Genomic DNA, 69,972 nt, shown 5'->3' on the forward strand with positions numbered 1-69,972 from the left:
AATTAAGGGGAAACGTGTGTGCGTCCCATGGAGCGAATGCAGGCTCCTTGGCTTCAGCGATAGCAACGCGAAGCCTCCAAAGCTCAGAGGGAGTGCTCCCTCCGCGCTCCGGAGGCTACGCGTTGCTTTCTCTGAAGCCTGAAGAGCAAGAGGGGTCGGTGCACACCGACCCCTCTCGCTCTCCAGGCTTCAGGGATAGCCGCCTGAAGCCTTCAGAGCGCAGCGCGAGTTCCTGCTGCGCTCCGCAGGCTTCAGGTTCCTTTTGCTGAAGCCAGGAGAGTCTTGCTCTTCCGGCTTCAGCAAAAGGAACCCAAAGCCTCCAGAGTGCAGCGGGAACTTGCGCTGCGCTCCGAAGGCTTCAGGTTCCTTTTGCTGAAGCCGGGAGAGCAAGACTCTCCTGGCTTCAGCAGAGAGGGAGAGCTGCGCAGCGCCCCTTCAGCTAAGTGGGAGGAGAAATGGAAGGGGCTCCGTTTCTCCTGCCGCTTTGCTGAAGGGGCGCTGAGCAGAGAGGGGGAGATTTTTTTTTTTTCTTGTTCTCCCCCTCTAAAACAAGGTGCGTCCTATGGTCGGGTGCATCCTATAGGGCGAAAAATACGGTGAGCATAATATAAGGCAGGTCTGGAACAAGAGGCTGCTTTACGGATGAGCAGGCCAATACACAACCACGCAGGAGAATGAAAGCAACCAGCAAGACAGGCTGAATGTGGAGCCTTTGCCCCAACCCAGAACAACCGGAAACTATATTTAACTCTATAGTCCCCAATTACGATGGGTGTTGTTTATATTCTTTGACCAAAAAGTGAAGGAGGTGTATACAATGTGCTGTCCAACCATCTTAGGCCGGGACCCTGCTGTGTAGGGTTTGCTCCTCTCTTATTGGTTGCCTTTTCCTAATATTTCATTTTTCCCGTAATTTTTTGCACCCATGATATTGTACTTGCATTGTATTGTTTTATTGATTTAATATGCTGTAAAATGCTTTGGGATTTTTCTTTAAAATATAAAGCGGTATAGAAATTTTTAAAAATAAAACAATAATAAATAAATTGTATTTCTGTGTTCCGTGGCAAGCTGCCGTTCCTCTCAAAGGCGGCATAGGGATGTTTCAAATAATATGAAATAGAACCAGCTTCCCACTCCAGCAATCGTTGTTCCTTTCCCTCTTTCCTTGGGTAGAATTGATCCTGAACAAGCCGATTCAATTCTGATCTGAAGCAAAAGCCAGGAGTCCAGAAACATCTGGAGGGCCAAAGATTCTGCACCCCTGCCTTAAATCACAGAGGTTGGTAGTCACGGTTTCCTTCTGAGGGTCCACTTCCACCTCCAGATGTCAACGAGAGCATGGCGACTTCAGTTAGGGGAGCTGTGTGTACAGCAGGAGGAGGTTGGGGCTAGACTTGGCCTTGTGGCACCTAGTGGGTTGGAGATTACCCTTCTAGTCCCAAAGGGAGTAGGATACGGATGCTTCTAATTTCCCTTCTCTGATTCTAGACAAGCTCTCTTTTAGAGAGGGAGGAAGCAGAAGAGATCATCATTCTCCAGTACAGCGGTGGCGTTTGGAGCAGCAACAGACAACCCCACAGACTGTATGAGTCACTGCCCTTCCCACCGCAAGAGGAGGAGCTCCATCTATCTGGAAACCGTGAATGAAATAATCGAGGACAGTCGTCTGGCAGCGTCTTGAGCACCAACCCTTACAGCCAACCGGAACCCCAGAGGCAGAAAATAACATCATATATACACCTGTGAAATAAAAGCCTCCAGTGCCTGTTTAGTGGCACCCATTCTCCCTTGTTCCATTAAGTGTTGCAATGGGCAGTGTTGGCTCCAGGGATTTTGGGGGAGGGGGATCCTTGGGCAAGATGCCTTCAGCTGGCTCCTTGGATGGCTATGATAATATTTATACCCCGCCCATCTGGCTGGGTTTCCCCAGCCACTCTGGGCGGCTCCCAACAAAATATAAAAAATACAATAAAAGATCAGACATTAAAAACTTACCTAAACAGGCCCGCCTTCAGATGTCTCCTAAAAGTCAGATAGTTATTTATTTCCTAAGCAAGTACAGGCTTGGTGCTCTTTTGCCAACCTCCTGGCAATGTGGTGCAGTGGTTAGAACATTGGACTAGGAGCTTGGGAGGCCAGGGTTCAAATTCCCACTCAGTCATGAAGCTCATTGGGTGACCTCGGACCAGTTAATGTCTCTAATCATCCTTGCCGCGGGATCACATTCATCCAGTGCTTTACCAACTACACTGGCTCCTAGTGGAGTGCAGGGTCAGGTTTAAGGTGCTGGTTTGACCTTTAAAGCCCTATGCGGCCTAGGACCCACGTACCTATGGGACCGCCTCTCCCGGTATGCCCTGTGGAGGACCTTAAGGTCCACAAATGACAACATTTTGGAGGCCCCAAGTCGCAAGGTGGTTAGATTGGTCTCAACTAGGGCCAGGGCCTTTTCAGTACTGGCCCCGAATTGGTGGAACGCTCTGTCACAAGAGACCAGGGCCCTGCAGGATTTGACATCTTTCTACAGGGCCTGCAAGACAGAACTATTTCACCTGGCCTTTCGTTTGAACTCAGTCTGACCCTTATGTTCCTCCCTCCCCCCCTTATGGTTTTGATCTATGGGCTACTTTTAAAATGAGGCTGCCTTTAATTTGCATTTTAACTTGTATTTTAAATTGGTCCCCCCGCCCCATTATATTTTTACTGTAATTTTATTGGTGTTGGCCGCCCTGAGCCTGGCTCTGGCTGGGGCAGGTGGGGTATAAATAAATATTTATTTATTTTTGTCATCATCGTCGTCATCATAATTTATTATTTCTACCCCGCCCATCTGGCTGGGTTTCCCCAGCCACTCTGGGCGGCTTCCAACCAAAAATTAAAAATACATTAAAACATCAGTCATTAAAAACTTCCCTAAACAGGGCTGCCTTCAGGTGTCTTCTAAATGTCATATAGTTGTTTATTTCTTTGACATCTGATGGGAGGGCGTTCCACAGGGCGGGCACCACCACTGAGAAGGCCCTCTGCCTGGTTCTTGGGGCTCATCCATGCTTCTGCTTGTCATGTGCCTAGGAAGCATGGGTCCAAGTGGTCCTCTGGTGTAGTGGTTAAGAGTGGTGGACTCGTAATCTGGTGAACTGGGTTCGATTCCCTGCTCCTCCACATGCAGCTGCTGGGTGACCTTGGGCTAGTCACACTTCTCTCTCAGCCTCACTCACCTAGCAGAATGTTTGTTGTGGGGAAGGAAGGGAAAGGGATATGGTTAGCCGCTTTGAGACTCCTTAGGGTAGTGATAAAGTGGGATATCGAATCCAAACTACTACTACTACTACTACTACTACTACTACTACTATTATTCTTCTTCTTCTTCTTCTTCTTCTTCTTCTTCTTCTTCTTCTTCTTCTTCTTCTTCTTCTTCTCCTGTTTGCCCCACAACTTGCCCCAGGAAAACCCACTCTTTAGCTCTGAATCGGAACAAATGTCAGTCCCTGGGAAAGCTGATTGACATTTGCTCGGATTCAGCACAAAAGAGGGGGAAGCGGTGGGAAGCCTAGATGAGACCTCTGCCTAACCTACCTCACAGGGATGTTGTGAGGATAAAATGGGGGGAGGGACCATGTATGCTGCCATCTTGAGCTCCTTGGAGGGGCGGCGGGATACAAATCCAATACATTCTTTACTTGCTTAGACAGGAAGTGTGAACAGCAGTGGCCGAGCCAGGGGGCTCCAGGGGTCCTAGGTGGGGCCCAGATCTCGAAAAGATCGTTTTAAAAGGGAATTAGCTCCAGTTTGACACGTTCAGAAAGGAACTAACTTCAGTTCATGCTCGATCCTGTATAAAACTGCCTAGTTCGGTTCACGCTCAGTTCACAGATCAATTCAAGTTTATGGCAAATGATCCTCAGTAATTTAACCCAACTACCCAACGTTCGGATCATTTCAGGTTGCCGTCAAAAAGAGACGTAAGACAGTAAGAAAACAGTGAAATTATTTAATGCATTTTCTCCAACCGTTTTGATATTTAAGCAAACAAGCACAAAGAGTCTAATGCGTTTTTCTTTTAAAGTAAAAACAGCAACACATTGAAGATGAAACCATTCAGAGTTCTACCTCAGAATGATCTGCAGGGATGCACATTAAGGCCACATTCATGCCATGTATTTAAAGCACTATATTTAGAGAAGAGTCTGGGTTTTTAAGGCAGGTATATCAAGGAGGGTCTGGCTGGGAGTTTGCAGCTGACAGGCACCTAGGCAGAAACGTTCAGCTGGGAGAAGCTATCGTAAGTCCTTATTGCTACACAGGAGATGCTGCACTCAGAAATCACCTGGATAAAGAGAGAGAGAGAGAGAGAGAGAGAGAGAGAATGAACATGTGTGAAGGGCGCAGGATCTGGCCCAGAATTTATTTCCAATGCCAAAAACTCAGCGATGGAATTTGAGGAAATGCACGTGCAGGAAATGTGGGGCGGGGCAGGCAATAAGCTGCAGTGAGCTGCTGTGGGGCAGGGCAGAACTGTGTGTGCCCGGTGCCCCCTAAGTTAGCCTGCTGCCCCCAAGGGGCAGGGGAAGGCATTGCACCTTCACTAAAGTTCACTAGAAGTTAAATTTTCAACTGTTGGTCCAGTCACCCTCTGTATATGGAAAGGTGGCAGGGGCAGGTTTAGGGCTGGACACTGGGCACTGAGCCATGGGGGTGCCTTCTCAGAACTGGGTAAGTGAGGCCCTGGGCTTTGGGGAGCAGATGTGAGAGCTCTGGCAGGGTCCTAGAGTCCTCCCTCCTCCTTCCCAAAGCCAGGAGAAGTCACAGAAACGGAGAGAAGACTTACCCTTCCAGTTCTTGATACACAGCCCCATCATCACACAGCACCTCCTGAAGACAAAACGTTGAAAGAGTTCAGCTGTGGGTCTGATCTGCCTGCCTTGCACTCTTAACCAATTTTTTTTGGGGGGGAGGGGTGTCCATAGACCACCGTTGCAATTCACACCTGACGCCTAGGTTCATCCCTCTCCTGTTAAAGGGATCTTAAGACAGTAGGCCTAGCCGACCATTCTGCCATAGAATTGGGGCCTGAGCGAGCTGCTGTGTGTCAGAGTACAATCATGAAATCATAGAATTGTACAGTTGGAAGGGAGCCCGAGGTTCATCTCAGCTGGAGCATCCCTGACAATTGACCATCCAACCTCAGCTTAAAAAATTCCAGTGAAGGAGAGTGTTAAGTTGTGGGTGAGCATATCAGACGGCACGGCGATTCTTCAACAGCTCTTGTTTATTCACAGGCCAGAACAGAACTGAACTGAAGGGTTCAGCCAGCCTGCTTATATAGAGCTCCAGAACAACGTAATTGTAATAACTTTCTTTAACTATCCAATCACTGAACGTCACTTTCGATCCCTTATTTGCATATGTGGACCTGAATTTTCTACAGTATCCCCCTGCTGGCCCAGGGTGAGAAGTTCAGTACATAACAGAGAGTTCACAAGCTCCTGAGGGAGACCATTCCCCTGTCGAACAGCTCTTACTGTCAGAGAGGTTTTTTTTCACTCAGAATCCCCTTCCTTGTAAATTGAATGAATGAATTTTATTATTACGGTCACAGACCAGTTCCGGCTCACTTACAATATCAGGAAAATCATAAAACACAACAGGAATACACTGAATTGCAATTAGGTATAACAGAGACAATTCAGATATAGGTAAAGGTAAAGGGACCCCTGACCATTAGGTCCAGTCGTGGCCGACTCTGGTGTTGCGGCACTCATCTCGCTTTACTGGCCGAGGGAGCCAGCGTACAGCTTCCAGGTCATGTGGCCAGCATGACTAAGCCACTTCTGGCGAACCAGAGCAGCGCACGGAAATGCTGTTTACCTTCCCCCCAGAGCAGTACCTATTTATCTACTTGCACTTTGACGTGCTTTTGAACTGCTAGGTTGGCAGGAGCAGGGACCGAGCAACAGGAGCCCACCCCGTCACAGGGAATTCGAATCGCTGACCTTCTGATCAGCAAGTCCTGGGCTCTGTGGTTTAACCCACAGTGCCACTCACATAATTCAGATATAGTGGCAGTTAAATATATATATTAAATCTTGATCAATAAAATATAACCTAAAATGTCATTTAAAACCTTAATCATTTTGGTAGTTCCTTGTAAATTGAAGCTATTGGGCCCTACCCTTCAGAGCATGAGAAAACAGCAGCAAGCCAGCCTTTCCCCAGCCTTCTGCTGACCTCTGCAAGGCCGACATCAATCTGTCCACCAAATTCTGCACCATCTGCAGTTTCCAAACTGTCTTCAAAGGCAGCCCGAAATCATATTGCGCCGGAGCTGTCCAGTTTAGGACTGTGGTCCAAGGACATTCGCAGGGCACCAGGTGTTTGGGTGGGTGGCGGCGGCGAGACTTGAGTGGGCAATGCTGACTCAAAACGAGGCAGGACCCTGCAAGGGGCAGTCGGCGTGGGCAGGATCCGTCCCCCACCCACAGAACAATGGCCAGTTAGGGTCTGAGCCATCCGCTGAGTCATGCAATGAGCAAACCCTGCGTCACAGTGTGGCATGAGTCAGCCTTGCCAAAGGAACATAAAAACAACAACACAACCACCGCTATCGTAATTCTTTGCCTACGCAGTAGACCGGCTGCGCAACCTTTGTGCCCCCAAAAGCCACAGAGAGCAGTGGGTGGCGGTGGGTTTTGTCTCCTGTCACGTCTAGCAGACTAGACAGTCCAGAACGGACTCGCGGCTGGCTTGCCAAAAAGAGCAGAAGGCTCATTCTCTTTCCCTTGGTCTCTTCCTTCCTAAGTCTAATCTTCACTCTGGAGGTATCATGGAATCATAAATTGTCAGAAGGGACCCCTGAAGGTCATTCAGTCCAACCCCCTGCAATGACGGAAGCTGTACACTTACCTGGTAGATGGTGCTGGGCTCAGCAGGGTTCTCAGGCTTGGTCTGGAACAAAGACAAACAGGAAAGCTTTCTAGGTTGCTGAAGCAATTCTGTGGAGGGCTGGACATGTCCCTGCTCTTTTCTCTTTTTTTTAAGTCTGATTTTTGTATGAAGAAACAAAAAACTTCACTTCGGGTTTGTGGATGGTTTGCTTTAACACATAAATGCATTCCCCTCCCCCCCCAAAAAAACCACAGAATTAAGTCTTCATACACATAGCGTGTGTGGGACGCAGGTGGCGCTGTGGGTTAAACCACAAAGCCTAGGACTTGTCAATCAGAAAGTCGGTGGTTCGAATCCCCGCGACGGAGTGAGCTCCCGTTGCTTGGTCCCTGCTCCTGCCAACCTAGCAGTTCAAAAGCACGCCAAAGTGCAAGTAGATAAATAGGTACCGCTCTGGCGGGAAGGTAAACGGTGTTTCCGTGCACTGCTCTGGTTCGCCAGAAGCGGCGTGGTCATGTGGCCACATGACCTGGAAGCTGTACGCCGGCTCCCTCGGCCAATAAAGCGAAATGAGCGCCGCAACCCCAGAGTCGGCCACGACTGGACCTAATGGTCAGGGGTCCCTTTACCTTTACACATAGCGTGTATGTTTTATCTAATAGATGCCCTTTGGCGCACAGGGTTTTTGCTTGAAGAACTGCACAGAATAATTCAGGGTGCAGATATTAGTTCAGGGAGTGCAAACGAGTCTGGTTTATGCTACAATCAAATGAAACAAAAACCTCTCTCGTCTCTCAGTGCCACCTCTGCCACTGCCCCTAACAGCTGCCATTCCCTGGGTAGTCATGGGGCAGGAGTGGGTGGCTGAGCTCTGTGTCTGAGCAGTGACAGAGTTACGTATAAGGTAAACAAGCTATAGCTTAGGGCCCCAGTCTCTTGGGCCCCCCCCCCCGAAAAAAATTAAAGTAAAAAAGAACTGGATGTCCATTTCCAAAATATGAGATAAAAAACAAATAAAATAAAACCTACATACAGCAACAGTGTTTTGTGTTGTGTAGGCTCCTATGATGTAATTCATGGGCCCCGCCTGCTATATAAAGGGCCCTATAACCTTCAGTAGCTTAAAGGTAAAGGGACCCCTGACCATTAGGTCCAGTCGTGACCGACTCTGGGGTTGTGGCACTCATCTCGCTTTATTGGCCAAGGGAGCCGGCATACAGCTTCCGGGTCATGTGGCCAGCATGACTAAGCCGCTTCTGGTGAACCAGAGCAGTGCACGGAAACACCGTTTACCTTCCCGCCAGAGTGGTACCTATTTATCTACTTGCACTTTGACATGCTTTCGAACCGCTAGGTTGGCAGGAGCAGGGACCGAGCAATGGGAGCTCACCCCGCCACAGGATTCGAACCGCCGACCTTCTGATTGGCAAGTCCTAGGCTCTGTGGCTTAATCCACAGCCCAGGGTTTGAGCCCCAAAGTTCAGGACCAGCTGAACCTCTGCTGTGCCAGGGTGAAAATGGTCGTTCTAGCTGCAAGGTGTCTCAATCATCACTCACTTCTCTGGCTCTGCTACCAAGCATTATGGATCGAGAGAAGTCCTTAGGTAAGGATGGGATTGTGGAAATCGGTGGTGGTGGTGGTGGCGGCGGGTTCTTCCTCCGAATGCAGACACCTGGAGACAAGGTAAGAATGGAGAAAAGCACTTCTTCTGTCTAGTGGGCCAGATTCAAGGTCCTTTTATAATTATAGCCTAGCTTGATTACTGAGACAATGTACAGGAGTGTCACTGATCTCTCCCCAAATTGGCAAAGGTCTGATTGACAACAACAAGAAACCATCTTTGTGCCATTGGCTCAGTACTCTGGGTTACCCTGTTTATAGAGATTTTAAAACTTATTAATATGGTTTTTATTGTACGGTTTAATGTTCAATTGCTGTAAACCACTCTGGTTTTTAAATGAATATTTTTTATTCTTCTTATTTAAATTTGTATACCACCTTTCATAGTTTACAACATAAAATAGGAATATAAAAACACCAAATACATGATAAAGTTAAGAACAGGGCAAAACCAACCCCTCCTCCCACAATAGATTTAAAAGGGCATCGGATGTCAATCAGTCAAAGGAACATTGAAGAGGAACGTTTTCCCTTGGTGTCTAAAGGAATGCAATTATGGGGACAGGCGAGCCTCCCTGGGGAGAGCACTCCACGAGCGGGAAGCCACAGCAGAAAAGGCCCGTTCTTGTGTTGCCACCCTCCAGACATCTCGTGGAGGAGGGACACAAAGAAGAATAGTGACGTGTAACTATTTTTTATAAACAAATAAATAATATTTCACAAAGACCAGGGCTTGAAGATTTTTCTTTGATTCACCAATCTATGCTTCCAGGTGCCATAAGAAAGCTGCAGAGATAGCGCAGGATAGTGCGCACCCTGGAAATGATCTCTTTCAGCTTCTGCCTTCTGGAAGAAGGTACAGGGTTATAAAGACTAGGACTAGCCACCCGAGAAACAGTTTCTATCCAAATGTGATTTTGGTTTTAAATGCAGTGTAAGGTAGTCTCTATGGGAGTATATTGTATTTAATTATTGGGTATCAGAGTTTTTAGGGGGCTAACCAGACTGGGATAGCAGGCTTGTTGGTATGGAATGTCTGATGTAGACTTTTTCAATTTCGTTGTTCTGTATGGGACAATGACAATAAAGATTATCGTATCGTATTGTATCAAGGATGATAAGCTAACTTTGAAGGATAGTTTCACGGACTGCAGATTAGGTAGGTTTGTGTTAAAATACAGAGCAAGCCGAGAGCCCCTTTGACATTCCTAACACTCATCCCTTGGGAACAGAACCCAGGAGTCCGAGTCTTCCCAGTTCAAGGGCCTTACTCACAGAAACAGCATAGCAAGGCGCCAACCAAAGTCACCCCAGCCGCCAACCCAAACACGATACCGACAAACACCGTTGAAGGCAGCTGCGTTTGAGCTGAAGAAGTTTCTGGAACAGAAAAGCAAGAGTGGTGTGAACATTCCTCCCCTTTTTTTACCCCCAGGATTTTACTTCTTGTTCTCTCGTGCATTATTATTATTATTATTATTATTATTATTATTATTATTATTTTCTGTGTGGCTGTTGTGAAAACAGGACACTGGACTAGATAGGTCTTTGGCCAGACTTTTCTCATGTTCTAGCTTTGAGAGGCTAAGCAAGATGTCTCATTGTGCATTCTTTGCCCAATCCCGGCGCATGTGTCAGAAATGGATATCGCAACCCAGCACAGGACGCACTGTTTGTCGTCACAAAGGGGAAGCTGTTTTCATATCCTGTGGGCTGCATATTCACCCTTTTTTGCTGCTGCAGCAGTACCACCCTGCCAATCTGGCGTGAGGAAACCCTCAAGAGGTTGCTGGACCCAACAAGCAGGGTCAGCGATGGAGGGAGTTGCAGTTTCTTCTCTTTTCTAAAAAGTTATTTTTTAATGCAGAAGAAAACCAAAATAAATCGCAGAATCGTAGAGCTGGAAGGGTTATCTAGGCCAACCACCTGCCAATGTCCGAATCTCAGCTAAGGCATCCATGACAGATGGCCACCCAACCTCTGCTTGAAGACCCCAAGGAAGGAGGGTCCACCACCTCCTGAGGGAGACTGTTCCACTGTCAAACAGCTCAGAACCCCCTTCTCTTTCCTCCTCACACCCCGTCCCACAAAAAATTATTTTAAACCTTGTGTAAGAGACAGTATGAAATTCCTAATGAAAAGATGTATAATTTTAAAATATCAAAATTACACCTTTCATTGCTTTGAGGGGTGACTTGTTTACCATCGAATAAATTAAAATGTACATTAAATTTCCTTTTCTTAAAATTACAATGACAAAAGTACACTAACAGCCAAACTGCCTAGCTTAATATCACAATCATGCAATTGATTTAATACTGAAAGTTGCTCCAAGAATCCAGATAAATTTAAAACAGCAGCTTTTACATTCTTGTACAATCAGCTCTGTAAAGGCTATATAACACCTGAAACCCTAAAATTTGTAAAAATAAATCTTTAGCTTCATAGTGCACTATCAAAATCATATTGGCCTACAGGCAATTATTTACATGCTTTTAGAATAGTTCATTTCTTGAGAATGAAAGCCCAAATATTAACAATATATATTAATACTATATTTGCTCTACCTTAAAACTGTTGGATTTAAGAAGGATTGGTTGTTAAACCACTCTGGGAATTGTAGATCTGGGAGGGGAAAAAATTTGGGGCGGGTGTCTCCTAACAACTCTCAGCACCCTTAAAAATCTACAACTCCCAGAATTCTTTTGACTTTCTCTGGGGAAACCCACAGCTAATTCAGAACGAATGACAATATGTGCCCCCAAACCCCAGTTTCTGTTTGTTCCAATTCAGCCATAAACTGTGGGTTTTCCTTGTGGGGGAATGGCAAAGATGAACCCTAAACTGGGAGCAGTCACTTCAGTGTAGGGCTGCCGTACATCTGGACTTATCCAGGATTCATCCGTCGGAAATTGCTGAATTTTCGAAAGTCTGTAAAAAAATGTCTGGGAACACCCAGGTGTATGGCAACCCCCCATGCCAGAAGTGTTGACTTTGGGGCAAATTTCCTTAGAAATAGCTCAAAAACCTCAAATTTGGAGATTTAAAAAGCTCAACAACTTTTGTGCCCTACTTCAGTGGGATTACTCTGAGGGAAACCTAATTGGACACAATCTAGTGGGATTTACTTCTGAGAAAACATGTTTAGGCTGAACTCGGAATGAACTCCCCACAACTCTCCGGCAGACAGAACAGCCAAGAAAATCACCATTGTCTGTTTTTATCCTCAGAGATACAGTCGCATAGGCTGTGACATTTGTTTGAGGGTAGGATATGCAGCAGACATAGGTCCCCTCGTTTTTCCAGGAGATTGATTCAATGGTCAGATTGCTGCTTGTCACGTTTACATCGGTGTTGTTGAAATACCATCTATACTGTATAGCAGGATCCGAATCCTCAGCACGACAGATGAGAGTCAGACTGGAACCCAACAGCTGGCTGATGTTTCCAGAGGGGCTTATTGTGGCAGATTTTGGCCGGTCTACATTAAAAGAAAAAGGAACAGAAGTCAACAGTGAGGTCAGAATGAAAGGTGCAATCCCTAAAATAAGGTCTGCTTCAGCGCTTGGGGGTGTGTGTCTTTATTTATAATCCACTTTTCTCCCTCCACAGAACATTTATGTCCTTTTCCCCACCACAGAACTCAAAACCTCGTTCCCAACATCATGTTCTCTCAACGTTCTAGAACATTCTATTCACATTCCAGAACATTCCAGAAACAGGCTTGAGGCCTAGTTATGGGGGACCAAACTCCATGCGATGTGAAGGATTCACAATGGGATCCCCTGTTTTTGTTTTTTTCACACTTCAAAGAAGCTGTGTGGGACTCAAACTTTGGCTGAAGCAATGGCACTGGGGAAAGAAAGTCTGTTCCCAACCCTTTTTCCTGAGGATCTAACCCCCCCCCCCCCAATAATTAAGTGATAAGGAAACAAGGGTGGAGGTTGTGGTCTCCGTGATCACTGACAAAACTGGGAGATTTGTGATGTTTTCTCTGTGGTGAAGATCCCACTCTGGTCCGTGGCAGAAATCGCCCTCTCTGTTTCTCCCAGGGCCATCGGGACGAAGGAACTCAGGATGATTGATTCTGCAAGAATAAAATCAAAGTAAATGCAAAATTTTATACTGATGGATCTTTCCCTTTTTGAACCAGCAGTTTTTCCAGTTCTTTCCTCAGATAGCTCATCTTTCCACTCCAAATCATGCACGACATATCCCTAATAAAGTTGCCCTTTTTTCTTTCTTGCAAAGCTCCTGTGTTCTTAACAGCAGCATAACAAACAGAAATTTAAACTGACGAGTCCCAAGAAGGTGATGCACTAATGGGAAATGCCCCTACCTGTTGAATTTCTACCTGCCCCATAGCTGTTGAAGGGTTAGGCAGATGGCAAGTGCTTTGTCCAGCAACTTATTTCATGAGCACCCCAGATCTCAAATTTTGCACTAAGACATTTCTCCTGTAGACACAGGAAATAGCCAGGCAACTATGCACCCGTAAGGTGTAACTCTGTTCTTCATCAGCTGTTGAAGGCTTTCCGGGTGCAATCTGCTAAAACTGGAACTAAACATTTCCCAACATTTGAAACATGCCAAAATGTCGTATTCCATTCCCCTGCTAAAAATTCTATATGTGAAACTTCACCCACAACTTGTTGTCGTCTCTCAATTAGATTTTGTCAGGTGTCAAATATAAACTTCCAGAACACCTGGTATTTTTACCGTTTCACTTCATTTATGATATACTGTTGGTATTAGAGACACCGCTGCATGTCAACCACCATATTCTGGCAAAGACCGAAAGCCTACATACCATTACAGGTCAACCACAAAAACAACAAATACTTGACGAATCTCGGGAACATTGCAAAAATCCACAACATCAAGTGGAAATTCAGCATCAACATTTGCATAAAGGCAGGGAAAGTCATTCATTTCATCTTTGCAAGCTCCTCTGACCACTTTTCTATGGTTCTGACCCGAATTACTGTGGCCAATTCCTTTGCCTGTTTGGATCTTCCTTACCTGCAAGAAGAAATATTAACCAAAGCTTTGACCTTGGGCTGGCAAATAGATGTTCCATTGGCTTTCCTCACACGCCCAAAGCTGGAGCAAATGCACCGTTTGTGCAATGTCAAGAGGACTTTCAGGCTGATTTGCAAACCTTGCCCTATTTTTTGACCCCTTGCAAAAAACCTCTCTCCCTAAATCCTCCTCTTCCCCTGCTTCTTCTCCCAAGCAAGAGAAGACTCCAGTGTGTGGCTGGCTTCTGTTGCATCAGATCCCTGTCTGGGACATTAGCACGCAATGGGGTTTCAATTGCCTATTTTGCCAAATCCCACCTATGCTTTGCCTATTTTGCTGAGAGATGTGTCCACGGGGGAGGGGGTGACAGCCGGGGTCTGGGAGGACAGAGGTGCCAGAATAAGATGTTCCTCCCTTTCAACCCATTCAGAGTCACAAACAAGTTAATCCCAGCCGATACCTGTTATGCAAAGAGAGGGAACAATGAAGACTTCTGTCCAACGAAGGCTTGCGTGGCGCAAGGTTGAAGACACACCCCATCGGACACTGTTTCAAGGGATGCGGGCAGCAGAGAAAAGTCAGAGGGGTCTCGTTCATCTCTCAACAAAACTGAGCTCCCATGAAGCATTTGTTTACCATGCCTTATTTGCATACTGGAGGCATCAAGTATCTCGGGTGACAAAGTTTCCGTTCGAGAGCAGGCTTGGCAGCCACTAGCCCTCAAGGCCCATTTTGAACATGCAAGGGAACGTCACAAAGGCTTTGTTGTAATTTAGGGCTGCTATAAGTCCAGAATTTCCTAGACATATCCGGGATTTGTCTGACAGAAACAGCATCCGGGCGGAATCGTTAAAAATGTCCGGAAAGACCCAGGCCTATGGCAACCTATGTCTCTTTTGCAAAAAGAGCACAACAACTACTTTGGCAAATGAGAAAAAAAGAAGCAGCTCAACAACTTTGCTGCAAAATATATTTTGAAATATGGCAGCCCTACTAACTGCAAAGCAGCCAGAATTTCTGAACAGGTGCGGTGTGTGTGTTACCATCACTGCGGAAGAAAAATAGGCACCGCTCCACACTTCTGTAAATAAGGAGCGAAACGTCAAGATGAAGTTTGTTCTCAAGAAATTAAGCACAGAGAAAGTGTACGCTGATATTTGTGTGTGTGTGTGTGTGTGTTTTCTACGAAAACATGTGTCTGCATAGCAACTGCAGCAGTGAGGCCTCTGGTGCTGATTGGGTGAGGCGAGGTGATGTCACGGAATGTTCAAAGTTTCTTCACCTGGGCTCTGCCTGTGTTCCTGACTCCAGCAAAATCAGGCAGAACATATGTGTAGCTGTTTTTTGGTCAGACCATTTGGTCCATTTAGTGTAGTGGTGTCTGCTTGGGCTGTCCTGATGGTGCTGTCCAGGGTCCAACAAAGGGTCTTTTCACAGCCCTGCTTCTTGGGATGGTGTAAGGTTTGCAAATCAACCTGAAAGTTCCCTTTCCAAACGATGACATAATATAGGAACAGAAATCCACTGAGCTGGTGGATTTGCTTACAGAATTGAGGAACAGAAAGCAAGTCCCATCAAACCGGCCCTTTTTAGATTGCCCACAAACCACACTCTTATGGTGAGTGAGATGCTCTGAGAGAACTATTTCTCATATTCTGTTTATCCCACACTGAAGAAGAAGAAGAAGAGTTTGGATTTGATATCCCGCTTTATCACTACCCAAAGGAGTCTCAAAGCGGCTAACAACCTCCTTTCCCCTCCTCCCCTACAACAAACACTCTGTGAGGTGAGTGAGGCTAAGAGACTTCAGAGAAGTGTGACTAGCCCAAGGTCACCCAGCAGCTGCATGTGGAGGAGCGGGGATGCGAACCCGGTTCACCAGATTACGAGTCCACCACTCTTAACCACTACACCACATCAGCTCCTCTTTGCCACTTAGCTGAACTGTCCATTCAAGCAGCTGATAATCAGAATGCCCCTAATTCTTCATGCATTATTATCAGATTGCTATCCCTCTCTAAGGGCAGGAGAGGCAGCAGATCTCCACATTTCCTCATTCGTTTATTAACTTTGGGGTTGGGGGGAGTCATGAAAATCATCAGCATTTGTGTGCAAAGTTCTCCCAATATGCAGGTGCTCGTGTGCCGTTTCCCCTAACAGAAACACTTTTGCAAAACAGTGTTCCCTTATATAATGTGTTCTCATTTGCTGTTTTTGCTGATATATAAATACATGTTTGTGCAGGTGTTATCCTAGCAAATGCACTTTTGTACACATTATAAGGTTGAAGAAATGCGTTGCAAAATTCAGGGAACTGCAAATTTCATAGGATGGCTGAGTCTGGGCTCTTGTATTGTTTCAGAATGTGCAAATGAAGAAGGCCCAGATTTCTCCCCGAATCCCTACAGGTAACTGACACCTGGCGCTTTCAGATAGGTGATCTGCCCCTGCAATGAGCCCTGCAGAATACAATGGGATTTACTTCTGAGTAAAAAGCGCTGAGAATTGTGCTGTTTCCTTGCTGCATTTGGACCAGGGAACCCATAAAAGTCCAAGTGAAATATTGACAGGTGTAGCTCTGGCTGAGGAGGACAGGAAAACAAAACTAAGGAAGTTATGGGACAAGGAGCTTAGAGACCAGGAGTGCCAACTTTGTGACTTTAAGCTTCTCCTACCTAGGCAGTTATCTTTCCACAAGGGCCGACACTGATGCCAAAATCCAGCATCGCCTGAGCTCTGTGAGTGCAGCTTTCTTCCGATTGAAGTGCAGTGTGTTTGAGGACCAGGACATTCGCAGGAAAACCAAAATGCTTGTTTACAAAGCTATTGTGCTACCAACCTTACTGTATGCTTGTGAAACATGGGCCGCTTATAAAGGCCATCTCCAACTCCTCAAAAGATTCCATCAACACATCACTTGGGAAGACAGGCGAACTTATGCTAGTGTCCTGGAAGAAGCAAAGATCACCAGCGTTGAAGCAATGATTCTTCAACATCAACTGGGAAACACTGGTCTGTGAGCACTCCAATTGGAGAACAGCCTTTCCCAAAGGTGTCATGGGCTTTGAAGACACTCGAACTCAGGACGCAAGGGAGAAACGTGCTAAGAGGACGGCACGCTTGGCAAATCCACACCATGATCAACTCCCGCCCGGAAACCAATGTCCCCACTGTGGAAGGAAGTGTGGATCCAGAATTGGCCTCCACAGTCACTCACGGACTCATTGTTAAAAACCATGTTTATGGAAGACAATCTTACTTGGCTACGAGGGATCGCCAAAGACAACTTTGGGGCGAGCCCATACTCCTGTGCCCGCAACTGCACCTTCCTTTGCAAATGGAGGTGGTACCTGCTTCCTTTGCTAGCAGGTGGTAATGTTTACATGCACAAGATAAGAAGCATCACAACCTACCTTTTTTGCTGCTCAAGCTGAGGTTAACAAACTTGACCTTCCTCCCTGCATTTTTCTTCTGGCCAGCTGGCACCACAACTGAGGACTAAAGCAGGACAACAGAGCAGATGGTGCACTGAAACGGGAACATAAGAAAAGATGTGGAAGAGGAGGCTGAACGAAGAGGCCACAGAGACCAAGAACTGAGACTGTCTTGAAGCAGCTGGCCAAGTGTTTGGCAGCTGTCTTCTTCTCATTGTATTGTGTTTGCAATGTAATAAACTTAGTCATTCTGGATTATACAACTTGTTTGTTTGCATTGGATTAGATACATCCTCCTCTCAATGAGATTTCTTCTCCTTCTTTGGCTAGTAAGATTGTCTTCCATAAACACAGTTTTAACAATGAGTCCGTAAGTGACTGTGGAGGCCAGTTCTGGATCCACACATCCTTCCACAGTGGGGACATTGGTTTCCGGGCAGGAGTTGATCACGGTGTGGATTTGCCAAGTGTGCCTTCCTCTTAGCATGTTTCTCCCTTGCATCCTGAGCTTGAGTGTCTTCAAAGCCCACGACACCTTTGGGAAAGGCTGTTCTCCAACTGGAGCGCTCGCAGGCCAGTGTTTCCCAGTTGTCAGTGTTTATACTACATTTTTAAAGATTTGCCTTGAGACAGCCTTTAAAACTCTGTTGTTGACCACCAGCATTACGCTTCCCATTTTTAAGTTTGGAATAGAGTAGTTGCTTTGGAAGACGATCATCAGGCATCCACACAACATGACCAGTCCAACGAAGCTGGTGTTGAAGAGGGGTATGGAATGCATGCTGAACACTTAAGGTTGCAGAAAGGCAATAGATATCCCCACCCCCACCCTGGCCAAGAACATGCCTGAAAATTCTTTAAAAGTCAGGTGGCTGTTGGGTCTCAAACACATATCCCACTACTGCCTCCAGTAAACAGGTTAGATAGGATTTTGAGCTACATGCAGGTCCTGCTGCCTGAACACAACGCATTGTCAGGGAATCGTTTTTTTAGGTCAGTGTTTGGATAACAAGTCAGTGATTTCCATTGATTCCTATGGGGAAACTTCTAATGTGTTCCCAACCACAGAATTTTGAACCAAAAATGATGGCGGGGTGGTGGGGACAGGAAAACCCTCTGAAACCTTGCAAAATCCAAACAGGGAAGGGAAAATATACTCTGTTCTTTGTCTGATCACTCCCCCTCCCTCCCAGCAGCAGTGCTTGGGCAACTGGATAGCTCAGTTTGTTACAACATGGTGCTGATAACACCAAGGTTGCAGGTTCGATCACCGGGTGAGACAGCTGCATATTCCTGCATTGCGGGGGGTTTGACTAGATGATCCCCAGGGTCCCTTGCAGTTCTACAATTCTATGCTTCTATATTTCCAGATTAAGGCTGCTTATTTGTTTACAGTAATACATGCAGGTCTGGCTGTTTGGATATCTGAATTTGCACTGTGCATAGCAAAGTTAAGGTACGAATGCCTAATATTTCAACGAGCGAATTTTCGTTTAACGAGCAGTTGGACAGCAGGACCTACATGAACTACAAAACCTGGCAGCACTTGTTTTTCTGGAGGCAATGGAGAGAGAAATAAAATATGTCTGTACACCATAGGAAGTGCTGCCTCTCCCAAATCATTTCCTGCTCTGTTAAAAACCATTAGCAGGGCCATTGTGAAGGTGAGCACCTAACAATGATATAAACTATGCAATTGTTTAAAGCAGAGATGGGGAGCCTGTGGCCCTCTGGATATTGCTGGACTACAACTCCCATCATGCTGGCTGCGGCTGGTGGGAACTGGAGTCCACACAGAAGACCAGTGGCCACAGGTTTCAACCACCTGCTTTAAGAACTGCAAGGATACCACAACAAGCTGCACACCCCAGCATGGCCACTAGTTGGCAGCGTTCACTTCTCCCATCTCTCCATCGGAGTTTGCCTGTTTTTGTGACTTTCGTCAGTTCGGTTGCTGCATTGCTCCACTCTGAACGGCTGCTGTCAGGCGGTGGTGAGAGCAGGGAAACGGACTTCGTAACCTTCTTTCCTAATTCTTGCCAGGAAGCTAGCAAGAGCCACGCGTTGCATCATGGAACCGATGCTGCTGTTTTGCAACGGGCAGGCAAGCGACAGGAAACATAGATTGCACTTCTTAGTGGCATAGGGTGGTGGGAGACAGGTAAAGTGGGGGTGGACAGAGACAGGTAAAGTGGGGCTTTGCATGCAGAAGGTCCCAATTTCAATACCTGGCCTCTCCAGGTAAGGCTTTCCCAGCCTGAAAAACCACTCCCAAGCAGACGCTAAGACAGATGTTCAGCCTCACATGCACCCTTTCGGCCAATTCAATCTGCAGAACCAGCAGAATGATGAAAAACAAAAATGAACAACCAAAGATGAAGACGATAGCAGAGTTTGGTTTCAGAGTTGTGAGGGCAGGTTCTTCATTTGTCTGTCTGTTTGTTTGTTTGTTTGTTTGTTTGTTTGTTTGTTTGTTTGTTTCCGTTGGCGGTGCGAGAGGTTGGAGAGCCCAGAGCTTGGCTGGTTGTATTTAGTTGACTGCATTGGGTTTTGCTTAAGAGTGTCAAAACTGGTGTTATGTACTGAGTTGAATAGGATCCAAAATGCAGCAGTCTGATTGGTCCTAGAACATTAGGATTCAGAATGCAGCAGTCTGATTGGTCCTAGAACAATAGGATTCAGAATGCAGCAATCTGATTGGTCCTAGAACAATGCGGCAGTATGATTGGTCCGCAGGAGCTCCAGATGGAAGTGAATCCACAACCTGATTGGCCTACAGGAGAATCCCGGAATTAGCCAATCACATGCAGCCCATTGTGTAAATAATGTACATAAAACAGATACTTTGGGGGAACTAGCATTCCTCCTCACCACTATGAGCTGAATAAAAAGCATGAAATCCACTCTCAACTCCGAGTATTTTTCAGCTGGACTCTGGAGGGACCTGTCAGAAGTGAACATGGACTGCTGGTACCAAATTATATGGGAAACAGCCCTACAAGAAAAGCTAACCAAAAAATAAAATAAAAATTGAAATGAACACAGGAACAAAGAAAAGAGGACACCTTCACCCCAGTGTGGCTCCCCTTTGTTTCATATACAGCCCAACAAGACAACAACAACCTCCCAACAGCATACAAATTGAACTGGCCAATCTGGTATCCCTTTTGAGGATGCTTGGCTGCTGAAGGAGGAGGCCTCCATCTGTTTACCTTCCCTTTACCCCTTTTGCCAAAGCCCTGGATGATTTTGCATCGTGTTGAACTTGTTGCTTTTATACTCACTTTCCTACCACCACCACAGAGCCCAAGGTGGTGCACGTGGTTCTCCTGCTCCTCAATGAATTCCCCCCAAACAACCCCCTGAGGTAGGTTAGGCTGAGAGGGAAAGAAGAAGAAGAGTTTGGATTTGATATCCCGCCTTTCACTCCCTTTAAGGAGTCTCAAAGCGGCTAACATTCTCCTTTCCCTTCCTCCCCCACAACAAACACTCTGTGAGGTGAGTGGGGCTGAGAGACTTCAGAGAAGTGTGACTGGCCCAAGGTCACCCAGCGGCTGCATGTGGAGGAGCGGAGACGCGAACCCAGTTCACCAGATTACGAGACTACCGCTCTTAACCACTACACCACACTGGCTCAAGTGACTGGCCCGAGGTCACAGTTCATTGATGGCTGAGTGGGGATTCGAACTCTGGTCCGCCAGGTCCTAGTCCTACACTTAAGTTGGCCATCAAGGTACCTGCCCATTCCTGCTCCCCGTCTTCTTACCAGCCACCTCTTCCACCAGCCGGACTCCAGCACGGCATCTGGTAGACTGAGGAACTTCAGGCCCCAGGGACAAATGCGGCCCTTTGGGGCTTTATTCCTGGCCCCTGGGATGCTCCACGTGCAAGACCCCTCCTTACACCCTTTGAGTGCTTTGGCCTGAGTGGAATGCATCCTTGAAATCCGATAATGCCTCTTGAATGTTTGGGTGCTGAAGAAAGGCGTGCATCAAATTAGCCTGCTGTTTTACGGCTTTGGGCATCCGTCTGCCTCAAGAGACAATGGAGTGCGCTTCCAGGGGTGAAGTCTAACTGCTGGAGAATCTCAGCGCCTGCTGTGGCTGTGGAGACTTGTAACTGCTGCCTCCAGCATCGTTGTGGCTGCATTTGCAGCACCAGACTGAACTCCCTGGGGCGCGAGCCTGAGCAGTGTGTTGGGAGGTCCTGAGCTGCCCAGAGGACAAGACCCCCCTCTCAGCCTCACTGATGTGGTCCAAAGGAAGGCAGAGTACCGTATTTTTCGCCCCATAGGGCGCACCGCCCCATAGGACGCACCTATGTTTTTTGGGGGGGGGAATAAAGGAAAAAAATTATTTCCCCCCCCAGGCGCGGGGCTGGCGCGGGGGAAGCCTGAGCTTCCCCCAATCCCAGCCCCAAGAACAGCCTGCTATCCGCAAGCCTAGGGAGGCCAGCGGTAAGTCGCGCCGGTCTCCCCAGGCTTCGGAATGCAGGCAGCTCTGCGCAGCCATTGGGAGGCAGGCGCGAAGTGGCGCCGGTCTCCCGAGGGTTGTGCAGAGCTTCCTGAAGCCTGGAGAGCGAGAGGGGTCGGTGCACACCGACCCCTCTCGCTCTCTAGGCTTCAGCGAAAGCCTGCATTTGCCCCATAGGACGCACACACATTTCCCCTTCATTTTTGGAGGGGGAAAAGTGCGTCCTATAGGGCGAAAAATACGGTAATACGTTTGAAACCAGCTGGGAAGCAGGAGTTGCCGGAAGTTGCAAAAAAGGCACCATCCAACCGTCTTAGGGACTCCACTCCACATTTGTGTAGGGTTCACTCCTGAGCCTTTTCTCCTGAAGATGAGCCGCAAGGCAGTCTACTTTGCAAAGGTAATATTTGCATGAATTGGTTACCTCTGGCCCTGCCTGCCCTGGCGTGTGGCCCCCAGAAGGTTTTGAAGCAAATAATGTGGCCCTCAGGGCTAAAAATCTCCCCCTCTGAATGTAAGAACTGAATTTAAGAGTGGAAACATGAGATGCTGAGAGACCTAAAATTAACAGGCCTTTCCATCCTTATGAACTGTGCCATGTTTCCTAACTGTGCCTACTCAGAAGTAAGTCCTACTGAATTCAGTGGGCCTTACTCCTGGGTAAGTGGGGTTAGGATTGCAGCCAAGACTAAAGCATGGCAGTTACCGCTTCTCCTTTCCTCCCTCCCTTCCTTCCCTCCCTGTGTTGTTGCATCACTATAGCAGACTGTAGGCGCTTTGAGAGCAGAGACCTGTCTGTATTGCCTAGCTAACAATGTACATTGAAGACACTCTGCTGATAAATAATTCCTTCTGTGCATGGAAGGGGCGGCAGCTGATCTCCCCCGCCAGCCCCACAAGAACCCAGTGACCCGCTTTCCCCCACACCTCTGGAGTTGCACTACAGGGCTGAACTGCCAGGACGCAGCCTTAGTCACCTTGAGATGGTGTAACTCAGAAACGGCAAAATAAACGAACCAAAGAAGGCAGGGATGTGTCGTCCTTGTGTTACGGTACCCGTTTCCTTCCTTTTTTTCTGCAGGACAAAAGGAGAAACAGGCAGAGGGGAGGAAGCGAGTGTCGCAGGCAGAGGGACGTGGAGCAGAGGGACCCAGACTTTGTCCAGAGAAGAGGCTCTGCCCGTCCGTCCGTCCGCCCTGATTCTTGGAAGAGTTTGAAGTTTTGCAGGCGAAAAAGGCGATGGGTCTCCCCAACAGCCGACAGGGAGCACGGAAGGTCATGTTTCTGGCAGGTAAGCTGAGGAAAGGGCAGCGGCCGCAGGTTCAATCCCTGGCTCTCCAGATTGGGCTAGGATTGTCCCTTCCTTGAAACCCCGGAGAGCCGCTGCCGTTCAATGTAGGCAAAAGAGTCATAGAATCACAGAATTGTAGGGTTGGAAGGGACTCCGAGGGTCATCTAGTCCAACCCCCTGCAATGCAGGAATCCCAGCAAAAGTTTCCCTGGCAGATGGCCACCCAACCTCTGCTTAAAAACCTCCAAGGAAGGAGAGTCCACCACCTCCCATGGGAGTCTTTTCCACTGTTGAACAGCCCTTACTGCCAGAAAGTTCTCCCTGATGTTTAGTTGGAATCTCCTTTCTTGTAACGTGAAGCCATGGGTTCAAGTCCTACCCTCCAGAGCTGGAGAAAGCAAGCTCGCTCCATCTACCAACGTGGCAGCAGCCCTTGAGATATTTGAAGACGGTTCTCATATCTCCTCTTAACCCAGCTCCTTCTACCGTTCCTCATAAGGCTTTGGTTTCCAGAGCCTTGATCTTCTCGGTCGCCCTCCTCTGCACACGTTCCAGCTTGCCGATATCCTTCTTAAATTGTGGCGCCCCGGTTAGATGGATCAACAGCCAGGCTGGACAAGGCGCAGGGCCAGGAGGGGACATTTTGGCACTTGAGACCGGGGGGGACGGGACCTGCTGCCCCCAGACCAGAACCTGCCTCCTCCTTGCAGCAGGCACACCTGCAGCTGAGAAGATGGCAGCAAAGCAGCCGCCGCAGCAGAACAGCTTGTTTTCATTGAGAATCCAGCATTGCAGGGGGTTGGAATAGAGACCCTCAGAATCCCTTCCAACTCTATGATTTTAGGGTGCGTCCACGGAGGTTGTGGTAGCAGGGGGAGGCAAGTGGTGGGATGCACCCATGATGGGGGAGGTGGCAGGGGGTGCCCTCAGCAGCAGGGCACACTCCTAGTGGGGCAGAGGCATGCCATGGCCGTAGGCAGTGTGCTCCTTGGACCCAAATCTGCCTCCTGAGCTGACCGCCTTTCTCCTTCTCATGGGCAGGCTGGCCCGATATCTTCAGTTCGGAAGAGCAAACTTCCTCTTTTCCCCTTCAAGGTACCATTTTCTGCCACACCCTGAAGCACAGAAAGACCCAGCTCCCTTTGTCCTTTATGGCAGACCCTCCAAGTGCCTCTCTTTTCCAGCGACGGCCCCAGATTTACCAAAGCTGTCCCAGTTTCTGAATTGATCCTGGAATGCCCCATTTTTCCTTTGTTGTTGTTTAGTCATTTAGTCGTGTCCGACTCTTTGTGACCCCATGGACCAGAGCACGCCAGGCACTCCTGTCTTCCACTGCCTCCCGCAGTTTGGTCAAACTCATGCTGGTAGCTTCGGGAACACTGTCCAACCATCTCGTCCTCTGTCGTCCCCTTCTCCTTGTGCCCTCCATCTTTCCCAACATCAGGGTCTTTTCCAGGGAGTCTTCTCTTCTCATGGGGTGGCCAAAGTATTGGAGCCTCAGCTTCACGATCTGTCCCTTTCAGTGAGCACTCAGGGCTGATTTCCTTAAGAATGGATAGGTTTTATCTTCTTGCAGTCCATGGGACTCTCAAGAGTCTTAGAACGTCCCTATTTTCACCTGATAAATATCGGAGTGTACAGTAGGGTGTCCCTATTTCCATCAGAGAAATGTTGGAGGGTATAGAGCTATCCGCCCCCCCCCCCCCCCGAGCCAAGGAGATAAGTAACTATGCAACATTTAGAAGACATCTGGAGGCAGACCTGTATAGGGAAGTTTTTTTTTAAATGTTTCATGTTTCAAGTTGTTTTTATATATGTTGGAAGCCGCCCAGAGTGGCTGGGGCAACCCGGTCAGATGGGCAGGGGCAAGAATAATAAAACTGTTGTTGTTGTTAAGGAATAAAGGTAAAAGTAAAGGGACCCCTGACCATTAGGTCCAGTCGTGACCAACTCTGAGGCTGTGGCACTCGTCTCGCTTTACAGGCCGAGGCAGCTGGCGTTTGTCCACAAACGGAAACGCCGTCTACCTTCCGGCCGGAGCGGTACCTATTTATCTTCTTGCACTTTGATGTGCTTTTGAACTGCTAGGTTGGCAGGAGTGTTAAGGAATAAGACACCCCTATTTTCACCGGAGAAATGTTGGAGGGTATGTTATTGTGTGTGTGTTAGACCATTGCCCTGTAGAAGAAGTCTTAGTCCATTTTTCCTCCCCTTTCCTTAGGTTTCCTCCTAAGCTGCATGTTGCAGCTGGTGCCAGCACAATTTCAACCCCAGTTGCCTTTGACCCCTGAGCCAATTGACCCTTTTCTGGGCAAGGATGTCAAGCTGTCTCTGAGGAACGCCCCCCGGCAGTTCGCGCAGTGCCAGTGGTTCCGGCAAAGCCGCTCAGGGAGAGTGGAGAACATCTTCACGCAATTTGGGCAGAGGCAGCCAGAAAAAGGCCCCGGACACACCGGACGGGAGACGTTGAGAGATGGGTGCTCCTTGTATATCGCGAGGTTGACGCAGTCCGATGCAGCGAACTACACCGTGGTGATTCAGCTCGACCCGGACCAGCAAACAGGCCAAGGGCAACAATTTGTAGGGAGAAACCTCTCAGAATCTTATTATTTGCAAATCTCAAGTAAGTACCAAACCGCTCGGTCGCCACCTTTTTCAAAGAAAGGCTCCTGTTTCTTTAACCACAATGTAATGGGGAAAGGGCCATCCTTTTTTCTTAGCGTTGCACCAGAGGCAAAAGTGAGCAGGGTGGAGAACGTTAAGTTTTTCCTTCTTCTTCTTTTTAAATTGCTTTTTATTGAGTTTTAAATTGGTTATTCATCTACATATTCCATTCACTCTTTAACATATATTGCACACATATAAAAACCAAACAATAACAACATTTCTACACAATATTTCTTCCCACCACCTCCGTGCAGCTTCTTCTATCTTCGTTCTCTTTTCAGCTGTGCTGTTTTTCCTTAAGGTAAAGGGTAAAGGGACCCCTAACCATTAGGTCCAGTCGTGGCCGACTCTGGGGTTGCGGCGCTCATCTCGCTTTATTGGCCGACGAAGCTGGCGTACAGCTTCCGGGTCATGTGGCCAGCATGACTAAGCCGCTTCTGGCGAACCAGAGCAGCACACGGAAACGCCGTTTACCTTCCCTCCGGAGTGGTATCTATTTATCTACTTGCATTTGACGTGCTTTCGAACTGCTAGGTTGGCAGGAGCAGGGACCGAGCAACGGGAGCTCACCCCGTCGCAGGGATTCGAACCGCCGACCTTCTGATCAGCAAGACCTAGGCTCTGTGGTTTAACCCACAGCGCCACCCGCGTCCCTTGTTTTTCCTTACTGCCTTTCTAATAGGTAATATATCTCATCTATCTGGCCTTCACATTGCAAAATTTAGTCGGAACATATCAAGGGTTTTTATCTGAGAACAATGTTTCCCTAGATAATCTTTTACACGTTCCCACTCCTTTTTACTTTTACTTTTTTCTTTTCTGACATTTTGGTTTGGCTGGTTGCTAACTGTCATTCTTGCTAATTCCAAATACAATTTATCTTGCCATTCTTCCTTTGTTGGTGTCTTTCCAATTTCTAGCCATTAACATAGAATGCTCAGTTTTTCCTTTGCGCAGGAGGTTAGTCTCCGCAAACAAACACCTCCCTATCCTCTGTTCAGGCAAGCAAGGGGCATTGTCGAAGTTCGGGGGGCCAGTCCGCCAGGCAAACGCCCTCAGGGAGGGTCTGGAGCAGCAGCGCCCGTGAAAGGCATGGCCTGGGGAGGATTCCAGGGGCCATCAAGAGAGTTGTGGAGGGCCGGAGGTTCCCCCCAACTCCGTGGATTGCTGCTTGCTGCTGCAAATGTTCTCGCTGCCGCCAACTGCAACAGCCCTGTTTAGGGAAGCTTTTAATGTTTAATAGGTTATTGTATTTTAGTGTTCTGTTGGAAGCCACCCAGAGTGGCTGGGGAAACCCAGCCAGATAGGTGGGATGATATTATTGTTATTGTTATTGTTATTGTTATTGTTATTGTTATTGTTATTGTTATTGTTATTGTTATTGTTATTGTTATTGTTAGTTTCCACACCATGAAAGGCTTGGCTCTGCCAGTCTCTGCAGACAGGCCTCCTATATATCAAGGGCACAAGAGAGCCGCTTTAGAAGAGGCTGATAAAGTTACTGGAGCTGGCTGAGATGGCAAAGCCGACATGTTTAATTGGAGAAAAATCATTGCTGGCACTGGTTAAGGATTGGAAATTTCTTATGGACTTTTTGCAGGATAGAGGAAATGAACGTGTACTATCGGGATTTGGATATTTTAAAAGCACTGCTTTATAGAAGATAGAATGGTTGTGGTTTAAGGAACAAATGTCATGAGTAGCCGCAGGACAGAGAGCCAAAAGTCATTTTTCTTCTATTTTATTTTAGTCCGTTCTTTCTCTTCTCTCTCACTTTCTCTTTCTGTAGGTCTCTCCTTGTCTTGTGTTTTCTTCTTTCTGGCTTTGTTCTTTTTTAGACTAAGTAGCTGTTTTATCTTAGCATATTATAAAAAAGCTACTTTGCAATGTGTATGTATTTTTGTATCTCTATGGATGAGTATCAATAAATAAGTGTGTGTGCGTAAGGCACAACAGCAGGCAGATTTTCTGGTCAGCTGGCAAGCCCTAATTCGATCTCAGCGCACTCCTATCAATTCACCATCCTTTTCTGGAACTTTTGGCTCTAAATAAATTTAAAATTGTAGGGTCAGAAAAGACCGTGGGAATTTTCTGCCTTTTAAACCAACTCCTGTATCCTTCGGGGGGGGGGGGGGTAGAATGTTGTTGGAAGATTTTCCCCAGTACTTGCCTAGGGCTGCCGTATTTCTGGGGTTTCCCAGACCTATCTGAGATTTGAATGGCAGGAAAAAACACACTTCTGTCTGGATTTTTGCCCGTGATGATAAAAGCTTCAGCTGCTCATTTCAAGGCTAATGTCCAAAAGGCATAGGAGCAGGGACTATGAAAAAAGTGGCAATCCAGCAGGGGGGAGGAGCAAAGTTATTTAAGGGTAGTTTGGCCCCTTCCACATAAAGTTGCGAGTTGACCGGAAAGGAAAGGAAAGGAAAGGAAAGGAGATAGGCTGCACAAGCTTGGTTTGCAGAAGCACAGTGATAAACATTTGGAAAAGTCTGTGGGTCCGGCCGCTGATTGGGGCACAGGAGTGCAAGCTGTGAAATAAGTTGGCAACCTGCTTTCCAAATATATATATACCGTATTGGCCGGAATATAAGCCACACCTTTAAAATTCAAAGTGGGGGGGGGGAGACAATACCCGAATATAAGCCGCTCCCTTAAAACTCCGCAGGCACTCACAGCCATAAATGGCAAATGTAGAAGAAAATCCTACAGTGATATCGTAAAAGCCCATTTTTGTAAGGTCTCAAATTTAAGCCATGCTTTAACTTTTCACGGTTGGAATTTGGGGGGAAATGCGAGGCGTATATTCAGGCCAATACGGTATATTCAACTCTCATCCTGAGCCATCTGAAATCCTCACAAATTCTATTTTTACAGACCTCATGTCCATAAACCTCAACCCGCAACGTCCTGTTCAAGGTCAGGACCTCACCCTGACCCCACAAAATGCCCCCAAGCAATTAAGCTTCTGCAAGTGGGTCATACACCCCAGGGGCGGGCAAGAAAAAGTTCTCGAATACGACCCAGAGGACACAGACCAGCAAAGCTTGTCCCAAGGCAGAACGACTTTGAGGCAGGATTGCACCTTGCACATCAGGCAGCTTGATGTTTCTGACACCGGCAACTACACGGTGAAGATCGAATCTCTTCTGAACCAGCAGCAACAACCAGGGCAGGGGACTTTCCCCCGGGAACCTGAAATTGGAGACTTTCAGGTGCACAAGGGACAGATCTATCTTGACGTCCTCCGACAATCTGGCAAGTATCCATCCTCTCCAAAGCTCTACACCGTACGGCAGCCACCTGCTTAAATAAACAATGACTTCTTCCTTTTTGGGCCCCTTAAAAGCATTTTTAACATCATCAAACCACTCCATCGATTAGACATTGAAACCCCACTGCAAGCACTAGGGGGGGGGGCGCCAAACTTAACATTTGCATTCCAGGGACAAAACATTTCCTTGGCCAAGAGGAGTCCTTTGTAGCGCTTTCTCTCCTGCTGCGGTTTAACTTCTGACACCACTGTTGCACTTTTCCAAAGAGTGGTGGAAAGTAATGGGAATGGTTGCAGGTCTTAATTTCTCTCCGGCTTCCCAATGAAAGAAACGCAAACTTGGGGGGTTGCTCACAGCATGCTGCTGTCCTGAGCATCTTGAGCAGGTGCTGAGTTGCTGTGCTATGGAGATGCAGAGAGTCTGGTCTCTGGAGAAGGCCAGGCAAGAGTAGCAGAAGGCGGATCCTGACCATAAACTGATCAACTAGTCCTCCTCTCTTTTAGGTCCTGCCCACACCACGTATTTAAAGCACTTTGATGCCACTTTAAACCGTCATGGCTTCCCCCCAAAGAATTCTGGGAAGTGTAATTTGCTATGGTGGTTGAGAGTTGTTAGGAGACACCTTCCCCTCACAGAACCACAATTCCCAGAATTCCCTGGGAAGAGGTATAATATATGTATGCTATACCAGTGGGTGCCCAATATGTGGCCTTATTTATTTTTTTCTGTTACACAGTTTGTAGTCCAGCATCCATTTTGGACCAGCTCCCAAGAACTCAGCTCCAACTGTTTCTCAAGAGAGCAGTTTGCCTTTTGGCCACTAGGCGGCAACCACATGAATATATACAATATTGCAAGGGGGATGGAGAACTGGTAGCTCTGTGAGGGGAATTGGAGCTTCCTAACAGCCCCCAGCAACTTTTCAGCAGACTACATTTCCCAGGATTCTTTGCAGGGAAGTCATGGCTGTTTAAGGTGGTATGGCACTCCTTTCAACATACAGTGGAACCATGGCTCCCGAACGGCTTAGATGCCGAACAAATCGGCTCCCAAACGCCACAAACCCAGAAGTAAGTGTTCCGGTCTGCGAACGTCTTTCAGAAGCCGAATGTCCAAAGCGGCTTCAGCTTGAGTGCAAGAAGCTCCTGCAGCCAATCGGAAGCCGCGCCTCAGTTTTTGAATGGTTTTGGGAGTCGAACAGACACTCGGAACGGATTAAGTTTGAGAACCAAGGTACCACTGCATAGTACAGACAGGGCCTTGATCTAAGAAGTACTTAGATTAAGTACTATAAAGTACCCTGCCAGATGGGTGAGGTATAAATAACTATTATTATTATTATTATTATTATTATTATTATTAGGGAGGACAGCAAGCCCTAGGTTGGGAGAGGGATCCCTGCCTCATTCTCTCACACTGGAGAGAACGCCTGGTCTAAAAAACGTTCATTCCACCATCTTGGGACTTTAAACTATTGTTTCAGCCATGTGCAAATCAGTGCCATCCTATGCGCACCTGTTCAGGGATGCTTTGACCTCTTCAAAATAAAGTTGCCAGCTTACCCTGTACGGCCAGGCGGTGGGGAGTTTGGGATACATTTAATTCACGCAGATTGAATCACTACCTAAGCTGTTTATTTAAGGTTTATTTAACAGTTGGAAAGACCTCGTTGTGCAGGTGTTGGAACGCACCTCTGGATCGCAACAGGGCAGCTGTTTGGAGCCGGATTCTGGATCAATGCTTTCATTCCCAATCCTTTTTCCCCTCTTTCAGGTCACGACCCCCAAAAAGGTCATGGCTCCCAAAAAGGTCGTGCCTCTGCCTCTTTGACCTACAGCGCAGCGGTCGTCGCTGGGACCTTGCTTGGATCGCTCGCCTGGGCAGACGCCCTGATGCCCATCTTCTCCGGGCTATTTTGTGAGTGGCACACAAACCGCTAGGATACGCAGCTTCAGAAATGAGGATAAGGTTCTCTCTCGAGGGCTGCCAGTCATGGTGGCAGCAGGTCTCTGAAAACCAGCCACTGGGGAATGATAGTCCAGCTTGTAGGCTTCTCAGAGGCATCTGGTGGACTGCTGTGAGGAAAGGGTGCTGGACCAGACAGACCTTTGCTCTGACCCAGTGGGGTTCTTCTTAAGTCCCTAGAGATGGGAATAAGGACCAGTTTTGTTTTGGCCCATATGCCACATTCATCATTGGCCATCCTACACTCTCACACAGACAATCTCAGGCTCACACACCATCATACCTTCCGACACGACATGGCGCAAATCTGGGACACCATCTTTCTGGTCTGAAATCCTGCACAAGTCACATGGCCTGTGTGAGATCACAGATCTGGGAAAGGCGCTTTTTCGGGGTGAGTTTTCGGCCCGAAATTGCACAACAGCAAGGCTCCCAAAATGGCTGCCGTACTCTCTCAAGAAGAAACGAGATGTCCCGGTTTTTAACAGGGCACTTGACAGGAATGCACCATACCTTTAAAGCAAACATGTATGCCCCAAAGAAGCCTGGGAACTGCATTATTATTATTATTATTATTATTATTATTATTATTATTATTAACTTCATTTCAATACCGCTTTATATTTTTAAGAAAAATCTCAAAGCGCTTTACAGCGCATTAAAACAATTCACAATCAAACATTTCCAAAGAAAGTCAAATATAAAGTATACAGTCAAAGCAACATAATTAACAGGAAACTAAAATATTATCTTAAAGATTTCAAAATGAAACATTACAAAGGAGGTCAACTACAGAATACGTATTTAACACAAACAAAGTTAACAAAAAAAATCTTAAACATTCCGAAAGAAAACATTGCTAAGTGAAGTCAAATGTAAAATGCACATTTAAAACAGTACCTTTTACAGAGCCAGGACCCCCCAGCACAACAAACCACCGTTCCCAAGATTTATCGGGCGGGAGGGGAAATGTTCTATAAATGTTCCAGGGTTTGAATTTCCGCTGGAGCACAAAGCTCCCTTGGCCGCCTTGAGCCACTCGCCCTGTCCTACCTAGCAGAATTGTTGTGAGGCTAAAATAGGACAATCTCTGTGTTTCTTTATCACTGGAGGAAGGGCAGGATGTGGACGTACTTAATGAACCCATTTCCTCCGCCCTTTTAGGCTCCCTCACTTCCCTGAGGCGCAAAGTCATCCCGTGAATGATGAGTTTGGCGGAAAGTCCCTAACTTTTGCAAGGTATGTTGACAGCTTGTTGGGTTGGTAGTGACAGCGGGGGCTCGATCTCGTAGGACCCACAACTTCTGGGGCGTTTGCTCCTTCCCCAGTTTGGGCTCAAATTCAGCTCGTAGGAAACCAGGGTCGTGCGGTGCTTCTCCTCCCATGCCCAGAACGAGGACACCAAGAAAATCCAGAAACCCAAAGCCAAACTGATCAGAAGAACCTTGCTTAGCCTGCTCCTTTGCCTTTAACAGCAGTTTGATCTGCATGAAACATTAACTAGTCAAGCTGCTCTTTCAAGCACAGCACTGAAGACATCAAAAACCCATGTGGACCTGTCTATCAATAAAGGCTTTCCAGGTACCCTAGGTTTGGGGCTTAGCCAAGTACAGTGGGCGCTCGGGTTGCGAACATGATCCGTGCAGGGTACACATTCACAACCCACAGCCTTCGCAATGCGCAGTGGCATGTCTGCGCATGTACGGGTTGCGATTCGGCGCGTCTGTGCATGTGCAAAGCTCAATTTAGCGCTTCTGCGCATGCCTGACTCCTGAAACCCAGACATAACCCATTCCGGTACTTCCGGGTTTCGACGGGTCCGTAACCCAAAAATACGCAACCTGAAGCATCTGTAACCCGAGGTATGACTAGCTCAGTGGGGGAGAATCGTCTTGCACACTGATGGTCCCTGGTTCAAATCCTGGCATCGCCAGGTAGGGCTGGGGGAGATCCCACACCTGGCAGCTAAATGGACCAGTGTTCTGATTTGCTACAAGGCAGCTTCTGTCCTGATTCCCACTCAGACCCTGATGACTTGAGAGTGAGGAAAAGGCCTTCATTGAGGAAGTAGAGGTAAAGTCTCAGCAACAGGTAGCGACTCACGCCTGAGCAACAGGAAAGGCAAGTCCAGTTGGGCTGAAAGGGCCGGTTCCAGTTTACAGAGAGTCCAAGATCTGGACAAGCAGTTCAGAACTGGGCGGAAGCAATAGGGCTGTCCCAACAGGCAAGGCTTGCTTACTCACAGGACTCTCCTGCCTCACAAGACTCCTGAGTGAAGGAGGTCACTGTGTTGGAAGAGGGTCTGTTCCCAGAAATAGGGGCACCACCAGGGCCTGGGTGACCAAGGCGTGCCCCACTCCTGGCGCCGCTTCCTGCAACCCTGGCTGTTGGCTAGGGTAGAGTCCTGCTTTCCATCCAGAGCTAGGGTTGCCATATTTCAAAAAGTGAAAATCCGGACACAAAAGTTGCTGAGAGCCAGTGTGGTGTAGTGGTTAAGAGCGATAGACTTGTAATCTGGTGAACCGGGTTCGCGTCTCCGCTCCTCCACATGCAGCTGTTGGGGACCTAGGGCCAGTCACACTTCTTTGAAGTCTCTCAGCCCCACTCACCTCACAGAGTGTTTGTTGTGGGGGAGGAAGGGAAAGGAGAATCTTAGCTGCTTTGAGACTCCTTTGGGTAGTAATAAGGCGGAATATCAAGTCCAAACTCTTCTGTTGTTGCTGTTGTTGTTTGACCAAAGTTGCTGAGCGTTTTTGTTTGTTTGTAAAAACCACAAAACCCACAAAAAACAAAACCACTGAAGTTTTTGAGCTATTTTAAAGAATAGCTCCTTATCTAAACTTTCGATGTGGCTTTCCCAGCCGGACACTGCTTATGACTGTCATATTCCGGCTATATCCAGGAAAGTATGGACATATGGCCACCCTATCAACCATATCTTGGGAGGGACAAATTCCTGCTTCCTCTGGACCTCCTCTCCCATCCCCCTCCTTGTCCGTCTGAGCCTCCTGGGCCTGGCATCACCCCTGGACTCAGGACAGCCTCCTGTGTTCCTATGTCTTACCTTCTGTTAAAGTGGTCCTTCTTCCGTCCTGGCATTGGAACCTTCCATCTTTGGAACACCCTCTCCTGGGATGAGAGACAGCAGGCTAAGTCCATCCTGCCTTTCCAAAGCATTTGGTTCTAAGGAAAATCAAGACATTCTGGGATCAAATCAGAACCTGGGTTGGTTTCTGTAAATCCGGGACTGTCCCTGGAAAACAGGGGCACTTGGAGGGTCTTTGTAAGAGGCACGAGCCACTGCAATCCATTGTGGCATTGGAAAAAGCTGGGTGGATTTCCCCCCCCTGGAGCAGGTGGCAAAGCTTGAAGTAGCCACCAGGTGGCACCAGGCTTGATACCAACCACAACGGCAGCCTCCCGCTTACAAAAAGGGAATGATTTTCTCCAGTGGTGGCTGAACATTTCCTGCGAGACAAATTGCCAAACAAACACGCACACGAAAGCCCCAAACGCCTTGGTGATCTGCAGAAACCAGCAGGGAAAGTTTCACCCCGCACAGGCATGAGCATTGTTACCTACGAATGCCTACAGATCTAGTTGTTTTAAAAAGCACAGGAGCAGGGGTTGCTAGGAAAAGTTGGCATCTCTGAATGTGACTTCTACTGATAGTGAGTTATTGCTGCTGCGTCCAGTTTTTTGTTCATGCTCGACAACAAGCTACCGTATTTTTCGCTCCATAAGACGCACCTGACCATAAGACGCACCTAGTTTTTAGAGGGGGAATGCAAAGGGAAAAAATTATTTAAAGGGAGTGCTGTGCAGCGCCCCTCTCGCTGTTCTGGCTTCTGGGATAGCCACGTGAAGCCTCCTCAGGGCAGTGGGATGAAGGCTCCCTGTGCTCTGAAGAGGCTTCGCGCGGCTAAGCCAGAAGCTAGAACAGCAAGAAGGAGCGCTGCGCAGCGTTCCCTCTCCCTGTTCTGGCTTCTGGGATAGCTTCGCAGCCTGCATTCGCTCCATAAGACACACACACACATTTCCACTTACATTTTAGGAGGGGGAAAGTGTGTCTTATAGAGCGAAAAATATGGTACTCAGCTCGAAATCATTTCGTCACGTGTTCATCTTGCCTCTATTTTCCTTCTCCTCTTGCAAACTTTATTTTGTAAGCTGTTTGGGGCAAATAACTCTCTCTCTCTCTCTCTGTCGGCTTATACTGTACAAGCTCCACATCACTAATACCCTATGAATATTCTAATCTCCAAATCTTTCCACAGCCTCGCCCTCTGGGCAACAGGTTCCCGATAACCAGGAAGGTCTCTCTACCTCTTTCTATGCAGTGCCAAGCCATGGATGAAGAAATATCCTGGATCCTGTGCAGTATTACATATAAAAACTTTATTTCATTTCTGTTAATACAAAAAATAATAATAATGTAAAGGTTTCTAAAACTTCTATCCAGCATTCGATCAACCTAGTGTACACTCATTGGAATTAATAGACATGATGAACTTAGGCCCATTAATTTCACTGGGTCTACTCTGATGTAGACAGTGCACAATATGTGCAACTTATAGAAACTCAGAAAAGTATATCAAACCTATGTAGCTTGTTTTCCCATAATTATCAGATGTTACCCAGTTTTGAACAAACTTCTTGTAAGCCTGTTGGTGCTTTTCCTGATACTTTTTTCAAATAAAGTGTTGCTTTTTTTCCTGCCTTAAACCTACAAATTTTCATTTCAGCTGCATGATCTGGCCCTTTGCTACCCATCTGGAACAGATCTCTGCTGTTCTTTTAACACTTTCCCGGGCCTTCTGCACCCAGCATGGACTCTGCAGCACAGGAAGGGGTCAAGGGGTGGTGGTGAATAAAAGGATTAGTGGGGTAAAAGAATCAACATGGTGGAAGTTTATAAAATGGTGCGTGGCAGGGAGAAAGTGGAACAGAAGCCAGCCAGCAATAAATCACACGCAGTAGGTGAAGTCAACTCTTTATTAGAAGGAGCAAGGTCTGCTCAGGAGAGCTAGGCCTCATGAACACAACAGGTATATTGTGGAGATGAAACCAGCCTCACTACAACTGTCCCAGGATCCTCCTCCCTGGGATCCTTTCCAAGCAATCTGAGACTTCGTTGCCATGCCTCTCTTTGCTCCGTCCTCTTCATACCTCTGTGGGTTCTGTGAGACAAGGAGGGAGGGGAGCTTGTCGCAGCAGGAGGGGGAGACACCCCTGACTCTTCACCAGCCTGACTCCTCTCTGCCTCTTGTCCTCCCTCCTCTCCTGATTCAGCTTCTGCCTCTGATTCTGGACTGCTTTCTGCCACAGATTCTCCCTGCTCATTAAGTCCTGTTACCCCTCCAGCTTCCTGACCTCCTCTTCCCAGTCTTCTCCCTCTGATCACTCACCATCATCCCACCACCACTCCCCGGGCTCTGAGCCTTCTTCCTTTGGGAGTTCCCCACCTGGCTCCTCCCACCATTCCTCTTCATCCAGCCAGTCCAAGACATCTTCTCCGGAGAAATCTGAGGGCTCCCTTGGACAAAAAACAAGGACACCAGCCAGGAATGCCAGAGCAAAACAGCAGCCAGTAGGCTTGGTCTTTATTGAAGACTGTCGCGACAGGACTCCCACCTGCCACCAGGTGGAACAAGTTGGAAGCCCTGAACAAAAGAGCCCCCAAACTTTTATAAACTGCTAATCCCAATGTTACACACCCCCAAACTACATCACTAATACATCACGGTTACATCATGAAAAGGGAGGTCTGGTGACAGTAATCTGAGCATCCTGGACCCTTACCCATGGTTCCCCTTGCCCTCCACCAAACACCCATCAAGTGTAACAAAAGAGATCTTTCCCTGTTTCCCAGCCAAGTTAATCACACCCTTTTGTCTTCATCTGGGTTTGTTATTTCTGGAATGGCTACCTGTCTGGCACTCAGGTATCAGGATGCCAGGAATTATCACTCAGGCAGAGGGGCTGCTGAGTAGCTGAGCTCACATGTCTATATGAATTTCTGAAGTTTTCCCTGTGAGCCAGTACATAGGAACATTTATCAGTGAATTCTTACATTTGGTTTCGTGCAGCAGAGGCCCTTTGAATAGATAGGAAGAAACTGTGATGAAGTGTTTTGTGGGGACAAAATCACAAAAGTCACAAAGTGCTGATTTTGGTAGTGGGCTGCATGTGCATGATATCTGCTGGAGGGGTAACCCCCCCCAACCTGTACATAAATTCCTGCAACACTACCAAGCTAGGCCCGATGGGAGTGAGTGGCCCTTTCAGTGGTGGCCCCCTGGATATGGAATGCCCTCTCCAGAGAGAGCCAGGAACTAGAGGACCTTGTTCCACTTCCTTGACAGAGTTGCCATTGTTAGTTTCACGGACTCTCCTGCTGCACCGTTAATTGCCGGCTGACACAGTCACGTTCAGTCGCTATGGGGTGAAGCTTCTGCCGCCCCCCATCTCCTTGCCCGAGAGAAACACTCTGCCTGCATTCAGACCCTTCCAGGTGACCTAATTCCTGGGCACCTTTGTCCTGGTTTGCCTGCACAAACCTTACGCGGAGATGAGATTATATCCGGCCTTTAGTGAGCATTCCTCCCGATTTGCTTGCAGGGTGTTGATTAAAAGCCTTCCCGTTAATCATTCCCCTCCGCCACCTTCCAAACCGGATTTGTTGTGACAGGGCGACGGAGCCCTTTAAATCACGTTAATTGCACAAAACTAAACTTCCGGTATGCGACTGAATCCCTCCCGCAAAACCGCGGCAGTCTGGAGGCACCCATAATTTTTCTGCACGGCAGGCTGCCCTGGAAGGTGCAGGAGTGTGTTGGGAAGCGGCTGCCCCACATTCCAAATTCCTGACAGCTAGAGAAGTGGAGCAGGGTGTTTGCCATATGCAGCGGGCGGGAAGAGCAATGGGGTGGCGTCTCCTTGCTCAAGAATCTCTGGAAGTTTCTTAATTGCAGCCTGGCATTGATCATTAGCTAACCGGTTAACAAATACGGGAATTAAAAACCCTCTCCAGGGTGCAGCTGACTAACCAAAGCAAGTTGAATCCCAGGGAAAGGTTCCAACTGGGGTAAAGATTAACTAACAGGGCCAGCAACAAAATGTTGCAGCGTGGAATGTCCCGCTCAGGGTTCCAGCGACTCAGCTAGCCATGCCCTTATCCCAGGACATGCAACTCCATTCTTGCTTCCCCCTCAGTTTTCCATCTCTGTCCCCCCCCCCCCGGACCCTCCAACTGTCCCAATTTTCCAGGGACACCCCTGATTTAGAGAAGCCATCCCAGTTTATGATTTGATCCCGGAATGTCCCATTTTTCCTTAGGATATCCCTATTTCCAGTGAAAAAATGCTGGAGGGTATGGAATTATCCGACCCCCCAAGCCGTCTGAAAGCGATCCTGTATACAGAAGGATTTTTTTAAACAATTTATTATGTTTCTTATATCTGTTGGACGCTGCCCAGAGTGGCTGGGGCAACTCAGTAAGATATGTGGGGTATAAACAGTAAAATTATCATCATGGAATGGGACGTCCCTATTTTCATCAGAGAAATGTTGGAGGGTGCGCCCCCACAACACTTTTGTTGGCTCTGAGCATGCTCACACCTGGCCCTTTAGGGTGTTCCTTCCTCAATGTTTTTGTAATTCTGTACTCACACAAATCTTAGCATGCAGTCCCTCATAAACATCACTGTTGGGGTTCAGAGCTCCCTCTCTTATTCCAGCCCCTTTGCTTCCTGAACAGCTTGATCAGCATCGAGTGTATTGGGGGAGGGGCTTGTTGATTTGGTTATTATTATTTTTGTTCTTGTTTTTATCATGTATTTGGTGTTTTTATATTGTATTTTTATGCTGTGAACCACCCGGAAATCTGCAGATGACGGCCAGTACAGTGGTACCTCAGTTTACATACACTTCAGGTTACAGACTCTGCTAACCCAGAAATAGTACCTCGGGTTAAGAACTTTGCTTCAGGATGAGAACAGAAATCGTGCGGCGGCGGCGCAGCGGCAGCAACAGGAGGCCCCATTAGCTAAAGTGGTGCTTCAGGTTAAGAACAGTTTCAGGTTAAGAACGGACCTCTGGAACGAATTAAGTATGTAACCAGAGGTACCACTGTACAGTCATACCTTGGTTCTCAAACAGCTTAGTTGCCGAACAAATCGGCTCCCAAACGCCACAAACCCGGAAGTTAAGTGTTCCGGTTTGCGAATGTTTTTCAGAAGCCGAACGCCCAACAAGCTCCTGCAGCCAATCAGAAGCCGCGCCTTGGTTTTCGAACTGTTTTGGGAGTCGAACGGACTCCCGGAATGGATTAAGTTCGAGAACCAAGGTACCACTGTATACAAATTAACTAAATAAATAATAACATTCACACACTACAGCAGCCCAGTTTCTATGGGACCACTAAGGCTGGGGCCATCCTCTTCCCAGGCCCTCAGCCTTAGTGAACTGTGGGCTTTAAGCATTAAGGTAGTGAGCGACGACGCCTCACTTGGACCTTCCTCACAAATACTTTCTCTCCCTTTTCCTCCCCCCTCTCCCCAGTGTCAGGGGCATTTCCTCTCTATTTGCATTCCTTAAATGGCTAAACGCAACTTTCTCCCGTAACAGAAACCTGCTTTGTTACATCTTGTGACTCTGTTAAACATTTCCCATCTTGAAACCAACTGGGGCGAATTTCCTAGCAAAACACTCTCGGGTAGCAGGTCACAAATAATAGCAGGCCTCCCATATTACAAATAATAACAGGCCTCCCTTATCACTGAAACGTCTTTGCCTCTTCTCTCAAGGGATGCTTTCGGCAGTCGAGATAAGCACCAGCAGCTTAGGAAAGACTAAATTGGTGGGTCTAATACCTGTTTTGGAAAGCTGTATATTCACTGTGCATTTGGACCGCTTTAGATGCCTTGGCTGAATTTTGCGTGACAGTTCACGAGATCAAGGAGTGGTTTTTTGTCTGTGTTCGCATTGAAATAAAAATATTAAGGTATTATATACATATAATAAATGTTCATGGATGTGCCAGGCAAACACGTACATAAATGTATGGGCCACATGTCTGAGGCAGCACAGGAGGGCAGTCCTGGAGCCATTTTGGCTCCCAAACTGACCAAATGTTTTCTCTGCAAGGTCAAAGGAAAATGGAAAAGCCTCCCCATTGTCTTTTCCTTCACAAAACCTGTCTTAAGGGTATATCTGTGTATGAATAGGGTGAGCCTGTGACCTGGCTAAGGAACTAAGTATTTATCATTACAAAAGACTGGCCAGGCTCCCCAGGGTATCCAATCAAGTAAGTATTAACAGGTAACCTGCCAGACAGGAGATAAACAACAACAGGAGATAAACAACGCACTCAGATTTCTGCTGTAGACCGCCCTTTCTGTGATGTAGGTATGATGTGTCTGGGGGTGGTCTTGGACTCCAGGGCGGGCAATTTAAAATGTCTATATAAGGGCGGACACACCTGGGTTCTGGCTCCTCCTCCTTCTCTTGTGTGTGAAGGGGGCACCCTCTTGCAACAGTTCAATAAAGATCAGGCTTACTGGCTGCTTTGCTTCTCAATATTCTCTGGTTGGCCTCTGTTATTTTCTCCAACCGATGGAGTATCTGCAAAGGACTCTATAAGGGCTCTTGTGTCCCCCATAAGGGAATAAGGGCAGATTTCCGTTTATTACAGCATAAAATTGGGCGGTATTTTGAACCAAGCTGGCAGGCTGCGCCTTTCGAAACTTGTTTGATGTGAGGGTTGGAATCTGAACAAAAGGACCATTGCCAGAGTTGCATCCACAGCAAAGGCTGGCTGTTACTCTAAGCAGAAAGAGGATTTGTCGTGTCTCAGGGATGGGGGCAAGAAGAGCTCAGTTAAGGGGAATGAAAGCCCGATTCCCGGTTGTTCAGATTCAGCACAGAATCACAGGTTTTCCCAGAGGTGAGGATAAGCCTTAGAATTCCCAAGCACGGCCAGGTATGAAGTTGCTAGTTGAAAACAATAAATACATCAGAATGAAACTTTTACAGATCAGACCAGCCTGTTCAAGCAGAACATGTGGCAGCAGCCTTAGATGTCTGATAAACAAGAGGTGGCTATAGCCACATGGAAGATTTCTAAAGAGCTTATCAGTCCTTCCTCCTGCCCATCCTGCATGAAAGGGGTTAGGCCGGGTGTGGGCAGGAAGATCTGCACATAGATCTCTGGGTGACTTGCCAGGGTTTTTGATGCCCAGGTATTTAAACTAAAAAGCATGCCCAGCCCTTCTAAGGGCTTTTTTACACCTCCATTTGCCTCGCCGCCTTCCCCCAGGAAAACTTGCGGTTTAGCGCTGAGTCGGAAAAACAATTGGATCTTCTGCAGGTTGTCATTTGTTCCGATTTCCAGGTTTTCCAGGGAATGGGGAAACTGCTCAGACCTGTGCCTAGAAAGTGTGGGGAAACCTCTTGGACCCATGCTTGCTAGGCAGGGACCAACCAGAAGTGTAAAGGTTAAGATAAAGGGACCCCTGACCATTAGATCCAGTCGTGACCGACTCTGGAGTTGCGGCGTTCATCTCGCTTTATTGGCCAAGGGAGCCGGCGTACAGCTTCCGGGTCATGTGGCCAGCATGACTAAGCCGGTTCTGGCAAACCAGAGCAGTGCACAGAAATGCCATTTACCTTCCCGCCGGAGTGGTACCTACTTATCTACTTGCACTTTGACATGCTTTCAAACTGCTAGGTTGGCAGGAGCTGGGACCAAGCAACGGGAGCTCACCCTGTCGCAGGGATTCGAACCGCCAACCTTCTGATCAGCAAGTCCTAGGCTCTGTGGTTTAACCCACAGCGCCACCCCTATCCCTAACCAGAAGTGTAGACAAGCCCAAATCAGCACACTAAAGAAAAAAGAACACTTTGATAAGAGGGAAAACCAGGAGTGGATTTGTGTGTGTGTGGACTTAGGGGCCAAGTTCTGGTCTGGATCCCCAATTCAAGGGCTATACTCAGAGGCACAACGTTGCTCAATTCATAGGGTGTGCCAGCCCAATTGAGCCATCATTTCCCATAGTCCTAGTACATCAGGGTCGACTGATACCTTACTTTGTTTATTTATTTCAACAATTCATATACCTCTTTGCTACAACAATATCTAAGCATAGACATCTGGTCGACTTGCAGCCGGGTCCCCTGGCTCTCCGTTTGTTTGACAGTGATAACAACACGACATTCCTTATATCAGATAGACTGCTTGAAATGAAGAAACTCACCGGGGGCGGAGGTAGGGGTTTTTTTTTGCAAAAGGACTGTAAACTCAGTTCAGCTGTGACACTGAAAACTCATCCCAAGGCTCAGAATGGGGGCACCCTGCTCGTTAATTAAGAGCGTAGCAATAAGAAGAAGCTGCTGAATCAGGCCAGTGGACAGCCTATTCCAGGATCCTGTCCCATTGATGGCCAACCCAAAGCCTACTTGTGATTCCTAGCAAGGAGTATTCAGAATCATAAAGGGATCCCAAGGATCATCTAGTCCAACCCCCTACAATGAAGGAATATGCAGCTGTCCCATACGGGAATCGAACCTGCAAACTTAGCATCATCAGCACCATGCTCTAACCAACTGAGCTACCCAGGCTGACAGCATCCGACTAAAAATAAAAACCCTTTACAGCCAATCTTTTATAACCAGCAGTGGTTTGTAGCTCTGGGGATTCATGTAAAAAAGAAGAACGAAAATCTGACAAGGCTGACATCCTCGCACTCCTCCAATGTAATACGTATCTTTGCTTTAGTCTAAAGTGCTGACTACGCAGGAGAAGAGACTTTTCAAACCTCACATGTGTGGGAAAGGAAGGAAGGGAAGATCCTAAACTAAGGGCACTTCCAAACAGATTAGAGACACTAGCGATTTAGAGAGCATCTGTTCCGATCTGTTTTGCAGGGAGGTCAGAGGATGTTGCGTCATAGCAAGAATCACCCCCACAGCTCCCTTCTTGCAAAAAGTCAGATCTTTGGGGGAAGCAGGGTTTTGAGCAAGACCTCCCCATCAACGATCACTGCTCAACCTGAATTTTCCAGGGCAGGACTGAATTCAGGCTTAAACTAGAGGTGTCCTGGAAAAGCCCTGTTGTTGTTGTTGAGTCATTTAGTCGTGTCCGACTCTTTGTGACCCCCTGGACCAGAGCACGCCAGGCACTCCTGTCTTCCACTGCCTCCCGCAGTTTGGTCAAACTCATGCTGGTAGCTTCGAGAACACTATCCAACCATCTCGTCCTCTGTCGTCCCCTTCTCCTTGTGCCCTCCATCTTTCCCAACATCAGGGTCTTCTCCAGGAAGTCTTCTCTTCTCATGAGGCGGCCAAAGTCTTGGAGCCTCAGCTTCAGGTTCTGTCCTTCCAGTGAGCACCCAGGGCTGATTTCCTTCAGAATGGAGAGGTTTGATCTTCTTGTAGTCCATGGGACTCTCAAGAGTCTCCTCCAGCACCATAATTCAAAAGCATCAATTCTTTGGCGATCAGCCTTCTTTATGGTCCAGCTCTCACTTCCATACATCACTACTGGGGAAGCCATAGCTTGAACTATACGGATTTTTGTCGGCAAGGTGATGTCTCTGCTTTTTAAGATGCTGTCTAAGAGCATCTTAGGGGGGTGTCCTCAGCCAAATATGACCTCAAAGAGTGTGTGTGTTTGTGGCCTCCCATTTCCTGATCTACACCTTGCAAAGAAAGTGGTTCTTGGGGGTGGGGGGAGTCAGAGCACCCCTCCAACACTTTGCAGAGCAGCCCTCCAGGAAACAGAAAGATGTTCTGAGCACCAAAGTAGATTGCTGCTTTTTTTAAAAAACAAAAATAAAAACCCCGTGATTATCAAAAAAGCCCAGAAGACCAAAATAATCACATTCGCAAGCAGAAATATTTCCTCCCGCCGCCAGAATTCCTTGAAAAGGAGCAAGACTTTAGCCACGCGTGGTGGTCCATTTTTAGGGAGAGATGAGATCGACCTGCCCAGGCAACAGCAAGCTCTGTCTTGCTCCTCCGTCCCATCAGGAGAAAAGTCCTGGGCTCGATCGCCTTTGAACTTGGCAGTGGGTTGAAATTCTTGGCTGTATGCACAGTCTTAAGGTGAAAGGATTCTAGATCCTGCCAGCAGCAGACAAGAGAGAGCAAAATGATGGGAGATGGAGAATTTGCATCCCAAAATACTGGAATGAGTCACTTCTCAGGGAGCAGGGGGTGGGGAGCTGGCACGAGGGGGGGCAGTCAGAGAAGCATCTTTCAAGGCAAGGAATCACCTCTTGATCTCGGCGTAAATGGATTCTGCTCTGCGTAGCAACTCCTAAAAATTAAAGAGGAAAGGAACCCTGTTTATTAATTTCACAAAGCTGATCTATCTCTTGACTGCAAAACAAAAACAACCTCAAGTCGGTTCACCAAACGAATAAAACTATAAGATCAACAGTAAAAACCAGTCAGAAACAGAAATTTAACACCTCCACAAAAATAATTAAGAGTCAACGCTAAGCTAAAAACCGGATGAAAGTCCATGCCAGCGTTCTACGTGACTTAAATAGGCTTGCCTAAACAAAAATCTTTCTAATAGGTGTGCAGAAGAGTACAAGGAAGGTGCCTGCCTGGCCTCAATAGACAAGGAGTTCTCATGTGGAATGAGTATTATCTGGCACCAGCTCCACAGATTGGAGCCGCCATAGAATTGAATTGTAGAGTTGGAAGGTACCCAAAGGTCATCTAGTCCAGCCCCCCAGCAATGCAGGGATAAATGCCGTGCGAGCATAAATTGGGTAAGGCAATCTCAAAGGTAATCTGGTCCCAAGCTGTTGATTAAAGCTTGGTACTGATAATGCCAAAGTCGCAGGTTCAGTCCCCGTACAGGACAGCTGCATATTCCTGCATTGCAGGGGGTTGGACTAGATGACCCTTAGATCCCTTCCAAATCTAAGATTCTACTCTATGACCTTCCAGAGGTTGCCCAGAGATGGTGATCCCCTGCTCACCAACCCAGCCTACCCAGCCTTAGACCTCACCGCCACCTGCTTCCCTCCCCTTATAGATCACAACAACCCCACCTGCCCTATCCCTTGCGGCAGAAAGGTCTGGGATCTTTCCTGGCTGGCAGGGCAGATCTTGATTTCCCAAGCTCCTGGCAAGCCAAAGGTGACAGATGCCCACCTGTCAATCACCTGACTTCATAGCGATGTCAGGCGATGCTTCCCTTTGTCGTCCCAGTGTTCGGGCCGGCTTGCAAACTGCAAAGCGTGACGACGGGCTTACATTTCTATGGATATAGGAAGAAATGAAAAGTCCGGTTAAGCTTCCCACAGGGTTAAGAACTTACCATGTAGTTTGTGTCCAGTCCGGGGCAAGGACCCGGCAGAGGCTGTGAAGAGAAAGAATATGGTGGGCAATGAAAAAGACTGGATCATCGTGAAAGGGTGGGCTTCATTTTGATCCTCCCTTTGCTGAGATTTTGCTCCTTGGTGGCGGGGAGGGACGTGGTGTTTTGGGGAACCTGCAAGCTCAGCACCACTCATGGGGCTGGTGCGCGCCTGTTGCATCCTTCTCGGCCACCAGAGCGGCGCCGGGGGACACACAACAGCTTGCGCACACTATGAACCCAGCCCCAAGCAGCTTTTGCGAGTGGCATGCTGGGCTCTCAGGGCGTCTGGTCTGGAAAACCACCTTGGGCTTCGGCATGCCACCCCCAAAGGTAAGTGCCGCCCGGGGCAATCCACAACATTTGCCCCTCTAGCTATGCCACTGGCTGGGGGAGTCCTTTAAATTCTGTCAGGCTTCCTCCCCCGTGGCAGTAGATAAGCAGAGCAAAGGGAAAGGAGTCTTCTTACCAGTTAGAAACTTTTATACAGCGAGAGAACAAAGAAACAATCTCCTAGAATGGCGGTGCTCCCAATTAAGGATTTCACCCCCTTCTGTCCCTATTAATCTACGTCACTCCTACGTCTTGTAATCTGAGCTTGTGCCCTCTGTGCTTTCTGTTCTGCCACTTTCTGAGCTGTCCGTGACTTTGGAGAAGGGGGGGTGAATGTTGTCCAGGGACTGTGAATCTGTTAACCCTCTCTCTTCCAGAGTTTCTTCTCCTAGCTGTTCTCCATCCAGTATTTCCCAGCTTCTGCCTTCTGAACTATGTCCCTCTGCAAACCGCTGTTCCAAATCTATACTGTCCTCTTGCTCCTGGGAAGATTCAGGATCCGGATCAGGAGCAGGGGGAGGGGGAGGCTCCCACCCTCCTCAGCACGGTCCCTGACAAACTCACCCTTAGGCACACAGACTCTCAAATGTGCAGAAGAAAGGGCCGTTCCAACAAATTCATACAGAACCTTTGGAATTCCGAGAGTCCGGATCAGGACCAAGGGAGTTGCACGGTGGAGTTCATTGACTTAGAAATCCCGCTCCCAGCCACTCCTAATCCTCTCAGTCCCATCACACCCCATTTGCAGAACCTAACCAAGGAGCGGTTGAGTCCAGGGCGTTTGGCTGGTCATCCATGCCTTCACTTACAGGGAGAGGTGCAGACATTGGTGGAGGCTCCTTCCCTTCTACTCTGGGCGATTCCACAGGCGAATCCATCGTTTCATAAATGGGCTCCTTGTCACCTGGAAAGCAGAGATTAGAACAAATCACCAGTAACGTTTGTCGATTCTGCACATGCCTCAGAACTGCATAGCATGTCGTTCTCACAACAACCTTGTTGCTGGAAACTACAGGCGAAGAGAGAGAGCCATTGCCCCCCCCCCCAAGCTGCCAGGAGTGCAAAGGCAAAATAGTAATTTAATAATAACAATTTATTATTCATACCCCACCCATCTGGCTGGGTTTCCCCAGCCTCTCCCCAGCGTAGCTAATGGGAGCAGCAGTGGCCCATCAAACCAATACAAATCAATACAAATATGAGGTCCTACCCCCCCCCCCAACAAAAATCATGGCTACACCCATCCATGGGTGTCTGGTTAGTCCCTGTGAGCAAGGGATGCTGGACTTGAGAAGCCACTGTCTGATCCAATGGAGCTATTGTTACGTTTGTAGGTTGCTGCTGAGCAGCGTTATTATCAAGATTCTAAGTAAAGGTAAAGGGACCCCTGACCATTACGTAGGTCCAGTCGTGGCTGACTCTGGGGTTGTGGCGCTCATCTCGCTTTATTGGCCGAGGGAGCCAGCGTACAGCTTCCGGGTCATGTGGCCAGCATGACTAAGCTGCTTCTGGCGAACCAGAGCAGCGCACGGAAACGCCGTTTACCTTCCCGCCGAAGCGGTACCTATTTATCTACTTGCACTTTGACGTGCTTTCGAACTGCTAGGTTGGCAGGAGCAGGGACCCAGCAATGGGAGCTCACCCCGTCACGGGGATTCGAACCGCCGACCTTCTGATTGGCAAGTCCTAGGCTCTGTGGTTTAACCTACAACGCCACCTGCGTCCCTTATCAAGATTCTAGTAGGCTAATAATAATAATCCTATTATTTATATGCAGCCCATCTGACGGGGTTTCCCCAGCCACTCTGGGCGGCTTCCAACAAGGATTAAAAATACATCAAAATGTCACACATTAAAAACTTCCCTAAACAGGGCTGCCTTCAGATATTTTCTAAAAGTCAGATAGTTGTTTATCTCCTTGACATCTGATGGGAGGGTGTTCCACAGGGCGGGCACCACTACCAAGAAGGCCCTCTGCCTGATTCCCTGTAACCTCACTTCTTGAATTGAGGGAACCGCCAGAAGGCCCTCAGAACTGGATCTCAGTGTCCTGGCGGAACGATGGGGGTGGAGACGCTTCTTCAGGTACACAGGGCTAACATCCCGTTTGCTAGAACAAAACGATATCCCACTCAAAGCACACACACGCACCACTGTTTGCAGGGGGAAAGTGAATCCCCGGACTCTCAAATATTCTAGAGGAGGTCACTCACCATGTTTGGGTGCTGGTGGCTTTTTCCCTCTTGGATCCAGTCTTGTGGGCATCCTAGAAAAAAATTTGAATGGGTGAGAGGTTGCCCATTGACGTATCTACATTTCGCTTATGAAGAACAGTTGAGGGAGCAAGGTTTGTTTATCCTGGGAAAGAGGGGACTGAGAGGAGATAGGAAAGCCATCTTCACATATCTCAAGGGCTGCCACATGGAAGAGGGAGAAAGCTTTTCTTCCCTCCTGCTCTGGAGGGTAGGACTCGAACCCATGGCTTCAAGTTACAAGAAAGGAAATTTCGATTAAATATGAGGCAGAACTTTCTGGCAGTAAGAGCTGCTTGACAGTGGAATGGTCTCCCTCAGAAGCTGGTGGACTCTCCTTCCTTGAAGGTTTTAAAACAGAGGTTGGATGGCCCTCTGTTACAAATGCTTGAGATTTCAGCAATGTCTCCTTTAACAAGGGTAAAAGAATACTGGGAAATGATATATAATGAATTGAAAAAAATGATTAAAAGTACATTTTCAAAAAACAAACAAAAACAGAGTCTTTGTCGTTGGGGATAATTCAGAGGGAAATTCCCAGGTGTCAAAAAAGACTATTTATGTACGCCACAACCGCAGCCCGTGTCTTGTTAGCCCAAAAATGGAAAACGAGCGAGGTCCCAACCAAAGAAGAATGGCAACTTAGACTGATGGAATACGCGCAGCTTGCAGACTTAACATATAGAATAAGAGAACAAGAAGAATGCATGTTTAAAGAAGACTGGGAAATGTTTACTGAATATATGGGGGGGGATTTGTTTATTTAAAAACGCTAGTAGCATTAAGATAATTTCAACAACGTAAATAAGTTTTGATGGATGTAGCAATAGATTACTGAATGGTTTAGTTCATGTAAAATATGCACGGATGTATGGTATGCAAAATGAACCACCGAAAGAGAAGGGAAGTCATTGATTTAAGGTTGTTTAAATGAATATTTTGAAATGTAATTTAGAAAATTAAATTAGATAGATAGAGAGATAGAGAGATAGATGAGAGAGAGAGAGAGAGAGAGAGGATAGATAGATGATAGATAGATAGCTAGATAGCTAGATAGCTAGATAGATAGATAGATAGCTAGATAGATGATAGATAGATAGATTGATAGATAGATATAGATGGATGGTATAGTTAGATGATATAGATAGATAGATAGATGATAGATAGATAGATAGATAGATAGATAGATAGATGATAGATAGATAGATAGATAGATAGATAGATAGATAGATGATAGATAGATAGATAGATGATAGATGATAGATATAGATAGATAGATAGATAGATAGATAGATAGATAGATAGATAGATAGAGATAGATGATAGATAGATAGATTGATAGATAGATAGATGATTGATTGATTGATAGATAGATGATAGATAGATAGATAGATAGATAGATAGATAGATGATAGATAGATAGATAGATAGATAGATAGATAGATAGATAGATGATAGATAGATGATAGATAGATATAGATAGATAGATAGATAGATAGATAGATAGATAGATAGATAGATGATAAATAGATAGATAGATAGATAGATGATAGATAGATGATAGATAGATAGATGATAGATAGATAGATAGATAGATAGATAGATAGATAGATAGATAGATAGATGATAGATAGATAGATAGATGATAGATATAGATAGATTTCTGCATTGCAGGAGTTTGGACTAGATGACTCCCATGGTCCCATCCAAACTCTACAATTCAGTGGTCTGCCTTCATGACCCCTCCAAACACACAGCCCCTCATTCCCCCTTACCCTGTGCCTGGGTCTGCCTTCTGTAAGACGAAGCGGTAGACCAGGACAGCCCCGACAGCCCCCGAAAGCAGGATGCCAACCACGACTCCAGCAACAATCCAGCCCAGCATCAAGGGAGGTTTGGTGAGCTCCTTCGCAGGAGGCGGCTCTGTGGTGGGAGTCGTAGGGGGTGGGGTGGTAGTCGTTGCACCTAGAGAAGAGAACGGACGTGGGTGTTAGTAACCCAGAATCGGGTGTGGGCGTCCCACCGAGAGACCGAGGGAGCAAGCAAATGCTTGAGACGGGAAATAGCTTTGTCCTCACAGCTCTCCACAATGACCCTGCAAGGTAGGTAGGACACAAAAGGGAACAGGCTTCCTGAACCTCAAACAGCTGCTTAGAAGATGGTGTCCTTTAGACAAGGGCTGTAGCTCAGTGGCAGAAGCATGGGGGTGCAGAGATTGTGCGAATGAACTTAGTGTAATATGAATTTTGTTTTGTGTCTATGTGTTTGTTTGTAAATAAAATTTCCTAATAAAGAATTTAAAAATGAACTTAGTGCTCAGCTTATATTTTAATTGCTATTTTGTTAATGTTTTTAATATTGTTTTATAGATTCTAAACGCTGCATTATGTGTTAATCACATGACTTTTCATAATTGTGAAGTTTAGCTTATTTTTTAGTGGCTGTTTTGTTAAGTCTTTTTTTATAGATTGCAACTGTTTTGTTGATCATTTGTTAATTATGATGTATGCTGTATTTGCGATGTGGTATTACGTTTTATTATATTATGGTTATTTATTGGTTGAGACTCGTTTGAATAAAAAGCGGCAAGGAAATACAATCAATCAATCAATCCAGCTTCCATGCAGAAGGTCTCAGGTTTTAACTCCAGGATCTCCTGGTATGGCTGGGAGATATTCTCTTCCTACAACCCTGGAGAGCTGACTGCTGTTCAGTGTCGGCTAAAGGGATGGACAAATCCTTTGGTTTTAGTTTCTCATTCCCCACCTTCAGCAAGTCTTAAATTCTGTTCTCCACACGCCCTCACCAGTTTGCATTCAGAAAAGGAAAAGGCCTTCACGAAAATTCGTCAGGCTCTTAGCACAAATTTCTCCCAAAACACACTTTTGTATGTTATTTTTGCTTAATGTGCATTTTGCAGAACAATTTCACACAGAATAATGCCTTTACGTACGTTATTTTCACCAAGGTGTGTATTTTGTCGCACGTTTTATCCTAGTCTTGTTCCTCCATTCGCAAAATTCAGATAAGGGTGGATTGCAAAGGATGGCTGTGTCTTGGTGTGCCTGTATTCTTCCAGAAAGCGATAATTTGCTAGGTTCATCTTTTAATGCAGACTGATTTCAGTTTCTCCTCCATTCCTAGTAGACGATACTGAGCTCGATGGACCAATGGTCTGACTCGATGTAAGGCAACTGCCTGCAAAATCCCACCATTAAGACGGCCTCATGAACTCCCACCAGGCCCAGCAAACGTGGCCAATGGCCCATCTGGAAGGCCCAGATTTCCCCATCACTCATATACACATTATCCTAGGAGTAAATCCTACTGAACTCAATGGGGCTACCCTTGGAGTGGACATGCATTGGGTCCCCCTGTTGGTTGAACCCTCAACTGCATTTCAGCCCATCAACTGATAAAATGAGTGACTGGGAGCGGCCGGTGACTGGGAGCAGCCGCCGAGACCACATAGCACCGGTCTTGAAAGACCTACATTGGCTCCCAGTACGTTTCCGAGCACAATTCAAAGTGTTGGTGCTGACCTTTAAAGCCCTAAACAGCCTCGACCCAGTATACCTGAAGGAGTGTCTCCACCCCCATCATTCTGCCCGGACACTGAGGTCCAGCTCCGAGGGCCTTCTGGCGGTTCCCTCATTGTGAGAAGTGAGGTTACAGGGAACCAGGCAGAGGGCCTTTTCAGTGGTGGCACCCGCCCTGTGGAATGCCCTCCCACCAGATGTCAAAGAGAACAACAACTACCAGACTTTTAGAAGACATCTGAAGGCAGCCCTGTTTAGGGAAGCTTTTAATGTTTGATGTATTACTGTATTTTAATATTGTGTTGGAAGCCGCCCAGATTGGCTGGGGAGGCCCAGCCAGATGGGCGGGGTATAAATAATAAATTATTATTATTATTCAATCTGTGCACTTCTGCCGGCAACTGAAACCAGGTGTGTGGAACATTTGGCTCACCAGATGTTCCTGAACTCCAACTCCCATCTCTCCTGCCTATTGGCCGTGATTGTTGGCACTGATGGGAGTTGTAGTTTGGCAACACCCAATACAGGGTACCTCTTTAGCCCATTAAATATCTTTGCTTTGATTGATCTAACCCAGGATTTCCCAAACTTGGGCCTCCAGCTGCTTTTTGGACTACAATTCCCATCATCCCTGAGTACCAGTCCTGCTAGCTAAGGATGGTGGGAGATGTAGTCCCAAAACAGCTGGAGGGCCAAGTTTGGCCATGCCTGGTCTACACTAAGGTTCTAACTTTTTTTACAGCCTCATGCTCCTCTAGCTTGGGATGATGGGAGTTGTAGTCCCAAAACAGCTGGAGGCCCAAGTCTGGCAAACCCTGATCTAATCGATGCGCCAGTTTGGCATTGTGGCAATACTGAACTCTCCAGGTTTTCCGAAAGCGAACCTCTCCCGTCCCTTCCGGGAGATGCCATCAGAAACTGACCTTCTGTGCACACTGAAGATGTTCCTACAGCTACAGTCATTCGACACCCCCGTTTGACAGTTGCGTACAAGGAAGAAGTGGGTGGTTATATAACGCTAATTGCACTTTGAGTTGTGTTATGTAACAGGAGCAAGCAGCCCAGTATCTCCTTGTGCCATCTCCAGCATTCCCAAGTTATACATGCAAACAATAAACAGGAGATTCGGAAGGAACGTCCGGATGACACAACTTCTTTTTGCGGAAGAGAGAAGTCAAAATTCCTTCCTGTCCACAATTTTTAAAGACCCCAGAAGAGTATTCTGTTTGCAGAATACTTAAAAGAAAAAATAACAACAACTAAGTGTAAATACCGTATTTTTTTGCTCTATAAGACTCACTTTTTCTCTCCTAAAAAGTAAGGGGAAATGTGTGTGCGTCTTATGGAGAGAATGCAGGCTGCGCAGCTATCCCAGAAGCCAGAACAGCAAGAGGGATTGCTGCTTTCACTGCGCAGCGATCCCTCTTGCTGTTCTGGCTTCTGGGATTCAGAATTTTTTTTTTTTCTTGTTTTCCTCCTCCAAAAACTAGTTGCGTCTTATAGTCTGGTGTGTTTAATAGAGCGAAAAATACGCTATATTAAAATGCAAATAGGATTTGAGTGGGGGGGTGAACTTTTTGTTTTCCTTTTGTGATAAGGTGAAGGTATAAACAGAAATTTTAGGGGGACCACGGAGGGAAGTGGAAGTCATAGGTGGAAAGACTGGTTGCTAAATTTGAAATGTTGCAGAATTGTTTATCTGTTGGGGTTAATATAAAAAAAAGAGGATCTCTGAAGCTAAGCATTGGCAAATTCTCAACGACGGCCGGAATGGACATTTCCATGCTGCAGCCCTGAGCCACGGAGACAGGAAACAGGGGGAGGCGATGAGATTGGGAGCGGGAGAGAGCCCAAACACTCACGTGCCAGGTGAAGCTCGATGGACCCTTTGAGAGAGCCTTTGGGCCGCATCAGAAGCATCACGGTGTAGACCTTGCTGTCGTTGGGCCTGACCCTGGTGATGAGGAGGGACCCGTTGGGGAAGCCAAATTCCCTCCCCGTTTGTTGCACCCCATTCCGTTGCGGGTTGCCATTCCCAGGGAAGTAACTGAAGAGCCGGGTCGAGCCGTCCGTCGCCACGCCTCGGTACCAGTCGATCTGGCGGATGGTGCCCGTCACGTTGACCACGGCGAACGTAACGTTCTGACCCTCGACGGGGGTCTCCGGGATGGACACGACCGAGACACTGCCAATGGTAGCTTGGCTCAGGGGAGCCCACAAGCCCACGAGGCAGGCTGCGTGAGAGGAGAGGGAGGGACGGTCAGGGTAGGTGGCCGCAGGTACTCGCAGCACCCTCCATCATCACCTGCATCCTAGTGGTCTGAAAGTTGACCCCCCCCCTTGCTGACCTGGATCAGCATATGTCTACACCAGGCATGGCCAAACTTGGCCCGCCAGCTGTTTTGGGGCTACAATTCCCATCATCCCTGACCACCGGTCCTGTTAGCTATGGATGATGGGAGTTGTAGTCCCAAAACAGCTGGAGGGCCAGGTTTGGCCATGCCTGGTCTACACTAAGGTTCTAACTTTTTTTTTACAGCCTCATGCTCCTGTAGCTTAGCGAGATGAACTTTTGCCTAGAAGCAAAGGAACGAACGGTCATTTCTTTTGAGGAAAGGCCACCCCCAAAATCAATAAATCAGTTTTTGTGTAAGTAACTGTATAATAGGCATAGCATGTACAATGGACGCTCGGGTTGCAAACGTGATCTGTGCGGGATGCACATTTGCAACCCACAGTGTTCGCAACCTGCAGCAGTGCGTCTGCACATGCGCGGGTTGCGGTTCATCGCTTCTGCGCATGCACAAAGTGTGATTTAGTGCTTCTGCGCATGCACAACTGCCAAAACCCGGAAGTAACCCCTTCCGGTACTTCCGGGTTTCGGCGGTCCGCAACCCAAAAAAAACACAACTTGAAGCATCTGCAACCCGAAGTATGACTGTATTATAATACAGGAGAAATAGATTCCAACTTTTACAGCGATTCCAACTTTTCATTTCCCTTTTCCAGCGTGTCTAAGCAAAAGTTCATTTTGCTACAGGAAATGGCTTTTTTGGGGGGCAGGGGGAGTCAAAAAGTTACAACCCTAGTCTACACACTACAGATTCAAACCAGCTCTGAACCCGTTCAGCTGCCAGCAGTTCCCAGTCCAGCAGGAACTCGCAGATGTGCAGAACCCTGACGCTAGGGGAAAAGAGGTGTAGCTTAGTGGCAGAGCAGCTGCTTTGAGTGCAGAAGGCCCCGGGACAATGAAAGGGGCCTTCAGGTGGAAACCCTTAGAGCGCTGCTGCCAGCCAGTGTAGGCAATACTAGTCTGGCATGGCATAAGAAAGCTTCCTACGTTCTGCAGTTGCCAACTTCTCAGCCAGCCCCTGCTGCTGTGTGGTCAGAAGTTTGGCCTACTGACCACAGTAAAATTAGGTCAGGATTTCGCCATCGGGCACCATTTAGGTGTTTTGGGTGGCTCCTATCAGCCCCAGGCAAAGTCTGAATTAGGTAGAATCATAGAATTGGAAGGGACCTTCAGAGTCATTTAGTCTAACCCCCAGCAATACCGGTAATTCCAGGGATAATGGTTTTACAGGGTGTTTTTTTTGGGGGGGCTCCTCATATATTTTTTTCACTTACTTCAAAAAGTGGTAAGCCTTGCTGAATCTGGAGAGGCCCTCCCACTAATTTTGCTGTGTGCCCCCAAATTCTGCCCAGATGGCACCATCGCCCATGAACCCACGTGCGCCAGCGATGAGGACTCATTGGCCAGCCGTACATTGCTGGACTCCACCCCGTTCAGCACTGACCGATTCCCTGCGACACTCCCAAACTCTATAAACTGGAATTGCCAACTTTTTTAACTGACCCTGCTCTTCTGTCGTTCATGGCAGCTTAACATGCAGAACCTAAAACAGGCAAAAGTGTCCCCTCCTTTTGTATGGCCTCCAGGCCAGGGAACAGAAGCACCCTCAACATTCCAGTTGTGAATAGAGCTGCCAGCTTCAGGATCCTTAAAAAATTGTCTTTATGTTAGAATCATAAAACCGCAGAGTTGAAAGGGACCCCGAGGGTCATCTAGTCCAGCCCGCTGCAAGGCAGGAATCTCAACTAAAGCATCCATGACAGATGGCCGTCCAACCTCTGTTTAAAAATATCTCCAAGGAAGGGGAGTCCACCATCTCCTGAGGGAGTCTGTTCCACTGTTGAATGCCTCTTCCTCCCAGAAACTTCTTCCTGCTGTTTAGTCAGAATCTCCTTGAAGTCATTGGTTCGAGTCTTACCCTCCGGAGCAGCTTGTTACAATAAATAGAATTAATTTAAGAAACCTTTCCAAGTGTTGCCATAGATGTTCCCTTGAACAATAGTTTGATCTGGAACACTTGGCAGGTGACCACCCCCCCGATCATTTTAATATGTTTCAAAAAAAAAATTCCTTAAAAGCAGAAGAGCAGGCTGGGCCAGGTGTTTTCTGGTCAGTTGGCAACCCTACATACCAATCCCCTGCCCCCCAAAACAGCTGGCAGGCTTGTTCGCATTGCTTACTCCTTGGTCATCAACTCACCTGCTAGCAGGAATTCCCCAGGAAAGGGGACCCGGCTGCTCAAACCCTGCATGGCGGTTCTTTGGTGGAAGTTGGCCGAAGTTCGCCAAATGACCCCTCCGAGCGAGAAGAACACTTCTGAGCTTAAAACCGAGACTGGGCAATCAGCTGGGCACCCGGGTTTCTTCCTGGTTCCATTCCACAGGGTGGTTTGTCCGCGTTGCTCTTGCAAGAGGATACTGATCCCAGCGGAATCCTATGCCAGTTACTGCTTCCTCCTCCTCCTTCTCCTCCTCCTGGTGCCCGTCTGGCCTCTTTGGGGTGCGAGCCTGTGAGATGGGGGGTGGGGAGGCGGGAGCAACAACATCACCCAAGGCCAGCGTCAAAGGCGCTCAAGCCTGACTCACTGCCTGCCAGGAATGTCCTGGGATATTAAAATTTCGACTGAGCCAACCAGCAGGCCAGGTGTGCTGGCTCTGTGCCATGGCCGGCATGGGCGAGTTGTGGGGTGAGAGACAAGCCTCCCCTCTCTGGGACTGGACTTCAGAGGGTCCCCCCTCCCAGGAACCCTAGCACCCCATGGTTAGGTGGCAGTGCAGTAGAATGGTTAGGGTACCAAACGAGGGCCGGAGGTGCCACCACGGGGGTTCAAACCCCACAGCTGAACCATGAAACTTACTGGGTGACCTCGGTCCCTGCCTCCTAGCCGATCCTCCCACACAGGGCTGTTGTGAGGATGGAACAGAGAGCAAGGGAGAAGGAGGTGTGCTGCCTTGAGCTCTTCGGGAGGAAGGTGAGATAGAAATGCAACAATGGCAGCAATACTCTAAACCTCTAAAGCAGAGGGGGGGGTCTGGTTTTTTTGCAAAAGGAGGAGAAGAAAATGGATGCTGTATTGGTAGAATGGGGCAGATTCATACTCCAAACTGATGGTGTTTGAGGAAATTATTATTATTATTATTATTATTATTATTATTATTATTATTAATCAATACCCCGTCTATCTGGCTGGGTTTCCCCAGCCACCCTGGGCAGCACCCAACAGAATATTAAAAACACGATAAAACACCAAGCATTAAAAACTACCCTAAACAGGGTTGCCTTCAGACATCTTCTGAAAAATCTGGGTGATCCTTGTTTTAGCCTTGACATTGATTTATATGCTCCGCCCCCCCCCGACCATCTTTCCTTGACCCCCCCCCCCCAAAAAAAACAGGGCCCAGATACAGCAATCCTGCCCACAGCCATCCCTGGGTGGACTCGAACCGCCAACCTTCTGGTTAACAGCCAGACACACTGACCCATTGAGCCACAGGCTCTACATATAATTACTCGCTTCCAGATTCAGCAGGGCTTCCTTCTGAGTTGCTCAGTGCCTGGGATCAGGTTATAACAGCGCTGCACAAACCACTCACCCCTTCTGCCACTTACGTGGAAAAAGAAAGAGAATTCTGCTTTTCTCTCACCTTCCGCCGAGGACGAGGAGACAAGATCTGGAAGGGATCTTTCTGCCTCCGTCTTCCCTGTCTTCCTCTCCCCTTGTGCTTCTCACCCACACATTCCCAGTCCTAACCCGACCTGACTAGTTAGACAGCAGGGTGACAGAGAGATGGGGAAGGTGGGGCTGGCTGCAGGCATTTGGGTACAGGGAGGTGGAGGGAGCGGGGTGCCTTCCGAGACAGGCAGGGTGTAATTATCTGTTGCACACAGAATCTCCGTCGCCAGCCAGAGCTGCACCGGTTGGATTTCTGCCTGCCGCACAAAGTTTGCTTGTTGAGAAAACGGGAGAGATACATCCCACAATTCCCCCCATGGAGCTACAATTCATAGTGTTAACAGAGAAATCTGAGGGCTCCCTTGGACAAAAAACAAGGACACCAGCCAGGAATACCAGAGCAAAACAGCAGCCAGTAGGCTTGGTCTTTATTGAAGGCTGTCGCGACAGGACTCCCACCTGCCACAAGGTGGAACAAAATGGAAGCCCCGAACAAAAGAGCCCCCAAACTTTTATTAGCTGCTAATCCCCACGTTACACCCCCCCCCAAACTACATCACGGTTACATCATGAAAGGGGAGGTCTGGTGGCAGTAATCTGAGCATCCTGGACCCTGCCCCATGGTTCCCCTTGCCCCCCACCAAACACCCATCAAGTGTAACAAAAGAGATATTTACATTTCCCTATTTCCCAGCCAAGTTAATCACACCCTTTTGTCTTCATCTGGGTTTGTTATTTCTGGAATGGCTACCTGTCTGGCACTCAGGTATCAGGATGCCAGGGATTATCACTCAGGCAGAGGGGCTGCTTAGTAGCTGAGCTCACATGTCTATATGAATTTCTGAAGTTTTCCCAGTGAGCCAGTACATTTATCAGTGAATTTTTACATTTGGTATTGTGCAGCAAAGGCCCTTTGAACAGATGGGAAGAAACTGTGATGAAGTGTTTTGTGGGGACAAATCACAAAAGTCGCAAAAGCGATTGTGCTGATTTTGGTAGTGGGCTGCATGTGCATGATATCTGCTGGAGGGGCAACCGCCCCCCCAACCTATACATAAATTCCTGCAATAATAGAGTAGCTTAACAACCAATCTTTCTTCCCAGGGAACTCTGGGAATTCTAGCTCTGTGATGGGAATCTTCTTTAAACAGTCATGGCTTCCCCCCCAAAGAATTCTGGGAGCTGTGGTTGGTGAGAGTTGCTAAGAATTCTGGGAGTTAAGAGTTGCAGGAGGCCCCTATTCTCTTCCCACAGCCACAATTCTCAGAGTTTCCTGGGAAGAGGGATTCCACCCCCACCTACTTAAAAAAAAAAAGTGCTGCAAACAGCACTGTGGTGCTGGGAATTTGCGTGAATGAGTCACCCAGAGGTTATCCATTGGCAGAGGCGTCTCTGTGCTAGTTAGTCTGGGTTCCTTGGGTGGCGGTTGTGTGCCTTGCCGCCTGTGCCGCCTGACCCAGAACAAAGCAGAGAGATGCCAAGTTATACACGTAGGCAGTGGTGGCCGAACTGAACTTTGCACTTGCTCAGAGAGATCCTTGTTTATTCTCAGGGCCAAACGGGATATGATTTCCCATGCTTTCTCGCGTCTGATGTGTTGGGTTTGCTAAGGGGGCAGAGAGTTGTCAGGAGACCCCATTCCCCCTCAAAGAGCTACAATTCAGAGTGGTTCGGCTATCAATCTCCCTCCCTGCGAAGCTCTGGGAATTATAGTTCTGGGGGGAGAATAAGAGGCCTCCTAACAACTCTCAGGGCCGGGGAAAGAATTGCCGCTGTGCCCAAGCAGAGATGGCGCCAATTTTTCAGGCAAGATGGCTCCTGTTTTCAGTGAGATCTCGCTCCAAATGGACATGATCTTGCCCAAAACTGGCGCCACCGGCAGCAATGCTTCTCCATTACTGAAAGAGGTGGCAGGGCAGCTACAGGCATGACACTGACCGCCTGAGGCGATGTTTCACCTTACCTAGTGACTGGGCATACTCTGTTCAGCACCCTTAACAAACTTCCGCTCCCAGAATCCTTTGGGTGAAGCTGTGCCTGTTTAAAGTGGCACAATGCACATTTCTCTGATGGAAATAGGGACATCCAGATCGTGAAGCTGAGGCTCCAGTACTTTGGCCACCTCATGAGAAGAGAAGACTCCCTGGAGAAGACACTGATGCTGGGAAAGATGGAGGGCACAAGGAGAAAGGGACGACAGAGGACGAGATGGTTGGACAGTGTTTTCGAGGTTACCAGCATGAGTTTGACCAAACTGCGGGAAGTAGTGGAGGACAGAGGTGCCTGGCGTGCTCTGGTCCATGGGGTCACGAAGAGTCGGACACGACTAAACGACTAAACAACAACAACAACAACAAATTCAACAACAACAACTTTACTATTTATACCCCACCCATCTGACTGGCTTCCAACATATATAAAACATAATAAAACAGTAAACAGTAAAACAAAACAAAAAAAAAACCTTCCCGATACAGGGCTGTGTTCAGATGGCTCAGGGGTCGGATAATCCGGGGGCATTCGTATTGTGCCGCTAGAGGTGAAATTCTTGGACCGGCGCAAGACGAACCGCAGCAAAAGCATTTGCCAAGAATGTTTTCATTAATTAATCAAGTCCATACCCTCCAAAATTTCTCCGAAGAAAACAGGGGCATCCTAAGGAAAAGCTGGACAACTGATGAAATGCGTGCAGCTTGCAGATTTAACATATAGAATAAGAGAACAAGAAGAATGTACGCTTAAAGAAGACTGGAAAATGTTTACTGAATATATGGGGAGAAATTGTGTTTATTTAAAAATGCTGGTAGCATTAAGATGAATTCAGCAGCGTAAATAAGCTTTGATGGATGTAACAATGGATTACTGAATGGTTTTACTGAGTGGTTTGCAGGGAAGTAATTGATTTAAGGTTCTTTAAATATTTTGAAATGTAAAATAGAATATATAATAAAAATTATATTAAAAAGGGGGCGACATTCCAGGATCAAATCAGAAACTGGGACAGCTTCTGTAAATTGAGGACGTCCCTAGAAAATAGACACACTTGGAGGGCCTGAAATAGTCCCTTAAATGTATACTACAGTTGGGTGAGGATAAGACCACTTTAACGCCATGTCTGATTTGGTCCTCCCTTCAGATGTTCAGGTCTGGGCCTCGCCATTGAAGCCGGCTTCCACAACTTGACATTAAAGCACACACAAGGCCAGGTCAACCCTCACATCTCCCGCCTTGTTTTAAGGAGGAACAGAGTTCAGAGGAACCTCAAAGGTCAAGGCATCCAACCCGCTATCAATGCAGAAAATCTGGTGCTACAGCCTCCCTCGTAGGTGGAAGGCGAGTCCACCCTCTTCCAAGGCCAACTCTACCACTATTAAACAACCTGGAGCACCAGGAAGTTCGCAGGGAGGCGCCTTACACTGAGTCAGTCCACTGGTCCTTCTAGTCCATAGAATCATAGAGTTGGAAGGTACCCAAGGGTCATCTAGTCCAACCCTGTGCAATGCAGGAATCTCAGCTAAAGCATCCATGACAGATGGCCGTCCAACCTTTGCTTAAAAACCTCCAAGGGAGGAGAGTCCACAACCTCCAGTGGGGGACTGTTCCACTGTCAAACAGCTCTTACCATCAGAAAGTTCTTCCTGATGTTTAGTCAGAATCTCCTTTTTTTTTTAACTTGAAGCCATTGGTTCGAGTCCTACCCTCCAGAGCAGGAGAAAACAAGCTTGCTCTGTCTTCCAAAATGACGCTACAGATATTTGAAGATGGCTATCATATCTCTTCTCAAGTCTCCTCTTCTCCAGGCTAAATGCATCCAACTCCCTCTACCGTTCCTCATAAGGCTTAGTTTCCAGGCCCTTGATCATCTTGGTTGCCCTCCTCTGCCCACCTTCCAGCTTGTCAACATCCTTCTTAAATTGTGGTGCCCAGAATTGGACATAGTACTCCAAGTGTGGTCTGACCAAGGCAGAATAGAGTGGTACTCTGACTTCCCTTGATCTGGACACTATATTTCTGTTGATGCAGCCTAGAATAGCATTAGTTTTTTTTTGCTGCTGCATCACCCTGTTGACTCATGTTCACCTTGTGGTCCACCAAGACCCCTAGATCCTTTTCGCATGTACTGCTAGTAAGCCAGGTGTCCTCCATCTTATATTTGTGCAGCTGGTTCTTCCTGCCTAAGTGCGGAACCTTGCATTTGTCCCTATTGAAATTCATTTTGTTTGCTTGTGCCCAGTTCTCCAATCTGTTAAGGCCATTTTGAATTCTGATTGTGACTTCTGCGACCTTAGCTACCCCTCCCAGTTTGGTGCCATCTGCAAATTTGATGAGCATCCCCTCAATTTCTTCACCCAAGTCATTTACAAAGACGTTGAACGGCAATGGGCTCGACAGTTCAATACTATCTACACTGACGGGCAGAGACTCTCCAAGGTTTCATGCAACCATACCTGGAGATGCGAGGGATCGGCCTTAGGATCTTCTGTGGCAGATTCTCTAGCATTGCGCTATGGCAGGGATCAGCAACCTTTTTCAGCAGTGGGCCAGTCCACCATCCCTCAGACCATGTGGTGGGCCGGACTATATTGGGGGGGGGGGATGAATAAATTCCTATGCCCCACAAATAACCCAGAGATGCATTTTATAAAAGCACACATTCTACTCATGTAAAAACACCAGGCAGGCCCCACAAATAACCCAGAGGTGCATTTTAAATAAAAGCACACATTCTACTCATGTAAAAACACGCTGGTTCCCAGACTGTCCGCAGGCAGGATTGAGAAGGGGCCTTAGTTTGCCCACCCCTGCACTACGGTCTGGGCCGGCCTACACATGGGGCAGTGTGAGGCGACCGCCTCAGGCGGCAGCATTCACAGGTCCGCATATCTGGCTTCCAAGGAATGCAAGGCCCACGGCTGATGTTGCCTTCATGCTCCTTGGAGCCTCTTGGCAAATAGGAGGTGCTGCTGGTCTCCTCTCACCCTTGTTTCCGACGTCCATCTCTATTCCCTCTTGTCCCTGATGCAAATCTTCACTCACCCCTTCATCCCTGGCTGGGAGGGGCGCCATTTTGTGGTTCGCCTCAGGCACTACAATGTCTCGAGCCAGTTCCTGCACGAACACTCCTTCCTCAAACACTCTGGTAATGTGAAGCCATCGCTCTGAAGCAACAGGAAAATATTTGCTCCATCATATAATTGACAGCCCATCAGATATTTGGAGATAGCTATCATGCCTCCTAACCGTCGCTTCTCCGGGCTAAACATAGCCAACTTTTTTCCTCCCTTTGACAATATCTCCCGTCCCCTCTCCCTCCTGGGGTTCCTCTGGGCAACCTCAGCATTGAGCTTGTGTCCTGATTTGTTGCACAAGGGCTACACGGAGGTTAGACTGTGTCTGGTCATTAATTGAGCATTCTCTCCTATTTGTTTCTGGGGGCAATTATACAACAATGAGCATTCGTCCTGCATTTGTTCCTGATTTGCTTATGGGCAGAAGTGTAGCTGTTTGGAGTTGCTGGGGGTGTGGGAAGGTCTATTTCCATTTTCGCAACAGGGTTCCTATCTCCAACGTCCCAGAGACACCCAATCAGCATGAAAAGGGGAATTTTTTATTTTTTAAAAAATAATATTTATTACTTTTCCAACAATTTAAACACTACAAAGAAAAAAAACACAACACAATACAATACAGAGACACTACATAACACTAACACATTAAACTAACAAAACAAAACAAAAACAGTTTAAAACACATCAAACAATTTCAGTATCTTATCTTTCATTCACTTATTTCCACGACCTCCTCACACCTCCCTTTTTGTATTCCACTTCTGTTAATTGTTTCAGCAATTCCTTTCCATCTTCCTCTGTTTCTATCCTATAATTATCTTAACACATTCTAACCTTATTTTTTCCTTCAATATTCTATTAATCTATTTATACTTAATTCCTTATAGCATTTCTACTAAAGCCATGTAACTTCATTCCAACATTCTTCTAACATTCATTAATTTTACAGTATTTCTGTAAATAGTCTTTAAACTTTTTCCAGTCTTCTTCCACCGACTCTTCTCCCTGGTCTCGGATTCTGCCAGTCATTTCCGCCAGTTCCATATAGTCCATCAACTTCATCTGCCATTCTTCCCGGGTGGGTAAATCTTGTGTCTGCCAATACTTCGCAATGAGTAAAAGGGGGATTTCTGGCCACGGGGAAGAAGCCTTTGCATCGAATCGGTGTGAAAAGAAGTGCGTTGGCCAGTGAGGATCGACTCCTAGAGTGACTCTGCAGAAGGCTCATGGGAACAACACGGGGGGGGGGGATTTGTTTTGCAGGCTCTACAACTGAGCATTCAGGAACACGCAGGAGACTTTATAAACTTAGAAAGGGAGAGTGGCTGTGCGTATCACAAAGGTGCCCTGCGCGTCTGAATTCCCCACAATACTGAAGGGCCTCAGAAATAGAAATTCCAGCATGCTCTTATCAAGGCCACTGTTACAAGACGGGCGAGGCCATAAGCAGGCAGACAAAGCAACTGTTATAAGACAGGGAAGGCCGTAGCAGGCAGACAAACAAAGAATGAGTAAATTAAGAAGTGTGAACCTTCAAATGGAGAAACATGGAATGTTAGAGCCTGATTGGATAAGAATGTAAAAGTCTCACTCTCTGTTTTTTTGTATGGTCTATAAAAAGTGGGCGCACCCTGACTGGGGGTGTGCGGATTGCGAGCGTATCGCTCTGTACCTTCGTTCTGCATATGCATTTCAAATAAATCCTGTTGAATCCTGCAAGGTTGGTTGCCACTTCGTGTGAATCTGTGCTCAGGGGACCGAATAGCAGATAAGGAGCAGGTCCATCAATACTACTGCTTCCAGAGTACTTGCACATTTTCCCATTGGTGGTTCCGTCATCCCAGGCTTTGCACGCATTCCGCCCTCAATTTCCCAACTGCAAAATCTCCATTTGAAAGAGGATTTTGGTATATGGCCCCTCCTTATTTACTTCTTATAAGCTGTTTCCTTTATGAATGATTATTAAGATTTTTCTAATTATAACTTAAATATCCACAAAGTCTCCTGCAGACATTAATCGAAACAAGATACAGGATAAAGGAAGTCTTTTATTTGGTTGTTTGTATTGTTGTATGTTATGCTCATTGTATGTTATGTTCATGAGGGACGCGGGTGGCGCTGTGGGTTAAACCACAGAGCCTAGGACCTGCCGATCGAAAGGTCGGCGGTTCGAATCCCCGCGGCGGGGTGAGCTCCCGTCGTTCGGTCCCAGCTCCTGCCTACCTAGCAGTTCGAAAGCACCCATAAGTGGAAGTAGATAAATAGGGACCGCTTTCCAGCGGGAAGGTAAACGGCGTTTCCGTGTGCTGCGCTGGTGCTGGCTCGCCAGCTGCAGCTTCGTCACGCTGGCCCCGTGACCTGGAAGTGTCTTCGGACAGCGCTGGCTCCCGGCCTCTTGAGCGAGATGAGCGCACAACCCTAGAGTCAGACACGACTGGCCCTGATGGGCAGGGGTACCTTTACCTTTATGTTATGTTCACGTTTAATGAAGGTGGATTTCTGTATTGGGGTGGGGGTGGGGTTACGTTGTAAATAAAATTTCCATTAAAAATTTGAAAAAAAGGGGGGGAGAAAGAGGATTTTGAATCCTGGGAGCGGTAGTTGACCCCCCAGAGAGCTACAATTCCCAGAACCCTTAAAAAAACACACCCTACAATGTTTAAAAGGCGAATATGCCAGGGAAGGGAACCTAGACTGCCAGTCAAGCCATTCATGACCCCATCTGGCAAATGCATCTGGTATAGGAGGAGCTAGCAAACCCACAAAGGAGGCGCTTGCAGGTTTCGTGAATTAATGAGGCCGTTGGCTGGCCTTTGTCTCAGAAAACGCACCGGGAATGTGCAAGGAGGTCACACCCACCTCCAAGCATTGGTCACCAACAAAACCAGTTTGTCTGGGGCCGAAACCAGTTTGGCTTGGCTTGCTGAGGAATGCTTGAGAAAGAGGAACTATTGATGGATTCTGCTATGTTCAGATCTGATATGGATTTGGGGGGTTGGGAGAGCAGCGCTGCTTTGAGATGGATGCTGCTGCTATATCTCTGGGGAGGGGGCACATCACAAGAGAAATTATCTATGCGCCACGTCTGGCCAAGGGGCCAAAAGAGGCACCATCTCCCGCCTCTGCTTTATCGCAGAAATATTGGCTCGTAATACCTGATCTCCCCAGATTCTTCCCAGCACCAAATCTTTCAGCAGACCTCTTCCGGAGAGCTGTTTCAATGCAGCTGTTCTGTTTTCAAGTCTCCCTTTTCCCTCTCTTTGGGAGTAAGTCCCAAACCTCAGGGATGCTCCCTTCCTACCAGAGCTGCCTCAGTGAGGAACGCTTCCCCTGTTGAACTTCTGCCTTGCAGGGGTGATCTGCTTGATAAATCATCCTAAGCATTATTGGAGGGAATCGGCACCTGTTAGCCAAAAGAGACGTATACTGTGATCTCTCCTGCCATCTACTGGCTAGGACAGGAACATTAAGTGAGAAATTAAATAACAGTAGTAGCCATACCTCAGGTTCCAGACGCTTCAGGTTACGTTTTTTGGGGGGTTACGGACGCGCCGAAACCCGGAAGTACCGGAACGGGTTGCTTCCAGGTTTCAGCAGTCATGCATGAGCAGAAGCGCTAAATCGCGCTTTGGGTATGTGCAGAAGTGCTGAATGGCAACCCGCGCGTGCGCAGACGCGGTGCTGTGGGTTTGCAAACACTGCAGGTTGTGAATGTCCTCCCGCACGGATCACATTCACAACCCAAGCATCCACTGTACCTTGGTTTATGAACTTAATCTGTTCCGGAAGTCCATTCTTAAATCAAAGCGTTAAACCAAGTTGTGCTTTCCCATAGCAGCAGGAGAATCAATTTACAAATGGAACAAACTCAACATGTTCACAAAGTTCACAAACCAAAACACCTCATTCCGGGTTTGCAGCGTTCTTAATCCAAGTTGTTCATAAACTAAGCTGTTCTTAAACCAAGGAACCACTGTATACAGAATTAGCTCTAAGAAACAGGTTTCGGGATGCTTATGGCAAAAAGTTTTTGTTCTTGCTATAGGTTTTTAGTTGTTTTACTGATTTTGATCTCTTATTTTTAGCCCTAGCTCACATGTTGCTCTCAGGGGGGTCACAAACGACCCTGCTGCTGTTTGTGCTTGCTGAAATCCCATAGCTTTTTATACCACAAATGTTCTAGATTGTTTTTGTCCTGCCTTTGTTGTGCCTGAGGCCCTCTGGACAGCAGTAATGTGGCGCTGTTGCAAGAAACTTGCTTGAACCCTCCTGCATGTCCAACACCTGTGTACTCCCTGCTCATCGTCCCAAGAGAATCATAGAGTTGGAAGGGACACCGAGGGTCATTTAGTCCAACCCCTCTCCAAGAAAGGAGAGTCCACTATTGACATTTCCATTCCACCTTAAGAAACAGGCATGAGATTGTTGCATGTCACATGTCTGTTTACACTCCAGCACAGCATGCTGGGAACTTCCATTTGTGTATAGCGTTTGCTTTTGCTTTTGAGACACGGGTGGCGCTGTGGGTTAAACCACAGAGCCTAGGACTTGCTGATCAGAAGGCTGGCGGTTCGAATCCCCGCAATGGGGTGAACTCCTGTTGCTTGGTCCCTGCTCCTCCCAACCTAGCAGTTTGAAAGCACGTCAAAGTGCAAGTAGATAAATAGGTACCACTCCAGCAGGAAGGTAAACGATGTTTCTGTGCGCTGCTCTGGTTCGCCAGAAGCGGCTTAGTCATGCTGGCCACATGACCCGGAAGCTGGACGCCGGCTCCCTCGGCCAATAAAGCGAGATGAGCGCTGCAACCCCAGAGTCGGCCACGACTGGACCTAATGGTCAGGGGTCCCTTTACCCTTTACCTTTTACCGAGACGACATGAGAGAGAGATGACATGTTTCTTTCTTCTGATTTATGTTTAATAAATCTGTAGCTGTAGCATGACTTCACACGTCTCACGCCTACTTCTGTGTTTGCAATACACTCTGCTAATAGCGTGCCCAGGCTTTTGAAATTTGGGTCACTGATTTACATCGGCGCACAGGCCGATGAATGGAGACGGCACAGCTGGGGTTGCCAGCTGGCCACACACCCTCTGCATGTCAACAGGTAGCTTGTTCAACTGTTGAACAACTCTTACTATCAGGAAGTTCTTCCTGATGTTTAATCAAGAATCTCCTTTCTTGTAATTTGAATCAATCAGTTCTACCCTTTGGAACAGCAGAGATCAAGCTTCCTCCATCTTCCACGTGGCAGCCTTTCAGATATCATATCTTCTCTCAGTCTCCTCTTTTCCAAGCTAAATGCATCCAACTCCCTCATAAGGCTTAGTTTCCAGACCCTTGATCATCTTCAGGTCTGGTCCTGACTGAATGGATACTGGAATCAGCAAGGGATACCCACATGACCTGAAGGTGCTGCTGTGCAATGCCAGGTCAATGATCCATAAGACCACTGCCATCCATGACTTGAATGTGGAAGGAGGACTTGACCTGGCATGTATGACAGAGACTTGGTTGGATGAAGCAGATGGGCCTGTCCTTGCCGCTGCTTGTCCACCAGGTTTCTCTTACGCACAGCAACCCAGGCCTTGTAGGCGGGGAGTGGGGTTGCAGTGATTTTTAGGAAGTCATTAGTTTGCACCAGGTGTCCTACTGGGAAGACCCAGTTTTCTGAGTGCATGTTCTGGAAGTTGGGCAATAGGAGCAGTACAGGATTCCTTTTGGTGTACTGACCTCCCTGCTGCACCAAGGATTCCCTACCCGAGCTGCTTCAGGTTATGGCGGATGTTCTCCTGGAGACACCTAGCTTGGTTGCCCTGGGGGATTTTAACATCCATGCCGACATGACCTTACAAGGGGCCGCTTCAGTTTTTTTGCTGCTGCATCACCCTGTTGACTCGTGTTCAGCTTGAGGTCCACCAAGACCCCTAGATCCTTTTCGCATGTACTGCTAGTAAGCCAGGTGTCCCCCATCTTATATTTGTGCAGCTGGTTCTTCCTGCCTAAGTGCGGAACCTTGCATTTGTCCCTATTGAAATTCATTTTGTTCTCTTGCACCCAGTTCTCCAATCTGTTAAGGCCATTTTGAATTCTGATTCTGTCTTCCGCGACCTTAGCTACCCCTCCCAGTTTGGTGTCACCTGCAAATTTGATGAGCATCCCCTCAATTCCTTCACCCGAGTCATTTACAAAGACGTTGAACAACGCCAAGTCCATTACAGAGCCCTGCTTGTCACTTTTTTCCCAGGATGATGAAGAACCATTCATGAGCACTCTACAGGTTCAACCAGCTACGAATCCATCTAACAGTTACTTTGTCCAGCCCACATTTTACTAGCTTCTCTGCAAGAATATCAGGGGGAAATTTGTCAAAAGCCTCAGTGAAATTTCACAAGGGACTCTGCCGAAAACCTTTCTGAAACTTTTTGCTGGAGTCAGTACATGCCAATGTTAGTCCCATGAGAAATGACTCATTGGTGACCTGTAGGCTTCCTGAGTCATGACTCTACTTTCGGAGGAAGACTTTGTTGTCTCTGCCCAATCTTTTTTTACAGGAGGTGACAATTAAACTTTGCTGGTAACAGGCGATTTGTGCGCTGAGCTTGGCATTAAGTTCAGGGAATTTACTCATTTAAAATGAAGATGAGTACCAGGTTCAGGACAGCTCTGAATTTGCAGGGTCTCTTCTTTTATCAATATATGCCAACTGCACTGATGCCATGATCTACAGCAGTAAACCATAGACACAGTTCAGATGTGCACCCATTGTGATAGTAGCATTGCAGAAGCATCGCAGAACAAACTAACGCAGAACAAATCCACCACAAATGCGCTATTATTACGTCAATAGCATGTTGCAGAACATGTCCACAAGGACATGTCATCAAATATATGGCAGATCCTGATTTGGGATAAGGTACTGGGAGATCTTTGCCCTGGGCAGTGGTTTATATCCGCTGTGGGCATGATTCGAACACAAACCACCCTTCATCAGCTTTTGCAGCAAAATAACTGCAGTTCTTGGTGGGTTTTGAGGAAAAGCACACGGGGCATTGCCAAGCCTTCCTTTCACAGGCCGCGGTTCTCATGTGTAGCAGCTTGGTCTCCGGGACTGGCATAGGGTCGTGCTTCACCGTCGTGATGAAAATAGTCAACGGCTGGTTTCTGCAGATCAAGCTGCACTTGAGAACAGAGCTTTTAGACAAGCCTACCTGGGCAACTCAGGGATGCGGGTGGCGCTATGGGTTAAACCACAGAGCCTAGGACTTGCCGATCAGAAGGTTGGCGGTTCAAATCCCCTCGACGGGGTAAGCTCTCGTTGCTCAGTCCCTGCTCCTGTCAACCTAGCAGTTCGAAAGCACATCAAGTGCAAGCAGATAAATAGGTACCGCTCCGGCGGGAAGGTAAATGGTTTCCATGTGCTGCTCTGGTTCGCCAGAAGCGGCTTAGTCATGCTGGCCACATGACCCGGAAGCTGGACGCCGGCTCCCTCGGCCAGTAAAGCGAGATGAGCGCCGCAACCCCAGAGTCAGTCACGACTGGACCTAATGGTCAGGGGTCCCTTTACCTTTTTACCTGAGCATCTAGAATGCTGGTGTGTTCTTTAGTTTATTGCTGCTTTTCATTTTTTGAATGTTTTGTCTGTTTTCACTCATAATTTTATTGATTTGTCCTTTCTGTAAACTGCTTTGAGGTTGTTGTTTGCAATCAAGCAGTGCATATTTTTAATGAAATTAAAAATAAAT

At 47.4% G+C, this 69,972-nt stretch overlaps 3 protein-coding genes across 4 annotated transcripts; 1 reads left to right on the plus strand and 2 right to left on the minus strand.

Moving 5' to 3' along the window:
• Positions 1-4,248: 4,248 nt before the first annotated feature.
• Positions 4,249-14,353, minus strand: LOC114603343 (CEA cell adhesion molecule 20). Its single transcript, XM_028742247.2, has 8 exons — positions 13,532-14,353; positions 12,477-12,596; positions 11,718-11,990; positions 9,785-9,889; positions 8,446-8,561; positions 6,907-6,948; positions 4,832-4,875; positions 4,249-4,330 (listed from the first exon to the last, which is right to left on the minus strand). Exons 1-8 carry the CDS (start codon positions 13,587-13,589, stop codon positions 4,327-4,329), a joined length of 762 nt encoding a protein of 253 aa, XP_028598080.2. The 5' UTR covers positions 13,590-14,353; the 3' UTR covers positions 4,249-4,326.
• Positions 14,354-22,505: 8,152 nt separating this feature from the next.
• Positions 22,506-35,360, plus strand: LOC114603342 (pregnancy-specific beta-1-glycoprotein 8-like). The gene is made up of 6 exons (XM_028742243.2): positions 22,506-22,728; positions 24,950-25,351; positions 28,273-28,653; positions 30,444-30,587; positions 31,800-31,874; positions 34,913-35,360. Exons 1-5 carry the CDS (start codon positions 22,677-22,679, stop codon positions 31,835-31,837), a joined length of 1,017 nt encoding a protein of 338 aa, XP_028598076.2. The 5' UTR covers positions 22,506-22,676; the 3' UTR covers positions 31,838-31,874; positions 34,913-35,360.
• Positions 35,361-41,712: 6,352 nt separating this feature from the next.
• Positions 41,713-57,700, minus strand: CEACAM19 (CEA cell adhesion molecule 19). 2 transcript variants are annotated; one of them, XM_028742240.2, is made up of 8 exons: positions 57,131-57,700; positions 55,686-55,993; positions 52,996-53,367; positions 49,370-49,559; positions 47,556-47,608; positions 46,152-46,246; positions 44,971-45,012; positions 41,713-43,953 (listed from the first exon to the last, which is right to left on the minus strand). In XM_028742240.2, the coding sequence occupies exons 2-8, from the start codon at positions 55,735-55,737 to the stop codon at positions 43,906-43,908; spliced, it is 852 nt and encodes a 283-aa protein (XP_028598073.2). In that variant the 5' UTR covers positions 55,738-55,993; positions 57,131-57,700; the 3' UTR covers positions 41,713-43,905. The 2 variants fall into 2 exon arrangements, with proteins under 2 accessions (XP_028598073.2, XP_028598075.2); XM_028742242.2 differs by lacking the exon at positions 44,971-45,012 and adding an exon at positions 44,805-44,910 and having other exon boundaries at positions 57,131-57,699.
• Positions 57,701-69,972: the final 12,272 nt, after the last annotated feature.

The sequence above is a fragment of the Podarcis muralis genome, chromosome 7 (genome assembly GCF_964188315.1).
Source record: "Podarcis muralis chromosome 7, rPodMur119.hap1.1, whole genome shotgun sequence".
NCBI classification, from domain to species: Eukaryota; Metazoa; Chordata; class Lepidosauria; order Squamata; family Lacertidae; genus Podarcis; species Podarcis muralis.

Excerpts from the sequence above, each read along its gene's own strand:
- LOC114603343 (XM_028742247.2), bottom strand. The coding sequence starts at position 13,589 with ATGGAACATCTATTTGCCAGCCCAAGGTCAAAGCTTTGGTTAATATTT. Across the intron at positions 9,890-11,717 it reads GAGGATAAAAACAGACAATG|AAACTTCTTCAGCTCAAACG; the intron begins GTGATTTTCTTG and ends TTTCTGTTCCAG. Across the intron at positions 6,949-8,445 it reads TTGGTAGCAGAGCCAGAGAA|ACCAAGCCTGAGAACCCTGC; the intron begins GTGAGTGATGAT and ends TCTTTGTTCCAG.
- CEACAM19 (XM_028742240.2), bottom strand. The coding sequence starts at position 55,737 with ATGCAGGGTTTGAGCAGCCGGGTCCCCTTTCCTGGGGAATTCCTGCTA. Across the intron at positions 46,247-47,555 it reads GCCACCAGCACCCAAACATG|GTGACAAGGAGCCCATTTAT; the intron begins GTGAGTGACCTC and ends TCTGCTTTCCAG. Across the intron at positions 45,013-46,151 it reads CAATGTCTGCACCTCTCCCT|CCTCTGCCGGGTCCTTGCCC; the intron begins GTAAGTGAAGGC and ends TTCTCTTCACAG.
- LOC114603342 (XM_028742243.2), top strand. The coding sequence starts at position 22,677 with ATGGGTCTCCCCAACAGCCGACAGGGAGCACGGAAGGTCATGTTTCTG. Across the intron at positions 22,729-24,949 it reads GAAGGTCATGTTTCTGGCAG|GTTTCCTCCTAAGCTGCATG; the intron begins GTAAGCTGAGGA and ends CCCTTTCCTTAG. Across the intron at positions 28,654-30,443 it reads TGACGTCCTCCGACAATCTG|GTCACGACCCCCAAAAAGGT; the intron begins GCAAGTATCCAT and ends CCCCTCTTTCAG.